Below are 72089 nucleotides of genomic sequence, written 5' to 3'. Positions count from 1 at the left end.
CCAGCGGAATTCCCTGGCTAGCTCACTCAGATAAGGCTTTGGGGGTCTCTGGCCTTGGCTCAGAGAGATGGAGGTCCTGTAGCGAGAGAACGGGGGCTTGTTCTGTGTCCTTTATTCTAACTGACTGCATTCTAGAATGTGACTGTAGTAGAATATAGTAGAACGTGACTGTAGTAGAATGTATTAGAATGGGACTGTAGCAGAATGTAGTAGAATGTGACTGTAGTATAATGTAGTATAATGTGACTGTAGTGTACAATAGTAGAATGTGACTGTAGTATAATGGTACTGTAGTAGAATGTGACTTTAGTATAGTAGAATGTGACTGTAGTATAATGAGGTAGAATGTGACTGTATTAGACTGTGACTGTAGTTGAATGTGACTGTAGTAGAATGTATTAGAATGGGACTGTAGTAGAATGGGACAGTAGTAGAATGTGTAGAAATGTGACTGTTGTAGAATGTGACTGTAGTAGAATGTGACTGTAGTAGAATGTATTAGAATGTGACTGTAGTAGAATGTGACTGTAGTAGAATGTAGTAGAATGGGACTTTAGTAGAACGTGACTGTAGTAGAATGTATTAGAATGTGACTCTATTAGAATGGGACTGTAGTAGAATGTAGTAGAAATGTGACTGTAGTAGAATGGGATTGTAGTAAAATGTGACTGTAGTAGAATGTATTAGAATGGGACTGCAGTAGAATGTAGTAGAATGTGACTGTAGTAGAATGTAGTAGAATGTGACTGTAGCAGAATGTAGTAGAATGTGACTGTAGCAGAATGTAGTAGAATATGACTGTAGTAGAATGTAGTAGAATGTGACTGTTGTAGAATGTGACTGTAGCAGAATGAATTAGAATGTGACTGTAGTAGAATGTGACTGTAGTAGAATGTATTAGAATGGGACTGTAGCAGAATGTAGTAGAATGTGACTGTAGCAGAATGTAGTAGAATGTGACTGTAGTAGAATGTAATAGAATGGGCCTGTAGCAGAATGTAGTAGAATGGGACTGTAGCAAAATGTAGTAGAATGTGACTGTAGCAGAATGTAGTAGAATGTGACTGTAGCAGAATGTAGTAGAGTGTGACTGTAGTAGAATGTATTAGAATGGGACTGTAGTAGAATGTAGTAGAATATGACTGTAGCAGAATGTAGTAGAATGTGACTGTAGTTGAATGTAACTGTAGTAGAATGTATTAGAATGGGACTGTAGCAGAATGTAGTATAATGTGACTGTAGTAGAATGTAGTATAATGTGACTGTAGTAGAATGTTGTAGAATGTGACTGTAGTAGAATGTAGTAGAATGGGACTGTAGTAGAATGTAGTAGAATGTGACTTTAGTAGAATGTAGTAGAATATGACTGTAGCAGAATGTATTAGAATGGGACTGTAGCAGAATGTAGTAGAATGTGACTGTAGCAGAATGTAGGAGAATGTGACTGTAGTAGAATGTAATAGAATGGGACTGTAGTAGAATGTAGTAGAATGTGACTATAGTAGAATGTAGTAGAATGTGACTGTAATAGAATGTAATAGAATGGGACTGTAGTAGAATGTAGTAGAATTGGACTGTAGTAGAATGTAGTAGATGTGACTGTAGTAGAATGTATTAGAATGGGACTGTAGTAGAATGTATTAGAATGTGACTGTAGCAGAATGTAGTAGAATGTGACTGTAGTAGAATGTAATAGAATGTGACTGTAGTAGAATGTAGTAGAATGTGACTGTAGTAGAATGTATTAGAATGGGACTGTAGCAGAATGTATTAGAATGTGACTGTAGTATAATGTAGTATAATGTGACTGTAGTGTACAATAGTAGAATGTGACTGTAGTATAGTGGTACTGTAGTAGAATGTGACTTTAGTATAGTAGAATGTGACTGTAGTATAATGAGGTAGAATGTGACTGTATTAGACTGTGACTGTAGTTGAATGTGACTGTAGTAGAATGTATTAGAATGTGACTGTAGTAGAATGGGACAGTAGTAGAATGTGTAGAAATGTGACTGTTGTAGAATGTGACTGTAGTAGAATGTGACTGTAGTAGAATGTATTAGAATGTGACTGTAGTAGAATGCGACTGTAGTAGAATGTAGTAGAATGGGACTTTAGTAGAACGTGACTGTAGTAGAATGTATTAGAATGTGACTCTATTAGAATGGGACTGTAGTAGAATGTAGTAGAAATGTGAATGTAGTAGAATGGGATTGTAGTAAAATGTGACTGTAGTAGAATGTATTAGAATGGGACTGCAGTAGAATGTAGTAGAATGTGACTGTAGTAGAATGTAGTAGAATGTGACTGTAGCAGAATGTAGTAGAATGTGACTGTAGCAGAATGTAGTAGAATATGACTGTAGTAGAATGTAGTAGAATGTGACTGTTGTAGAATGTGACTGTAGCAGAATGTAGTAGAATGTGACTGTAGTTTAATGTGACTTTAGTAGAATGTATTAGAATGGGACTGTAGCAGAATGTAGTAGAATGTGACTGTAGCAGAATGTAGTAGAATGTGACTGTAGTAGAATGTAATAGAATGGGCCTGTAGCAGAATGTAGTAGAATGGGACTGTAGCTAAATGTAGTAGAATGTGACTGTAGCAGAATGTAGTAGAATGTGACTGTAGCAGAATGTAGTAGAGTGTGACTGTAGTAGAATGTATTAGAATGGGACTGTAGTAGAATGTAGTAGAATTTGACTGTAGCAGAATGTAGTAGAATGTGACTGTAGTAGAATGTAACTGTAGTAGAATGTATTAGAATGGGACTGTAGCAGAATGTAGTATAATGTGACTGTAGTAGAATGTAGTATAATGTGACTGTAGTAGAATGTTGTAGAATGTGACTGCAGTAGAATGTAGTAGAATGGGACTGTAGTAGAATGTTGTAGAATGTGACTTTAGTAGAATGTAGTAGAATAGGACTGTAGCAGAATGTATTAGAATGGGACTGTAGCAGAATGTAGTAGAATGTGACTGTAGTAGAATGTAATAGAATGGGACTGTAGCAGAATGTAGTAGAATATGACTGTAGCAGAATGTAGTAGAATGTGACTGTAGCAGAATGTAGTAGAATGTGACTGTAGCAGAATGTAGTAGAGTGTGACTGTAGTAGAATGTATTAGAATGGGACTGTAGCAGAATGTAGTATAATGTGACTGTAGTAGAATGTAGTATAATGTGACTGTAGTAGAATGTTGTAGAATGTGACTGCAGTAGAATGTAGTAGAATGGGACTGTAGTAGAATGTAGTAGAATGTGACTTTAGTAGAATGTAGTAGAATATGACTGTAGCAGAATGTATTAGAATGGGACTGTAGCAGAATGTAGTAGAATGTGACTGTAGTAGAATGTAATAGAATGGGACTGTAGCAGAATGTAGTAGAATATGACTGTAGCAGAATGTATTAGAATGGGACTGTAGCAGAATGTAGTAGAATGTGACTGTAGTAGAATGTAATAGAATGGGACTGTAGCAGAATGTAGTAGAATATGACTGTAGCAGAATGTAGTAGAATGTGACTGTAGTAGAATGTAATAGAATGGGACTGTAGTAGAATGTAGTAGAATGTGTCTATAGCAGAATGTAGTAGAATGTGACTGTAATAGAATGTAATAGAATGGGACTGTAGTAGAATGTAGTAGAATTGGACTGTAGTAGAATGTAGTAGATGTGACTGTAGTAGAATGTATTAGAATGTGACTGTAGTAGAATGTAGTAGAATATGACTGTAGCAGAATGTAGTAGAATGTGACTGTAGTAGAATGTAACTGTAGTAGAATGTATTAGAATGGGACTGTAGCAGAATGTAGTATAATGTGACTGTAGTAGAATGTAGTATAATGTGACTGTAGTAGAATGTTGTAGAATGTGACTGCAGTAGAATGTAGTAGAATGGGACTGTAGTAGAATGTAGTAGAATGTGACTTTAGTAGAATGTAGTAGAATATGACTGTAGCAGAATGTATTAGAATGGGACTGTAGCAGAATGTAGTAGAATGTGACTGTAGTAGAATGTAATAGAATGGGACTGTAGCAGAATGTAGTAGAATATGACTGTAGCAGAATGTATTAGAATGGGACTGTAGCAGAATGTAGTAGAATGTGACTGTAGTAGAATGTAATAGAATGGGACTGTAGCAGAATGTAGTAGAATATGACTGTAGCAGAATGTAGTAGAATGTGACTGTAGTAGAATGTAATAGAATGGGACTGTAGTAGAATGTAGTAGAATGTGACTATAGCAGAATGTAGTAGAATGTGACTGTAGTAGAATGTAGTAGAATGTGACTGTAGTAGAATGTAGTAGAATTGGACTGTAGTAGAATGTATTAGAATGGGACTGTAGCAGAATGTAGTAGAATGTGACTGTAGTAGAATGTATTAGAATGGGACTGTAGTAGAATGTATTAGAATGGGACTGTAGCAGAATGTAATAGAATGTGACTGTAGCAGAATGTAGTAGAATGTGACTGTAGTAGAATGTATTAGAATGGGACTGTAGTAGAATGTATTAGAATGGGACTAGCAGAATGTAGTAGAATGGGACTGTAGTAGAATGTATTAGAATGGGACTGTAGTAGAATGTGGGGAAGAAGCCGGAGTGAATGACATCACTTTGGCACCCACAATGATATCAGAAGGGTTAAATCTCCTACAATCTCTTACAGTTTTTCATTGGCAGAACATTTCTGTAAGCAAGGACAATAAAACCATTTTTTGATGGTTCTTCAAATTGATGAGCTTCTTTGAGCATTAATGTGTAAGAGGGCATGAATCACTCTGTGTGACTGTGTTCGTCGACAGACTGTCTCCACCTCCTCAAAAGTCTCTCTAAATCCCTCTCTTTATTTCTCTCTCTCTTAATTTCTCTCTCTCTTTATTTCTCTCTCTCTCTCTCACCCTCCTCCTCCTTTCTCTGTGGTTAGTAGAGGGGGAAACCAGCAGCTGATTGCTGATTGGGTTAGAGATCTGAACACCCCAAACCATCTACCCCATCCTCCACTTCCTTCCTGTAACAAGGGACATTATCTGCCATCCCGTACCATGCATTAGCTTACTGGGAGGAGGAGAGGAAGAGAGGAGGAGAGGAAGGGAGGAGGAGAGGAGGAGAGGAGGAGAGGGTGGCGTCACTACTATAGCCTGTATCATACCTGCCCACCTTCACCCCCCCACCTTTATCGTACAGCCCCCTTGATCCCTCACCTCTCTTTCATACATCCATCCCTCTGCTCCACCCCCCCCCCCCCCTCTTTACTCCATCCTCTCCAGGGAGCAGCAGTCTGATGGCACCTATTACTGTCAGCCTCATCTGCTCTTCATTGGCCCTGATAGGAGCCCGTCGCGCCTGAGGTGGGGCCCACAGATACAATTAAGAGCCCTGACTGGGCGCTGTAAATATTTTATGCAGGGGACTCAGGACAGGGTGACACAGCAGGGAGGTCAACGCTTCCTGGAGAAGTTACAGTGAACAATGACAGATAGAACAAGAGGGTCAAATGAAGAACATTTCCCACATCAACTTACATATCTTCACACATTTATCAGTGACGCTAAATGGTTGACTTACTCCAATAAGTGTGTGCTTGCCTGCCTGCCTGCGTGCCTGCCTGCCTGCCTGTGTGTGTGTATGTGTATGTGTATGTGTATGTTGTCGTGTCTTTGGGGTACCATTAAACTGAAGACATGTTTATCAATTAAATCCCTGTAATTATTATCACGCGATTAAACTGATTAATCGTTTAATTGTAATTAACTAGGAGATCGGGGCACCAAGGAAAATATTCAGATTACAAAGTTATAATTTTCCTAATATAACTTTCCTATATTATAACATTATATATTATATTCTATTATAGTATAGGCCGATTATCTTCTGGTTTAAATGGTGTATTTTACCTCGCGTCCAGTCTCATTCCAAACGTCGTAAATTGTTGTATCTGCACGAACCCAGTCTTTACTAAGAGTCATCCATACATCAATTGTCTTAAAATAATTTATTTACTAAACTAAGTAATTCACAGAAAGTATACAAACAGTAATTATCATCACAAAGAATTGGTAGAGTAATGCGCCCTAGTGGCTAACAGGCATGGCTGGTGTCTTGTTGAACAATGGGTCATAAAGGGCCGCTGAGAAGACCCTACAGAGTTCATTAATATTAACAATTGATATGCTAATCCTTTGCACATGAACGCTCACTCATTCGAGAACAATTGCAATCAATATATATTTATGCTCAGTGTGTCGTCGGGATCCTTGTTGGAGCGTCGTTCTGTTGGAGAGTTCTCTCTCTCTCTCTCTCTCTCTCTCTCTCTCTCTCTCTCTCTCTCTCTCTCTCTCTCTCTCTCTCTCGGTTAGAATGGATCTTTCAAAGCGACATTCATTAATGTCGTCATAGAATGGATGTTTCGTTGGTCTTTGCGTTCAATGATATCATTTCTAGCTGCAGACTATTAATTAATATCAAAGACTTGTTCTTATTCTGTCGGTATCAATAGTCTAAAAGTTAACCACGTGGTATAGTTCACTTTCAGTAGAGTACTTGGATGGTCAAACCTATTGGCCAACTCGCAATGGAGTGGAGGCTGGGTCTGAAGAAAGTAGATCAGGGTATAGTTTTATAGTGAACATGTCACATGACGCCTGGTCCTGTCTGTGTCCCTGGGGGCGTGCCGATGACTGAGTTAAGCTTGGTACAGCAATACAATTCTATCACATTAACATCAGTACATAGCATCTCAATGTATTACAAATAGCTTTATCCTTATTAATACATTCTATACAACCATGTGGATGCAAGTCTCAAGGCTGAGGCTATTATATAAACCGTTTTATGGTAATATGGCTATATTGTCTCTTCTGAGTATCACAAAATTGTACCAAGCGGACCAGTTCATAGCTGGATTCTTCACCAATCTTCCATACCTTCTCCAGAACACAAATGTCGCTTGGCTCCCCAATTCTGTGAGTTGGAAGAATTTCCTGTGTCTCTCTATGGGCCATGTGGCAAGAGATTTTCCTGGAATGTTACCACTCCTTCCCACAGGGACTGGGTGGGGGAAGGTAGGTTGGGGGATGGTGCAAGGGGGGAGGGGGTCAACTGTCCTCGCTGTACTCAAAGAGGCCAACGTCATGACATACCCCCCCTGGTGGTTTGGATCTTGTTTATCCTGCAAGTTACAAATCAACATAAAATCATGACCACGTGATGTCCTGTTGGTAGATCATCGTTGCAGTCCCCTCTGGTGGTTGAACTGTTATAGGCTCTCTGGAAGCGGAGCAGTCCACCACAAGGATGGGCAGTTGATGTCCGGTTGGTGATCGCCGTTGCGGTCTCCTCTAGTGGTGTACCTTGGTAGGTTCCCTGGAAGCTGCAAAGTACCCCAGGAAGGGCCAGGGGACGTCCTGGTTGGTGATCGCCGTTGCGGTCCCCCCCTCTGGTGGTTAACCTTGGTAGGCTCTCTGACAGCGGGCATGCCGCCACAAGGATAGGCCGTGGGTGTCCGGATTTGGGGTCGCCGTTCCGGACCCGTCGTCCAGACTGGAAGATCTGGGCAGTAACTTAGGCAGATGTTAACAACGCACACACACTCATGAAATATATATAATTACATTCATTCCCCAATGAGCGGCGTTGTGGCACTAAGTGATGGTTGTATGGGGACTTTGTTTATGGCTCTATCACTTCCTAAGTGTCAAAGGAACTGAACCGAAAAGGAATGAAAGCATAAACAAAACAAAAAATATACAAAATATAGTTCTCACACAAAAAAGCATCTAATTAGACTGTATTCTATATACGTCCAATGTTCTGGCAAAATGATTATCATGGCATTGTCTCTAATGCCATATCTAGGGTTTTTCCTACTTGGTGTGTTGCTTAGGCGCTATCCTAAGTTGATAACTATATGATAAGTCTACAGCTGTAATGCACCAGTTTTGGGCAGTCTACAGGGATGACCTATGGACTTCTGGGAAGAAAACTGGTGAGTGCTGTAGAGTCAAAGGCCTAGAAGTAAATGTTCAACTTTACTAAGGCTGGTATATTGCTTGGGCCCTTTAAGTGGTCCTAGCATAAATCCTAATTGGATGTTCCGTTGTGCATGTGCGCTTATGCTTACACAAGCGCGCATGTCAAGGGAAGAAAACCAAGTATCCGGGCAGATTACCACTTGTTCAGAATGAGTCTGACGTAGTCAGGTAATTTTCAGGTCAATGCCTGGAGGTCAGTCAGAATTCGTGTCAAGGGAGTCTGTAGTAGTTTTTCTACAAGTCACTGTGTCTTCCACTATTGTAGTGGCGATAGGTATGAAGTCTATTTCATAGCTATGTTATCCACGGAGGAGCTAACCTCACGACGGAAGTACTCTTTAAGTATTGGACCAGTCATACGTGGTGTGATCATGGTTCATGACTTCTAATAATTTTCCTCCTGAATGGAGGGTCCTATTTATTAGTGACATGTGTGTTAACCATTGGAAGAGTGCACTGGAGATTCCCCTCCACGTGATGCACTCTGAGTGACTCCTATGTCGCTGTTGTCAATGGTAATTTGATTGGTTAGGTCTCTAACCTTCTTACTGATTGTAGCGGGACTGACTGTTGCTAGTATTGGTACTGGTACTCAAGGGGACCAGTTATCCTACCGATTTATTCTGAAATATTATCTACCGGAACACATGATTGGAGCATTTTACTAGTTGTATTGTAGTTGAACCTACACATGGCAAAGAATGATTATTGATGCCATTTGTTTTGGAGGTGGACAAGTCCACTGGACTTCCTTTACGAACAGTGTGGTACACCTCAGTACTATCTTAGATGTCTTCTAAGATAATCCCCGTCTAGGGGCCTGTCTGCTCCTCACTGTTCTCATAGGGGAGTTTACAACTAGATTTGATTTATGCTCTGGCGGCCTCGTACGGTGTTGTCCGTAGTCTTGACCCCCCCCCACCGGCCTCGATGAGGCTCATCATGGGTCTGGGCTACTATTCCCCCCCTTTGTGCCTCGGGACCCCCCCACCAGCGGGTGGTGTTGGTGTCCGATGCGCAAATGAAAAGGTCGGACCCTATGTACGAGTTGTCAGCGGCCGCGTTGTTATGAGAATGGCTGTAACCTTTCAACCAAATCTCCTGGTGTTTGTGCTTCAAAATGCTCAGTGGCTGTCGAGGCATGTCAGTCACCACCGCGTCCCCGTGTGGCAACCTCTTCATTACCTGCGAACTGAGACGGGGATATCGGTCTGTGATATCGCAAAGTGTTTCACCAGTGGGAGTCATCGGGTCAGTTGCTGGACTGACGCCATTAGTGTCATTGTAAGGGGTGACAGTCCCCAACAAAGCAGAAGGTGTATCATCGGAAACAGAGTATACTCTCCACATCAATGTTTTTCTTGCTGAGACAGCCGCAGTGCTTGCGGAAGTGTCCAAAGGGCAAGAGTTCATCTCCACTATCGTATTGCACGACTGCAAGGAGGAGGGAAGTTGCTTATTCACAGAGACAGCTGGTTCGAAATCATGAAAAGAATGGTCAATCAGATTGGCTGATGGAATGTGTCAAGATATCGTAATATCTCCGTGGATCGGATTCTGTACCAAGAGGTTTCTAAACGTCTTTTTCCCAAGGGGTGCTTTCGACAGATACCCCTCGTGAAGGACTGCGTTGCAGCTAGCGTTAGGGGGAGACAGTGTGGTCAGTGGAGAAGGCACTGTGGCCTGTGACCATACCTGGTTGGTTTTCCAATCCATCAATGCGAGTAACCGATCCATCAAGTCTGCTCCAAGTAGCAGGGGTACACTTTCGAGGCTGGTATCATACACAGGGTGAACGAGCAATACGTCCTGGAAGTGTAGTTTCAGCATGACTCTCAATGTGAGAGGCGAGGTAGTCTGAGTGACCCCTCGAAGTTAGTGTCACATCGTTCCACTTTTAACCAACGTTTAGTTGGCTTCAAAGCCCTTTTGAGATCATCAAACAATGTTTGAGAGATGAGTGATATTGTCGCACCCGAATCAATTAGCGCATGACAAGTTAAGCAGTCCTCCAGGACTGTTTCCAGGTATGGCCGTTTAGATTCGTGGTTAGTGGACATATTCCCCACAAAGTGGAGTGGTCGTTCGCAACGACATGATGTGCCATTTCTGTTCAAAGTGGAAGGAGATTGACTTTTCCGATTTTGAGTGGGCTTGGCTTTAACAAAGCGTTTTACCTTTTTCTTCGCAACTTTTGTATCAGAGTCTATAGACAAAGCCCGGGGGCTTGTTTCTTGATCAAGCGGGCCCTGGATAGGGTCTTGAATGAGAGCGGGAGAAATTTGAACTTTAACGTCCTTGCTATGGTTGTTAATTTCTGCGGACCTGGTGTCCGGTAATTCCCCGTCTAGTCCTTGTGACTTATCTTTTACCCTTTTCTCAAATTGTTCTCGCTTAAGTTCTTCCCGTAGTGGGACTTCTGGAGAACATTGGTCTACGTTTTGATCGTCCTTCAACCCTTTGTTACCCTTGTGCTCTGACACTTTTTGTGGGTTGGGTGCAGGAACGTAGCGAACTGGTCGATTGTAACGGTAGTCATGTTGATGGCTACGTACTTTACAGTTATTTCGACCGCGGAGGTTATTGGAACCATGGTTTCGTGGTAGAAACTGTTGTTGTGCGTCATCTCACGACGCTCCAATACCTGATAATGCACCCTCTAACTGGAGTGAGTGCTCCTGGTCAAACTTCAAAACCGAGTGGTCAGGGCTCTTAGCGTTGTGAACTTTTGATGCCTCAAAAGCTGTGCTTGCAAGCTCTCTGAGTTGTAAGATAGGCAAGCCAACGTGGGCGGCAGGGCCCAAGTAGGTAATGAAGGTGGGATACATGTTCGACAGAAACATTTGTTTGAATGGTAACAGCTCTTCCATTCCTGTTTCAGTGAGTAGGCCAAAGTAAGCTGAACGAAGCCTATGATAGTAAGCTTGTGGGTGTTTGTTTTCCGAGCTTGTTTGACAGTGTTAGCCAGTGAGCTATCGTGTTTGCAAGTCGCAGAACCACTGAATTGTAATATCAAAGCTGTGGCAAGTTTAGTGTAGTCATTTAGCACGTGTTGCTGTTGTAGGCGAATGAACCTCGTCACGTGTCTATTCGACGTTCGCTTCAACAGGTAAACCCTGTCAGAACCCGTAGCGTTCGGGTAGCCATCCAACGCATCCTCTATGTCAGCTAGGAACGTCTCAGTATCGTTTGGCTGACCTGGAACGGGGTCAAAGGTGGGGAAATTCTTGACGAGTTTGTCAAGGTATTCCGCGCCAAGCGGGCGGAGAGGGTTGGCTTCATCCTGTGGAGAGATTGGGGCCGAAAGGCCAAGAGAGGAAGCCAAGCCTTGTTGTTGTTGGCCAAGAGGCACCATATTACTCAGTGCCGAAGGGCCAAGAGGAGAAGACTGAGGGACACATGAGGGAGGCAAGGTCTGAAACCTATTGTCTTCACTCCTGTGAGTACAGGGCTCCGGTTGCTTGGATGGGTAGTCGCGCTGTAGAGCGTGACCATTCTGGATTTCCTCCAGATGGTACCTAAGGGTGGAATTCTGCTGCATTGCAGAGTCCACTTGAGCGCTTAGAGTACCGATTTTGGACACGCGAGTGTCACACCTGCTCCTTTCGGTCTCAAACTTATCTGTCATGGTTTGCAGATAGAGGTCTTGAGTACGGAGCGAGAGATTCAGTGATGAGATTTCCTCTGCTTGCTTAGAAATCAATATTTCCATCCTCATCACCTGAGTTCTCTCATCATTCATTTGGTCAGCGACTTCAATAAGTTCTGCTGATTTATCATCCAACTTTGTCATTGTGTTCATTAACTGATCGTCTTTGGTCTGCAGCGCTTTGAGGAGAACCGTGTTATTTTGAGTAACATTCAACAAAACAGCATGCAAGTTGTCAAGTTGAGCGCTCCTGTTTGTAGATAACTCTTCAGATTTATCTAGTTTGGCGTGGACATCATCGTATTTAGTTTTGGCTAAATCAAGTTGTTCCTGTAGCATATGATTTTGTTCCTGTAGAAAACGATTTTGTTGAAGAGCTTGTGCTTGTTCATCGTCGTACGTTTTTGCAATTACATTTAATTGTTCGGTTTTCAAGCGCAGTTCCATAGCTAGCAGAATTTTTCCCTTTTCTGCATTTGTCATTGGTTTCCCGGTTCTCTCCACCTGTCCCTTTATGTCTACCGTTACCTGCTCGTGCTTCAGCTGTGCACTGCGGTATTGGACAGATGCCAATCTCGGATGGCAAGACATCAGAGCTAGACTGGAGAGAACCTTTACGAGGCCTGCGCCCGATGGTTGGTTTTGGAAAGCATTGTTGTCTGCTTTTCCACTAATGGCATAATTAGGGTTGTTATCACTGCTGAGGTCAGAGATCAATCAATTTACGGGTGGAGGTTCACTAATTAGAGGGCGAGTGGGGACCACCCCCTCTGATAGCTTGCACATTATTAGAACATTTGAAAGGAAAAAATGTTTTTCCTAATTTTCCAAAATTTGGTTTTGGAATGTGGGGAGCTGCAAAGACGATTTTAATCTATTTATAGACGTTAATGAACCATCAGTACTGTACAGTACTGTGGAAGTTGGACGTGAATGAATTTGCAAAAGCAAATTGAATTAATCAATGCCAATGATTAGTCCTACCTGGGTAGGCTATCTGGGTATTAAACTTGAATTACCTGAGAGCATTGCTTCATCTAAGTTAAGTTTGGAAAAAGTTAATCATGTCTCATTGTAGACGCCCAATCAATTTTGGATATTATTTAAAAGATCCACTTGAAAAGGTAAATCTGGCAATTTCACTTGTTAGTTAAATTGAATGAGACGTCATATCCAGTCAATTGCGATTGTCTGGATATTTTACCGTGATCCACGTTTGGATTTCCCCTAGAGATTTACTGGCAATTCTTCACCACCAGGGTATAGAATGCTGGAATTAAACGTAAGTACAAAGGTCGGGACTTCCGTCGCACTAGCGGAGGAATTTTAAACGTGGTACGGAGAGGGTAAAATGTTCCCTCTGTTAGCTTGCAGTAATGCTAAGCTCTTCCTAACTTTGTTCAGGAGTATCACTTCCAAGCACCAAAATAGGGTCCTTTCACTATGGAAAGGGTGGGTTTTCTAGTGACGTCTCACCTTAACCCCCTTCAGCATATTCTGCTAGCGTTTATGCTGACCGGAGCGACACGGTACTTAAATACAGATACGCATACGGTCTGCCCACACTGTCTTAGTGCGGTAGGCAAATTATTCGGCTTGGTTACCGGACAGTTAACTTCTAATTTCTAACCTTACTCTAGAAGTTAATATTGACCGACAGAAATAGTACCGTTTGGCCTAACGGACTAAATCTGGAATTTATCCATCACTGCTCGGTTTGGAGCGAGCAGTCGCACTACGCTTCGCTCCACAGGTAATATTACACTTCATTACATTACAACGGTTTGATTTGTTTGATCTGTGCAATTTTTCTTACCCAGCTACATAGCCGTCATTGTATCAAAGATAATTGTGTAGTTTAGAGTAATTAGAGTAATTATCGAGGTTAGATATCTTCGTCCTCCTAACGTAGTCATCACTGCTAGCTAGCTAGTCAACACTGCTAGCTAGCCTACCAGCCAACTTCTACCGACTAGCAGCACTGTAGAAACTATTACATTACAACGGAACGACTTGATTAGTGTAGTGTTAGTGTTAGTTAGCCAGCTACATAGTTGTCTTTGCTGTCTTTGCATCTAAGATAATTGTGTAGTTTAGAGTAATTATCGAGGCTAGCTAGCCAGGCGCGACGCGACGCCAGACTTAGTCAACACACCTAGTCATCATTAACCCACTGCTAGCTAGCCAACCGTTACCGACTAGCAGCGCTGTAGATACTAATACTTTACAACGGAACGATTTGACTAGTGCAGTGTTAGCTAGCTAGCTACATAGTTGTCTTTGTCATAGCTTGATAATTGTGTAGTTTAGTAATTATCGAGGGTAGCTAGCCAGCTATTTCCGTCCCCCGCGACGCCATTTTTCCAAACCCAGCCAACTATTACCGACGAGCAGCATTGTAGAAACTAAATACATTACAAAGGAACGTCTTGATTAGTGTTATGTTCGCTAGCTACAAAGTTGCTTTTGTATCATGACAAGGTGTAGTACCGAAACTATCGAGGTTACCTAGCCAGCTACACGTTCAAAGTCAACAACGCAGCCACTGCTAGCTACCCTACTCCACCAGCCAGCAGTACTGTATCATTTTCGTCATTTTAGTCAATAAGATTTTTTGCAACGTAAGCTTAACTTTCTGAACATTCGAGACGTGTAGTCCACTTGTCATTCCAATCTCCTTTGCATTAGCGTAGCCTCTTCTGTAGCCTGGCAACTATGTGTCTGTCTATCCCTGTTCTCTCCCCTCTGCACAGGCCATACAAACGCTTCACACCGCGTGGCCGCGGCCACTCTAACCTGGTGGTCCCAGCGCGCACGACCCACGTGGAGTTCCAGATCTCCGGCAGCTTCTGGAACTGCCGGTCTGCGGCCAACAAGGCTGAGTTCATCTCAGCCTATGCTACCCTCCAGTCCCTAGACTTCCTGGCGCTGACGGAAACATGGATTACCACAGATAACACTGCTACTCCTACTGCTCTCTCCTCGTCTGCCCACGTGTTCTCGCATACCCCTAGAGCATCGAGCCAGCGGGGTGGTGGCACTGGAATCCTCATCTCTCCCAAGTGGACATTCTCTCTTTCTCTCCTGACCCATCTGTCTATCTCCTCATTTGAATTCCATGCTGTCACAGTTACCAGCCCTTTCAAGCTTAACATCCTTATCATTTATCGCCCTCCAGGTTCCCTTGGAGAGTTCATCAATGAGCTTGACGCCTTGATAAGTTCCTTTCCTGAGGATGGCTCACCTCTCACAGTTCTGGGTGACTTTAACCTCCCCACGTCTACCTTTGACTCATTCCTCTCTGCCTCCTTCTTTCCACTCCTCTCCTCTTTTGACCTCACCCTCTCACCTTCCCCCCCTACTCACAAGGCAGGCAATACGCTTGACCTCATCTTTACTAGATGCTGTTCTTCCACTAATCTCATTGCAACTCCCCTCCAAGTCTCTGACCACTACCTTGTATCCTTTTCCCTCTCGCTCTCATCCAACACTTCTCACTCTGCCCCTACTCGGATGGTATTGCGCCGTCCCAACCTTCGCTCTCTCTCTCCCGCTACTCTCTCCTCTTCCATCCTATCATCTCTTCCCTCTGCTCAAACCTTCTCCAACCTATCTCCTGATTCTGCCTCCTCAACCCTCCTCTCCTCCCTCTCTGCATCCTTTGATTTTCTTTGTCCCCTATCCTCCAGGCCGGATCGGTCCTCCCCTCCTGCTCCGTGGCTCGACGACTCACTGCGAGCTCACAGAACAGGGCTCCGGGCAGCCGAGCGGAAATGGAGGAAAACTCGCCTCCCTGCGGACCTGGCATCCTTTCCCCCTCCTCTCTACATTTTCCTCTTCTGTCTCTGCTGCTAAAGCCACTTTCTACCACTCTAAATTCCAAGCATCTGCCTCTAACCCTAGGAAGCTCTTTGCTACCTTCTCCTCCCTCCTGAATCCTCCTCCCCCTCCCCCCCCTCCTCCCTCTCTGCGGATGACTTCGTCAACCATTTTGAAAAGAAGGTTGACGACATCCGATCCTCGTTTGCTAAGTCAAACGACACCGCTGGTCCTGCTCACACTGCCCTACCCTGTGCTTTGACCTCTTTCTCCCCTCTCTCTCCAGATGAAATCTCGCGTCTTGTGACGGCCGGCCGCCCAACAACCTGCCCACTTGACCCTATCCCCTCCTCTCTTCTCCAGACCATTTCCGGAGACCTTCTCCCCTACCTCACCTCGGTCATCAACTCATCCTTGACCGCTGGCTACGTCCCTTCCGTCTTCAAGAGAGCGAGAGTTGCACCCCTTCTGAAAAAACCTACACTCGATCCCTCCGATGTCAACAACTACAGACCAGTATCCCTTCTTTCTTTTCTCTCCAAAACTCTTGAACGTGCCGTCCTTGGCCAGCTCTCCTGCTATCTCTCTCAGAATGACCTTCTTGATCCTAATCAGTCAGGTTTCAAGACTGGGCATTCAACTGAGACTGCTCTTCTCTGTGTCACGGAGGCTCTCCGCACTGCTAAAGCTAACTCTCTCTCCTCTGCTCTCATCCTTCTAGACCTATCTGCTGCCTTTGATACTCTGAACCATCAGATCCTCCTCTCCACCCTCTCCGAGCTGGGCATCTCCGGCGCGGCCCACGCTTGGATTGCGTCCTACCTGACAGGTCGCTCCTACCAGGTGGCGTGGCGAGAATCTGTCTCCGCACCACGTGCTCTCACCACTGGTGTCCCCCAGGGCTCTGTTCTAGGCCCTCTCCTATTCTCCCTATAAATCAAGTCTCTTGGCTCTGTCATATCCTTACATGGTCTCCCCTATCATTGCTATGCAGACGACACACAATTAATCTTCTCCTTTCCCCCTTCTGACAACCAGGTGGCGAATCGCATCTCTGCATGTCTGGCAGACATATCAGTGTGGATGACGGATCACCACCTCAAGTTGAACCTCGGCAAGACGGAGCTGCTCTTCCTCCCGGGGAAGGACTGCCCGTTCCATGATCTCGCCATCACGGTTGACAACTCCCTTGTGTCCTCCTCCCAGAGTGCTAAGAGCCTCGGCGTGACCCTGGACAACACCCTGTCGTTCTCCACTAACATCAAGACGGTGACCCGATCCTGTAGGTTCATGCTCTACAACATTCGCAGAGTACGACCCTGCCTCACACAGGAAGCGCCGCAGGTCCTAATCCAGGCACTTGTCATCTCCCGCCTGGATTACTGCAACTCGCTGTTGGCTGGGCTCCCTGCCCGTGCCACTAAACCCCTACAACTCATGCAGAACGCCGCAGCCCGTCTGGTGTTCAACCTTCCCAAGTTCTCTCACGTCACCCCGCTCCTCCGCTCTCTCCACTGGCTTCCAATTGAAGCTCGCATCCGCTACAAGACCATGGTGCTTGCCTATGGAGCTGTGAGGGGAACGGCACCTCCGTACCTTCAGGCTCTGATCAGGCCCTACACCCAAACAAGGGCACTGCATTCATCCACCTCTGGCCTGCTCGCCTCCCTACCTCTGAGGAAGCACAGTTCCCGCTCAGCCCAGTCAAAACTGTTCGCTGCTCTGGCACCCCAATGGTGGAACAAGCTCCCTCACGACGCCAGGACAGCGGAGTCAATCACCACCTTCCGGAGACACCTGAAACCCCACCTCTTTAAGGAATACCTGGGATAGGATAAAGTAATCCTTCTACCCCCCCCCCCTTAAAAGATTTAGATGCACTATTGTAAAGTGGTTGTTCCACTGGATATTATAAGGTGAATGCACCAATTTGTAAGTCGCTCTGGATAAGAGCGTCTGCTAAATGTCTTAAATATAAATGTAACTGCTATCGACATAAGACCGGAGCCACTCTAAATAGCTTCTCCCAATGGAAAAAACACACAATCACTTTGTTTAGATAGCCTGTTTGTACAATTCTGTTTGCACAATTGATATATAGAATTTCACAGCAAAGTCTAATTCTATCTTAGATTCCTCGCACGGGGGCTCCATAAATGTATTATCAAAATGGCCCAACGTGCGTTTTAGTTTTAGAGTCCTCACACGGGGGCACCATATATGTCGTGTTTTTGGGGTACCATTAAACTGAAGACATGTTTATCAATTAACTCCCTGTAATTATTATCACGCGATTAAACTGATTAATCGTTTAATTGTAATTAACTAGGAGATCGGGGCACCAAGGAAAATATTCAGATTACAAAGTTATAATTTTCCTAATATAACTTTCCTATATTATAACATTATATATTATATTCTATTATAGTATAGGCCGATTATCTTCTGGTTTAAATGGTGTATTTTACCTCGCGTCCAGTCTCATTCCAAACGTCGTAAATTGTTGTATCTGCACGAACCCAGTCTTTACTAAGAGTCATCCATACATCAATTGTCTTAAAATAATTTATTTACTAAACTAAGTAATTCACAGAAAGTATACAAACAGTAATTATCATCACAAAGAATTGGTAGAGTAATGTGCCCTAGTGGCTAACAGGCATGGCTGGTGTCTTGTTGAACAATGGGTCATAAAGGGCCGCTGAGAAGACCCTACAGAGTTCATTAATATTAACAATTGATATGCTAATCCTTTGCACATGAACGCTCACTCATTCGAGAACAATTGCAATCAATATATATTTATGCTCAGTGTGTCGTCGGGATCCTTGTTGGAGCGTCGTTCTGTTGGAGAGTTCTCTCTCTCTCTCTCTCTCTCTCTCTCTCTCTCGGTTAGAATGGATCTTTCAAAGCGACATTCATTAATGTCGTCATAGTATGGATGTTTTCGTTGGTCTTCGTGTTCAATGATATCATTTCTAGCTGCAGACTATTAATTAATATCAAAGACTTGTTCTTATTCTGTCGGTATCAATAGTCTAAAAGTTAACCACGTGGTATAGTTCACTTTCAGTAGAGTACTTGGATGGTCAAACCTATTGGCCAACTCGCAATGGAGTGGAGGCCGGGTCTGAAGAAAGTAGATCAGGGTATAGTTTTATAGTGAACATGTCACATGACGCCTGGTCCTGTCTGTGTCCCTGGGGGCGTGCCGATGACTGAGTTAAGCTTGGTACAGAAATACAATTCTATCACATTAACATCCGTACATAGCATCTCAATGTATTACAAATAGCTTTATCCTTATTAATACATTCTATACAACCATGTGGATGCAAGTCTCAAGGCTGAGGCTATTATATAAACCGTTTTATGGTAATATGGCTATATTGTCTCTTCTGAGTATCACAAAATTGTACCAAGCGGACCAGTTCGTAGCTGGATTCTTCACCAATCTTCCATACCTTCTCCAGAACACAAATGTCGCTTGGCTCCCCAATTCTGTGAGTTGGAAGAATTTCCTGTGTCTCTCTATGGGCCATGTGGCAAGAGATTTTCCTGGAATGTTACCACTCCTTCCCACAGGGACTGGGTGGGGGAAGGTAGGTTGGGGGATGGTGCAAGGGGGGAGGGGGTCAACTGTCCTCCCTGTACTCAAAGAGGCCAACGTCATGACAATGTGTATGTGTGTGTGTGTGTGTGTGTGTGTATGTGTATGTGTATGTGTGTGCGTGCGTGCGTGCGTGCGCGTGCGCGCTGCATGCGTATGCGTGTGTGTATGCGTATGTGTGTGTGTGTGTGTGTGTGTGTGTGTGTGTGTGTGTGTGTGTGTGTGTGTGTGTGTGTGTGTGTGTGTGTGTGTGTGTGTGTGTGTGTGTGTGTGCGTGTGTGCGTGTCCCAGTTAATCCCAGCAGCTCAGGGAAAGTGACTGGAGCCATCAGAGGCTTTCCTCTTCATCCGTGCGTCTCTCTGTCTCCACTCAGATTAACTAACACTGGGCCTGCAGTCTGTTCAGTGAGCAAACATTCATTTGAATAACCAACATCTGTAGTCTTTGTGATATCCCTCTGTCTACAAAATAGTCATTGCCTGAATCATGTGTGTGTCTACGTGTGTGTGTGTTCTTTCAATAGTGTCTGTTTATGGAATCAGTATGCGTCAGTGTGTGTGTGTGTGTGTGTGTGTGTGTGTGTGTGTGTGTGTGTGTGCACAGTACGTGTTGCGTAGTGTGTGTGTGTGTTCTTTCAAGTGTCTGTTTATGGTTTCAGTATACATTGGTGTGTGTGAGAGAGTTTCTGTATACAGTATGTGTTGCGTAGTGCATGTGTGTGTTTGTGTGTGTATATGTGTTACGTAGTGTGTGTGTGTGTGTGTGTTTATATGCGGTGGGGACATGTCCTAATGCGCTGATACTCAGTCTATTAGCTTGTTGACACTTTGGGGTCAGTGTGATGTTGCTGGAATGGCGCGTGTGACAGAGTGGAACCCTTCTGTAATGGTCTCATCGCTGAAGGATTTCCTTTCCTCCATCTCTCCTTCCCTTCCCCCTACTCTGTCTACTATTCTCCTCTCTATCATTCTTATCCGTTTTCCATCTCTCCCCGCTTTCTATCTATCTCTCTCCCCCCTTTTTCATTTTCCACTGCCATGTCCTCCTCACCCCATCTCTCTTTCATCCAACCCCTGATAATCATTACCTTCACCAATCCTTTATCTTCATCTTCCCACTCTTTCTCTTCCCTCTTCCCAATCATTCTCTCCATTTCTACCTTTTCCATTTTCCCCCATGCCTCATTCCCCACCTATCAACCCTCTCTCTCTTCTTCTCTCTCCCCTCTCCCCTCTCCCATCTCTCCTCTCTCCTCTCTCCTCTCCCCCCTCTCCTATCTCCCTTCTCCTCTTTCCTCTCTCCTCTCCTCTCCCTCTCCTCTCTCTCCTCTCTCTCCTCTCTCTTCTCTCCTCTCTCCTCTCTCCTCTCTCCTCTCCCCTCTCTCCTCTCCCCTCTCTCCTCTCCCCTTTCCTCTCTCTCTGCTTTTCCCCTCATCTCTCAAACCAATATACTGTATGCCTCCCTCTCTGTCTCCACATCTCTCCTTTCTCTTCATCTCTTTTCCACAATACAGTACTCCTTTTCTATTTCATCACCATCCCCCCTTTCTGAGTGTTTGATTCTCCTCCATTTCCTCTCTCCTCCGTTACCTTTTTCCTATCCTCCATTTTGGATCATGCACTCTTAAAAACAAAGGTGCTATCTAGTACCTAAAAGGGTTCTTCGGCTTTCTCCATAGGATAACTTCTTGAAGAACCCTTATTGGTTCCAGGTAAAACCCTTTTGGGTTCTACTTTCGAACCCTTTCCACAGAGGGTTCTACATGACAGCCGTAGAACCCTTTTGGAACCCTTTTCTTTCTAAGAGTGCGTACCCATCTCAATCTCTTTTTTTCCTCTCCTCCTCCGTATTGCTTTCTCTTTGAACTGCCACTCCTCTTCTCTCCACTCAATACTTTCAATTTGCTCTCCTCCTCTCTAATCTTCCAATCCATTCATCCCCCTCCTCCTCCCCCCATCTCTCTGCTAGTTTGAGAGACAGGATTCAAGGCTCCAATGGGACTGTATGTGTTTGTGTCTGCGTGCATGTATGCGTGCGTGCGGGCATGGGTACCTGCACCGTAAGTGTTTATGTGTTGAATCATTTCATGTCTTGCTATTTTGAATGATTGGATTTTGTGTAATGGTTGTAAAACAACATTGGTGCATATTTTATGTCAGCAACAGAGTGATAGCAATTGGAGAGCTCTGCCATCCTTCCATCCTACTGTAATCACACATGCACGCACGTACGCATGCGCACACACACACACACACGCACACACACACACACACACACACACACACACACACACACACACACACACACACACACACACACACACACACACACACACACACACACACACACAGACGCACACGCACATGCACACAAACACACACACACACACACACATACACACACACACACACACACACACACACACTAACTGGGCCTGCTCTCTATCATGCTGTCATAGCATCTCCTCCATGAACTCTATTTGCTGATGCTGTCGGACATAAATTACGTCTGCTCATTCCCCAGCACTATGGCAAAGTGCATTAAAGAACTTATTCACTGCAAACTTAATGTGATCTGGAGAATACATACACAAGGTAAACAGAGAAGGGCTGTGAGTGTGTGTGTGTGTGAGAGAGAGAGAGAGAGAGAGAGAGAGAGAGAGAGAGAGAGTGTGAGAGTGAGAGAGTGTGCATGATAGTAACTGTAGTAGTTGTCTCCCTCGCTCTCTCCTTCTCCCGGTTTCTCTCTCTCACCTGTTCATTTGTTGGAGTTTGACAGTTCTCATTATTGCCTTGGCAGTAGCTCAGCTTGTCCTGCCAGTGGGACACTGAAATAGAATTTTAAAAGAAAGAGTGAGACAGAGATGGAGAATGCAGAGTGAGAGATAGAGAGAGAGATGCAGATAAGAGAGAGTGAGAGACTAAAGAGAGAGAGATGGAAAGTGAGAGAGAATGTGTGTGTGAGAGAGAGAGAGATACAGACAGAGGAGGGAGAGGGAGAGAAAGTGAGAGAGATGCAGACAGAGGGAGAGGGAGAGAGTTAGAGAGATGCAGACAGAGGAGGGAGAGTGTTAGAGAGAAGCAGATTGAGGTGGGAGAGAGAGAGAGATACAGACGGAGGAGGGAGAGAGAGAGATACAGACGGAGGAGGGAGAGAGTGAGAGAGAAGCAGATGGAGAAGGGAGAGAGAGAGAGATACAGACGGAGGAGGGAGAGAGAAGCAGATGGAGGAGGGAGAGAGAGAGAGATACAGACGGAGGAGGGAGAGAGTGAGAGAGAAGCAGATGGAGAAGGGAGAGAGAGAGAGATACAGACGGAGGAGGGAGAGAGTTAGAGAGAAGCAGATGGAGGAGGGAGAGAGAGAGAGATACAGACGGAGGAGGGAGAGAGAGAGAGAGATACAGACGGAGGAGGGAGAGAGTGAGAGATGCAGACGGAGAAGGGAGAGAGAGAGAGATACAGACGGAGGAGGGAGAGAGAGAGATACAGACGGAGGAGGGAGAGAGAGAGAGATAGCTGCATTAGTGAGTGTGTTAGTGTTGTGAACAAAGATGTGGTTGTCTGAAAGTGTGGTTAATGGTTATAGTGTGGTTATCTGTGTCAGTGTAATGTTTGGCTATGTATGTTAGTGTAAGTGATTGTGTAGTAGGGTATTGTTTGATTGAGTTGAGTGTAAGGGAAGCTGAGACCAACTGTGAGGGGAATGAGATTTCTGCGACTCTTGCCTACTGACACACACACACCACACACACACACACACACACACACACACACACACACACACACACACACACACACACACACACACACACACACACACACACACACACACACACACACACACACACACACACACAGCTTTATTGATTATGATGAGTCCTTCATCCTTTAAGCTTATTAAATTATTGATCAGAGACAAAGAATTTTAATGGAATCCAAATGCCATTGTGTGTGCGTTTGTGTTTCCCTCCACAGTTAAGCTCCCTCTTACATCCCCATGCTTACTGCCCTTTTCCCTTCATCATCCCTCTATCCTTTATTTGTCTCTCACGCACACAAACACACACACACAACTGCACGCACGCACACACATACGCACGTTCACACACACACACGTTCAAACACACTCATGCACACGCTCACAGAGAGTGACGCATAATAGGGTTGTGTGGTGGAAGCTGGGAAGTTGGTCATTAAAACCACATCCTCAGTGTCCTCAGTATCCTCAGTGTTCTCAGTGTCATCAGTATCCTCAGTGTCCTCAGTATCCTCAGTGTCCTCAGTGTCCTCAGTATCCTCAGTGTCCTCAGTGTCCTCAGTATCCTCAGTGTCCTCAGTGTCCTCAGTATCCTCAGTGTCCTCAGTATCCTCAGTATCCTCAGTATCCTGTGTCCTCAGTATCCTCAGTATCCTCAGTATCCTCAGTGTCCTCAGTATCCTCAGTGTCCTCAGTATCCTCAGTATCCTCAGTATCCTCAGTGTCCTCAGTATCCTCAGTGTCCTCAGTATCCTCAGTATCCTCAGTATCCTCATGCACCAACGACATCTACACTGTTAAAAATGCTGCTGTCGTACTCTCTCTCTCTCTCTCTCCCTCTTTTCTCTTCCTCTCTTTATCTACCCCCCCCCCCTCCCCCCCCCCCCCCCTTTCTGACCACATCAAAACAATCGAGTCGCTCCACTGGCTGACAGTCCTTGCTAAAAGTAGAACTATATCAGCTGCATTGTGGGAATTCAAAAGGGTAGAAGCGGAAAACTTTATCTCCCAGGAGACAGAAGACCAACCCACAGGAGGTAACACACAGACACACACACACACACACACACACACACACACACACACACACACACACACACACACACACACACACACACACACACACACACACACACACACACACACACACACACACACACACCACACACACACACACACACACACACACACACACACACACACGCAGCAGCGGGGTGACAAAGACAGGCAAGGAATGAAATACTAATAGTACAGAGGAATAATAACCACATCATCATTTCAAGATGGTTGTCCTTGTTGGCTGTACAGCGTTAATATTCACAACGCATTCTGCATGTATTTATTCACTGTGATGTCCTCCTCACAACTGGTTCAGGTGTGGAGGAACTGAAGGGGCCTCTGGTTACGTTTAGTTCAGGCATGTGGAAAGACGACTACACTGTAATTTGATATCAGATATCATACCTGGGTGGTTTGACCCAACTGTAGATCACTCCATGGGTTTGCTATTATGCGTTTGCTGAATGCTAAATCAACCCCTAGCCCCCTAGGCACCCTTGTAGACCCGAAGCAATTGCATACGTTTACAAGCAATGTGGTAATTGCTTAACCTTGCCTTCGGACAGGCTGGGAGGGAGTCTCGCCATGTTGCTTACACCTATCAAGTTTTTTCAGATCTACGGTAGTGATTGCCTGTCTAGGGGGTAGGGACTAGGGGGCGATTTAGAATTCAACATTAGCGTATTTAATTGTGTTGCTCGCTAAGTATCTAATGCATGAGCTCTGATCTGAGAGTCGTTTGCAAAACATATTGGTATGTTTTTTTGGTGTGAAGTGGACCATGCTAATGGACTGCTGTTGGCGTCAACACAAACAACATCTACAACATCACCATCTGTAGCATTCTGTGAGGCTACAGGGATCATTTGGTCCCCTCTGCTGACACTGTCGTCTGGCTATTTCCACTCCTCCCCTTATCTACCGTCTTCTCTTTTTTCTCACTCCCTATATCTTTCTGTCGCTTTTCTTCTCTTTTATTTTACATGTTTGCACCTCTCTTAGAGACACACACACAGACACACACACACACGACACACTAAGTGTGTCATCAGCCTTCTGCCCCTGCTTCCCCTAGAGCACTATAAAACGAGGGATAGAGAGAGAAAGGGATAAAGAGAGAGATCGAAAGAGAGGGAGAGCGAGGGATGCTCTTAGGAGAATTGTTGTTTCAGATTAATGCTCAGAATAAATAAAGTGAACTCATAGGTGTCTGAGCAGCGATGAGCTGCTATCACTCGATGTGTGCTGCTAATGAAATAACCTGTCTTATCATATTTCACTGGACCCTGCAATCTGATTAAGACGTGCCCAAATACAGCATCTCTCACTATCCAGTATGTAGATATGGCTTGGAGAGAGGGGGGAATGGAGGGGAGGGATGGGGGCTGGTGGAGTGATGGGGGAGGGATGAGGGAGAGAGTGGCTGCTGGAGGGATGGGGGCTGGTGGAGGGAGGGAGAGAGTGGCTGGTGGAGTGAGTTTCTGGTGGAGGGATGGGGGCTGGTGGAGGGAGGGAGAGAGTGGCTGGTGGAGTGAGTTTCTGGTGGAGGGATGGGGGCTGGTGGAGGGAGGGAGAGAGTGGCTGGTGGAGTGAGTTTCTGGTGGAGGGATGGGGGCTGGTGGAGGGAGGGAGGGAGAGAGTGGCTGGTGGAGTGAGTTTCTGGTGGAGGGATGGGGGCTGGTGGAGGGAGGGGAGAGTGGCTGGTGGAGGGATGGGGGCTGGTGGAGGGAGGGAGAGAGTGGCTGGTGGAGGGATGGGAGCTGGTGGAGGGAGGGAGAGAGTGGCTGGTGGAGTGATGGGAGCTGGTGGAGGGAGGGAGAGAGTGGCTGGTGGAGGGATGGGGGATGGGGGAAGGGATGAGGGAGAGAGTGGCTGGTGGAGGGATGGGAGCTGGTGGAGGGAGGGAGAGAGTGGCTGGTGGAGGGAGTTTCTGGTGGAGGGATGGGGGACGTGGGGAGGGATGAGGGAGAGAGTGGCTGGTAGAGTGAGTTTCTGGTGGAGGGATGGGGGCTGGTGGAGGGAGGGAGAGAGTGGCTGGTGGAGTGAGTTTCTGGTGGAGGGATGGGGGCTGGTGGAGGGAGGGAGAGAGTGGCTGGTGGAGTGAGTTTCTGGTGGAGGGATGGGGCTGGTGGAGGGAGGGAGGGAGAGAGTGGCTGGTGGAGTGAGTTTCTGGTGGAGGGATGGGAGCTGGTGGAGGGAGGGAGAGAGTGGCTGGTGGAGGGAGTTTCTGGTGGAGGGATGGGGGATGTGGGGAGGGATGAGGGAGAGAGTGGCTGGTGGAGTGAGTTTCTGGTGGAGGGATGGGGGCTGGTGGAGGGAGGGAGAGAGTGGCTGGTGGAGTGAGTTTCTGGTAGAGGGATGGGGGCTGGTGGAGGGAGGGAGAGAGAGAGTGGCTGGTGGAGTGAGTTTCTGGTGGAGGGATGGGGGCTGGTGGAGGGAGGGAGGGAGAGAGTGGCTGGTGGAGTGAGTTTCTGGTGGAGGGATGGGGGCTGGTGGAGGGAGGGAGGGAGAGAGTGGCTGGTGGAGTGAGTTTCTGGTGGAGGGATGGGGGCTGGTGGAGGGAGGGGAGAGTGGCTGGTGGAGGGATGGGGGCTGGTGGAGGGAGGGAGAGAGTGGCTGGTGGAGGGATGGGAGCTGGTGGAGGGAGGGAGAGAGTGGCTGGTGGAGGGATGGGAGCTGGTGGAGGGAGGGAGAGAGTGGCTGGTGGAGGGATGGGGGATGGGGGAAGGGATGAGGGAGAGAGTGGCTGGTGGAGGGATGGGAGCTGGTGGAGGGAGGGAGAGAGTGGCTGGTGGAGGGAGTTTCTGGTGGAGGGATGGGGACGTGGGGAGGGATGAGGGAGAGAGTGGCTGGTAGAGGGATGGGGGCTGGTGGAGGGAGGGAGAGAGTGGCTGGTGGAGGGATGGGAGCTGGTGGAGGGAGGGAGAGAGTGGCTGGTGGAGGGATGGGAGCTGGTGGAGGGAGGGAGAGAGTGGCTGCTGGAGGGAGGGATGGGGCTGCTGGAGGGAGGGAGAGAGAGGCGGTAGAGGAAGGGAAGGTGGGGGGTATGATGTTCAGTAGATGATAACTCCCAGAGGAGTTAGAAACACACATATTATTCATAAACAGACATAACATACACACACTCTCTCAGAAGAATAAACACAGAACACACACCACTGCTGCAGAGCACAAGGTGGGTAAAGATGTTTTGTTAAAACTTGAGTCCCACCCTGCAGTATTTGTGGTGGTCATATTAACAATGGAGCTTGCATCAGAAGATCTGTATCATCTTGGACCTGTAGGCTTGACATTATCTACAGTGATTGGCACTCTGATGTCTACGGTACAGCTGCCCAACAGGCTCCATTGTCTTACTAAATCAATAGTAACGTTGGACTACTTCATTCAGTCACAGTCACAGACCCAGCCAAACAGCATCACAGTGATCACTTACAGTGCTGTGTAAATGTGCTTTCTCTGTCTCTCTCACTCTTGCTCTCAGACACACACACACACACACACACACACAAACACACACACACACACACACACACACACACACACACACACACACACACACACACACACACACACACACACACACACACACACACACACACACACACACACACACACACACACACACACACACACATCTCTTACAGTGTATTTTTTAAATCATTATTGTGCCTGGGAGTTGATTTGTCGAGCCGCTAGGAGTCTTTTGTGGTGTTTTGTTGGTGCGAAACACCATTTCATATTTATTTGATTGTCTCGCGGGGGAAGAATGAAAACAGAGACATAACCAGCTGGTGGTAGCGATATAATGAGGCTGAATGAAATGAGGATGTGTGTGTTTGATCTCGCTCACTGTTGTTTACATTTAAGTCGTTTAGCAGACACGCTTATCCAGAGCGACTTACTGTAGTGAGTGCATACGTTTTCGTATTGGTCCCCCGTGGAAATGGAACCCACAACCCTGGAGTGGCAAGCGCCATCAACTGAGCCACACAGGATGATTAGACTCAGATTCAATTACAGTAGTCTGTTCTTATCCACATCCCTTGGCAATACACACACACACACACACACACACACACACACACACACACACACACACACACACACACACACACACACACACACACACACACACACACACACACACACACACACACATACACACACACACACACACACACACACACACACACAAGTGATACGAGGGTCAGCTGTTTGTTCACCCGCCCGCAATTGCTAATAACCACATAACCACATAACCACATAACCATCCCAACCTTGAAGCAAGGGGGTGGCAGCATCATGTTGTGAGGGTGCTTTGCTGCAGGAGGGACTGGTGCACTTCACAAAATGGATGGCATCATGAGGAAAGAAAATTATGTGGATATATTGAAGCAATATCTCAAGACATCAGTCAGGAAGTTAAAGCTTGGTCGCAAATGGGTCTTCCAAATGGACAATGACCCCAAGCATACTTCCAAAGTTGTGGCAAAATGGCTTAAGGACAACAAAGTTAAGGCATTGGAGTGTCCTTCACAAAGCCCTTACCTCAATCCTATAGAAAATTTGTGGGCAGAACTGAAAAAGTGTGTGCAAGCAAGGAGACCTACAAACCTGACTCAGTTACACCAGCTCTGTCAGGAGGAATGGGCCAAAATTCACCCAACTTATTGTGGGAAGCTTGTGGAAGGCTTCCCGAAACGTTTGACCCAAGTTAAACAATTTAAAGGCAATGCTACCAAATACTAATTGAGTGTATGTACACTTCTGACCCACTGGGAATGTGATGAAAGAAATAAAAGCTGAAATAAATCATTTTCTCTACTATTATTCTGACATTTCACATTCTTCAAATAAAGTGGTGATCCTAACTGACCTAAGACAGGGAATTTTTACTAGGATTAAATGTCAGGAATTGTGAAAAACTGAGTTTAAATGTATTTGGCTGAGGTGTATGTAAACTTCCGACTTCAACTGTATTCATTTGTGGATGTCCATCATCCATTTCATATGATATGTTACGAACTACAATCGTATGATGTTTATGAATTAGCAAAACAAACAACCAGGCTTCCACCCGGTTACTCAACCCTGCACTTTAGAGGCTGCTGCCCTAAATACATAGACATGGAATCACTGGTCACTTTAATACTGAAAGGGGGATACCTAGTCAGTTGAACAGCTGAATGCATTCAACTGAAATGTGTCTTACGCAGCCCCCTACCTCTCTGAATCAGAGGGCTGCCATATTCGACATCCACGTCTTCCACGCCCGGGGAACAGTGGGTTAACTGCCTTGCTCAGGGGCAGAACGACAGATTTTTACCTTGTCAGTTCGGGGATTCGATCCAGCAACCTTTCGGTTACTGGCCCAACTCTCTAACCACTAGAACACTAGTCACTTTAATAGTGTTTACATACTGCTTTACTCATTTCATATGTATATACTGTATTCTATTCTACTGTATTTTAGTCAATGCCACTCCGACATTGCTCGTCCTAATATTTATATATTTCTTAACTGCATTCTTTTACTTTAGATTTGTGTATATTGTTGTGAATTGTTAGATATTACTAGGAACACAAGCATTTCGCTACACCCACAATAACATCTTCTAAATATGTGTATGTGACCAATAAAATTGGATTAGATTTGAATATGTTATGAATTTGCTAAACATAAAACATGTTACAAATTCGCAAAACGTATGATATGCAACAAATTCGAATTTGTTGTGGCTAATGTTAGCTAGGTGGCTTACACTAACGTTTGGCTTAGGGGTTAGGGTTAAGGTCAGGGTTAAGGTTAGGAGTTGGGTTAAATGGTTAAGGTTAGGGTTAGGGTTAGGGTCAGCTAAAAGGGTAGTGGCGTGGATCAGAAAACCAGTCAGTAGCTTGTGTGACCACCATTTGCCTCATGCAGCGCGACATATCTCCTTCGCATAAAGTTGATCAGGCTGTTGATTGTGGCCTGTGGAATGTTGTCCCGCTCCTCTTCACTGGCTGTGTGAAGTTGCTAGATATTGGTGTGAACTGGAACATTCTGTCGTACACGTTGATCCAGAGCATCCCAAACATGTTCAATGGGTGACATGTCTGGTGAGTATACAAGCTAAGGAAGAACTGGGACATTTCCAGGAATTGTGTAAAGATCCTTGCGACATGGGGCCGTGCACAGGGCTTGTCTAGGGATGAAAGAAGTGCAGGAGATGTCTTTTTCCAAGTTGTTCCATTAGACTATGTGCTATAGACACCTCTGATTATTCACATTTAAGGGTTCATACACATTTTCATGACTATTATAGCCAGTGATGGAAAAAGTAACCAATTGCCATACTTGAGTAAAAGTAAAGATACCTTAGTAGAAAATGACTCAAGTAAATGTCACCCAGTAAAATACTATTTGAGAATAAGTAAAAAAGTATTTGCTTTTAAATATACTTAAGTATAAAGAGTAAAAGTAAATGTATAAATAATTTCAAATTCCTTATATTAAGCAAACCAGACAGCACGATTTTATTTTTTTATTTTATTTAATGACAGCCAGGGGCACACTCCAACACTCAGAAATAATTTACAAACAAGTCATTTGTGTTTAGTGAGTCTGCCAGATGAGATGCAGTAGGGATGACCAGGGATTTTCCCTTTAAGTGTGTGAATTAGAACATATTCCTGTACTGCTAAGCATTCAAAATGTAGCGAGTACTTTTGGGTGTCAGGGAAAATGTATGGAGTAGAAAGTTCATTATTTATAAGATCACAAGGCGAGACCCAGATGCAGACACAGGAGGCAGATGGTTAGAGTCCAAGATGTTTATTAACAATCCAAAAGGGGTAGGCAAGAGAATGGTCGTGGACAGGCAAAAGGTCAAAACCAGTTCAGAGATACAGAGGTACAGAATGGAAGGCAGGCTCGAGGTCAGGGCAGGCAGAATGGAAGGCAGGCTCAAGGTCAGGGCAGGCAGGAATGGAGTCCAAAAAACAGGCAAAGGTCAAAACCAGGAGGACTAGTAGAAGAGAATAGAAAATTAGGAGCACGGGAAAAACACGCTGGTTGACTTGAACATACAAGACAAACTGGCACAGAGAGACAGGAAACACAGGGATAAATACACTGGGGAAAATAAGCGACACCTGGAGGGGGTGGAGACAATCACAAGGACAGGTGAAACAGATCAGGGTGTGACATTATTTTCTTTAGGAATGTAGTGGAGTAAAAGTAAAAGTTGTCAAAAATATAAATAGTAAAGTACAGATACCCCAAAAAACTACTTAATAGTACTTTAAAGTATTTTTACTTAAGTACTTTACACCACTGATTATAGACTATGTGAAAAACGTAAAAGTAAACATTATTGATACTGGAAGGCTGCTGTGACTGATCCCATGTAGGCCTACCATCTCCTGCCATTGTGCACTTGATCAAGCCACTTAAATGTGGTCAACCCAGCATCTGGAGAGCTCCTGTGTGTGCAGGGTAGTCTACATCAAAGCAAGCTATCTAACTAAACATGTTTATATGTAAGGCTCAAGTATTAATGTTTCAGGGGAGATCTATGCACAGCAAGTTATTTGTTAATTAAGCTTTTATTAGAATATGTTTAAAGGAAAACTCCACCCAACAACTATATTTTGGTATTTCTTTCATTAGTCCATTGTTGACATAGTCTCAAAATGTTTTGCTTGTCAGCAATCAAGTTTTCAATTTATGTAACGTTCAAAATACAGAAATCATCCCTCTATGATGCATTTTATGATGCAAAACACAGCAACAATGGACTAATCAACAATGGACCAATGTAGCAAATACCAAAATATCGTTTTGGATGGAGTTTTCCATGGCAACTGTTTAATAGGGGGGAATCCCAGCTTTCCAACAGTCCAGATTTATTTAGGCTATCTACAGTGCCGGTGAAAAGGCGACAACTACATGAATGCCTAGTTAGCTAGTTAACTAGCAAGATAACTCTTACAAGTTATGTTTTGAATTGGCTATCTTGTTAGTCTGTTGTACTTACATTATTTTATACCTGCTGCTGAAATGTCACGCCCTCTCTTCTCGGGGCAACGGTACACTCGCACTGGCACACACGCAGCACACATAGACATGCACTGAAGCGTCATACCGATAATGGCAGATATGTCGATTTTAAAGGGATTGATAATATTTCATATTTAAGTGTGCCTTCATGAATTACATTAAATGATTAAACAAATGTCCATGACTTTTCATGACCTTACAAATCTTCATTTGACAACTTGGAACAGAGCATCATGCGAATTCAGGTTGGCACATTTTCAATCTGCACAATCTCGAACAGCCTACGATTATACACAGATTCACAGACTAAAGGCAAATAAACTTGAACAAAGCGGACTCAGGAAATGAATGATTACTCTCCATTGCTATTTAATGCAGATCCCACCTTCATTCCACTTTGATCAACCTTTTTTGCCTTGGTGTGTGAATCTGGGATGGCGATAGGATACTTTGTTTTATAGAGGAGCTGGTACACAATTCCCCCAAAATTTGAAGTGCCGGTATGGCGCTCCGGACAGCTCCGGCCCAAGTCAAGCACTGGCTGTGCATTATCAGGCTGAAACATGAGGTGATGGCGGCGGATGAATGGCACGACAATGGGCCTCAGGATCTCGTCCACGTGTCTCTGTGCATTCAAATTGCCATTGATAAAATGCAATTGTATTCGTTGTCCGTAGCTTATGCCTGCCCATACCATAACCCCACCACCACATGGGGCATTCTGTTCACAACGTTGACATCAGCAAACCGCTCTACCACATGACACCATACACGTGGTCTGCGGTTCTGAGGCCAATTGGAAGTACTGCCAAATTCTCTAAAATGTCATTGGAGGCGGCTTATGGTAGAGAAATTAACCTTAAATTCTCTGGCTACTGCTCTTGTGGACATTCCTACAGTCAGCAGGCCATTTACACGTTCCCTCAAAACTTGAGACATCTGTGGCATTGTGTGGTGTGACAAAACTGCACATTTTAAAGTGTCGTTTTATTGTCCCGAGCACAAGGTGCACCTGTGTAATGATCATGCTGTTTAATCAGCTTCTTGATATACCACACCTGTCAGGTGGCTGGATTATCTTGGCAAAGGAGAAATGCTCACTAACAGGGATGTAAACAAATTTGTGCAGAAAACTTTTTTTGTGCGTATGGAACATTTCTGGGATCTTTGATTTCAGCTCATGAAACATGGGAACAACACTTTACATGTTGTGTTCATATTTTTATTCAGTGTAGTTGACATTTGTAAAGTTCTCTCTTTCATCTCTGCTTCTCTCGAGCAGCAAGGACGTTTAGGGACCGGGGAGAAAATGCAAAGCTTTGTGTTCCCCTGGAGGTCAGGGCTCCACAGACAGCAAATAATCACGTCATAAGCCAAACATTTCTCTCAGCCTTATGGCAAAATGTGTAGAATAGCAGGAAATTAGCTCAGGGATTCTTGAAAGTTGGGACAATCCTTGTCAGAAAGGAAAACTTTATTTTCTAAATAGAAAAATATGGATTTTGTTGCATTATTTGATCTTAAAATGTACATGTAGGTGGAATTTATAAGGGAAAATATTTGTTTCAGGAAATTTCAAAATACTTTAATTATTATTAATTTCCATGTTGGCTGTATGCCTGGAAATGCCCTTGTCTGGAGCAAAGGATCACAATTTCAAACTTTCAAAATAGTGTTTAAATTGAAAAAAGAATGGCAATAATGGATAACCCTTTTACAGGGGCTGAGTCACTGGCCTACTGGTGTTCTTCCATGCCGTCCATGGGAGGGGTGCGTCACTTGAGTGGGTTGAGTCACTGACGTGGTCTTCCTGTCTGGGTTGGCGCCCCCCCCTTGGGTTGTGCCATGGCGGAGATCGTTGTGGGCTATACTCGGCCTTGTCTTAGGACGGTAAGTTGGTGGTTGGAGACATCCCTCTAGTGGTGTGGGGGCTGTGCTTTGGCAAAGTGGGTGGGGTTATATCCTGCCTGTTTGGCCCTGTCCGGGGGTATCATCGGATGGGGCCACAGTGTCTTCTGATCCCTCCTGTCTCAGCCTCCAGTATTTATGCTGCAGTAGTTTATGTGTCGGGGGGCTAGGGTCAGTCTGTTACATCTGGAGTATTTCTCTTGTCTTATCCGGTGTCCTGTGTGTATTTAAATATGCTCTCTCTAATTCTCTCTTTCTCTCTTTCTGTCTTTCTCTCGGAGGACCTGAGCCCTAGGACCATGCCTCAGGACTACCTGGTATGATGACTCCTTGCTGTCCCCAGTCCACCTGGCCGTGCTGCTGCTCCAGTTTCAACTGTTCTGCCTGCGGCTATGGAACCCTGACCTGTTCACCGGACGTGCTTGTTGCACCCTCGACAACTACTATGATTATTATTATTTGACCATGCTGGTCATTTATGAACATTTTAACATTTTAACATTTTGACCATGTTCTGTTATAATATCCACCCTGCACAGCCAGAAGAGGACTGGCCACCCCTCATAGCCTGGTTCCTCTCTAGGTTTCTTCCTAGGTTTTTGGCCTTTCTAGGGAGTTTTTCCTAGGGAGTTTTTCCTAGCCACCGTGCTTCTTTCACATGCTTTGCTTGCTGTTTGGGGTTTTAGGCTGGGTTTCTGTACAGCACTTTGAGAATATCAGCTGATGTACGAAGGGCTATATAAAAATACATTTGATTGATTTGATTTGATTTGATATGAACTGTAAAATTATCATATGTACTGTAGTTTCTTGCAATAGCCCTCTCTGACTTTAAAGAATATTTATCTCAAAACTTTCATAAAAGATGTGTCCGACGATTTGATCAACTCCTTCAGATCCTTAATTAATCAGGAATGAGCATAAGGACCCTTTATTCATGTCCTCATTCCATGTACTGTAATGCAACAAGACCCCTCATGGCCTGTAAAGTTCTCTACTTTTGATAGATTTAAACAAACAATATTGGAATCACCATGGTCACAACCATAACCTGTCAACTCCATCTCCCTTATAGATTAAAATACAATATGAATTTTGGTTCAAATATATTACATTTATTTAGGTTTAAGAGTCATAAAGCAAATGAGGAAAAACTGAATTGCTACTGTGTATACAAATTGAATGAAGAATAAAAAATGAATTTTTGTCAAATTCGTAAAACATGAACTCCGTAAGATTTTTGTCTAAAAAGATCTGATATAATGGTTGTTTTTATTGGGGATTTTCAAATTAATTATTTTTCCATATTTTACAAATGTTTGTATTGAACTTTTATTTTTAGAGGCAAAAACATATTTGTTTTGAGTATCGGTTGTAAACTCTGTCAGTGGCTTGTCAACTCCGTCACCCCTCTTAAGATACATTTTTATTATCAACAATCCGAAAAAATATTGGAATCACTGTTCTGCAACATATGCTTAAACAATTCAAGTATTTACTGTGTTAGACCTAAGGCATAATGTTTGGTTTATAAATGTTGTTCTATATTCTAAATCTAGAAAAATATGCCAAAATGCTAATGAAATTAGCCCTGGAGAATTTAATAGTGTTATAAAACAAAACAAAAACACATTTGGAGATTTGTATTACATATTTGAATCATCTAAATGTTAGAATTTAACAAGGCCTTTAAACACTTGTTGAGAGTTCATGACAGAGTTGACATGAATTCATTTAGTTGCGTTTTATGAAGATTAAAATATTTAAGAGGTTTCTTTACATGGTGTGATAGCTAATACTTTGGTCTATAAAAATATATATTTTAAGTCTTGCTAATATTAAGACACATATTTGTGGAGTTTCACATCTTTCAAGACTCCCTGAGCTGTAAAACACCAACATTTATCTCAGTTTCATGGCAAAATGTCTAACATAGAGGCGAAAGAAATGCACACTTATTTAGGCGAGGTGCTGGCTAGCGGAATAGAACACTTGAAAAATTAAAAGGAGAGACGCACACTCTAGGAGCTCAGATTTTTTAAATGTGTAACATAGCATGAGATTAACTATAAAACTGCACATTTTTCTCTCTGACCCATGGCAAAAATTATATACAATCAATTTGGCCCCACCGGAACTGCACTACGCCTCTGGTCCAGATTTCAGTTAATATTCCAGTCAACCCATCTGAACAGTACAATTCCCTTGATGCGACATATTTGTCCCCCCCATATTTGACAGTCTTGTGACTGTCGAATTTGTAGGCCTATAGTGCCTCAGTCTTCCCACATCTTTCCCAAACATTAGGCTGTTGTTCTGGCCCACAGTTCTCTTTATTTTCAACTCTCCATTTCACAGCTTTTCTCTTATTGAATTAAACTCCTACATTGTCCTTTTTGCCTCAGTGGATCAACGTTAACTTTTTCTGCCCAAGTTTCCAAAAGCATTTGGCAATTGGTGTCTATTTCGTGCGCGGGCAGTTAGGCCCTAAAGCTTAGGCTTACTCACTAACGCCAGATAAAAAAGAATGAAAGAAAAGCCTCAATGTAGCCTATAGATATGAATTGCATTATTTTCTCTTTATTCAACCCGGCCGCCCCGCGGTTATTATGAGTCAACCTGTGCCCCCCCCCCCCCCCCCCTCCCACCCACATGAACACATGCATTTACACACAGTTGAATTACCACCTCACATGTCATTCAGTTCAGTAGCTTGACAGAAACTTAAATATATTGTTCAGTGTGTGTGTGTGTGTGTGTGTGTGTGTGTGTGTGTGTGTGTGTGTGTGTGTGTGTGTGTGTGTGTGTGTGTGTGTGTGTGTGTGTGTGTGTGTGTGTGTGTGTTTCATTTGAATACCCCCAAGGAGCAATAAGTGAATCTGCCAAAGAGAAAATAATGATAATTCTATCAAAATCACAAAATCTTGAGGCGTTTTGTGATTCTGATTATTTATTTGAGCCCATAGTAGTCGGCTCCAGAATAAACGCCACTACCGATCGCTTATAAGATATGAAAACACCTACTGGCCTCACATCACTCCTACCTGTCTCTCACCTGCTTTCTCTCTCCATCTTTCTCGTTCCCTCTTCCCCTGTTCCTCTCTCTAATGCTGCATTCATAACCAAGTGGGAAGGTGGTAATTACCAGTTACGAAGTCATAAATACCAGTTGGATGCATTCAGGTGCTTTGAACTCATTGAGAAACGTTGATTGGCTATTGGCCAACAAGCTGCATAAACCATAAACTAAAAGTAAACCATATTAATAGATTGAGTTTTATAAATGATGTTTGGTTGTTACATTTAACTGCCGAACGTGTTGTTATCGAGGTCATGTCTTCACTAGGTGACGTCAGAGGTCTGCATGTCAGACTAGTTTTCCACTGGTAATTATGAGTTTGAGGGGCGTTGTAATTGATTTTTACCAGTTGTACGCAACATCAGTCTCCCTATGTGACCCAGCCCAACCCAACCCAACCCAGCCCAGACCAACCCAGCCCAACCCAACCCAACCCAGCCCAGACCAACCCAGCCCAACCCAACCCAGCCCAACCCAGCCCAACCCAGCCCAGCCCAACCCAACCCAACCCGGCCCAGACCAACCCAGCCCAACCCAACCCAACCCAACCCAGCCCAGCCCAACCCAGCCCAACCCAGCCCAACCCAACCCAGCCCAGCCCAACCCAGTCCAACCCAGCCCAACCCAACCCAGTCCAACCCAGCCCAACCCAGCCCAGCCCAACCCAGTCCAACCCAGCCCAACCCAACCCAGTCCAACCCAGCCCAACCCAACCCAGCCCAACCCAGTCCTGCATAGCTACATGCATCACCATTTATTTATCAATCACCACAACGTAAGTGTCAACAAGCCTGTCCTCCTTTCTTCCCTATCACGAAGCAACCCTGATCTATCATTAGGAGAGCGAGGGAGGGAGAGAGCGTGAGAGAGGGAGAGAAATAATGAGCAAGAGAGTAGAGTGTAAAATTAGAGAGCAGGCTTTAGATTAATCAGAAAGAGGAGTGCAATGAAGAGAGGAAAGAGAAAGGCAAAGGAAGAGTTGGAGTGTTGGCTATTGAATGTTGGAGAGGAGAACAGAGGTACAGTAGGGAACAGAGCGATAGTGATAAAAAAGAGTGATGACCAGCGAGGAAAGAGATGTAATTATGAATTATTTACATGCATGAGGGATTTACAGTATGTCAGCTGCTCAGTTATCGACCCTGCACCTCACCCCCTCTCCCTTGGTCCTCATCCCTCTCCCTCATCCCTCTCTCTGTTCTCTGTACCCTTTCCTCTCACCCCTCCTCCTCCGCCCTCTTCCCTTCCTTCTTCTCAACTCTCTCCCCTTCCTCTCAACTCACCTCATCTGATCTCTCTCCTTCTTCCCGCTCCACCTCCAATCTACTCTCACCTCCTATCTACCCTCCTCTAACCCTCACCTCCTATCTAGCCTCCTCTAACACTCACCTATCTACCCTCCTCTAACCCTCACCTCCTATCTACCCTCCCCTAACACTCACCTATCTACCCTCCTCTAACCCTCACCTCCTATCTACCCTCCCCTAACACTCACCTATCTACCCTCCTCTAACCCTCACCTCCTATCTACCCTCCCCTAACACTCACCTATCTACCCTCCTCTAACCCTCACCTCCTATCTACCCTCCTCTAACCCTCACCTCCTATCTACCCTCCTCCAACCCTCACCTCCTATCTACCCTCCTCTAACCCTCACCTCCTATCTACCCTCCTCTAACCCTCACCTCCTATCTACCCTCCTCTAACCCTCACCTCCTATCTACCCTCCTCTAACCCTCACCTCCTATCTACCCTCCTCTAACCCTCACCTCCTATCTACCCTCCTCTAACCCTCACCTCCTATCTACCCTCCTCTAACCCTCACCTCCTATCTACCCTCCTCTAACCCTCACCTCCTATCTACCCTCCTCTAACCCTCACCTCCTCTAACCCTCACCTCCTATCTACCCTCCTCTAACCCTCACCTCCTATCTACCCTCCTCCAACCCTCACCTCCTATCTACCCTCCTCTAACCCTCACCTCCTATCTACCCTCCTCTAACCCTCACCTCCTATCTACCCTCCTCTAACCCTCACCTCCTATCTACCCTCCTCCAACCATCACCTCCTATCTACCCTCTAACCCTCACCTCCTATCTACCCTCCTCTAACACTCACCTCCTATCTACCCTCCTCCAACCCTCACCTCCTATCTACCCTCCTCTAACACTCACCTCCTATCTACCCTCCTCTAACCCTCACCTCCTATCTACCCTCCTCCAACCATCACCTCCTATCTACCCTCTAACCCTCACCTCCTATCTACCCTCCTCTAACCCTCACCTATCTACCCTCCTCCAACCCTCACCTCCTATCTACCCTCCGCCAACCCTCACCTCCTATCTACCCTCCTCTAACCCTCACCTCCTATCTACCCTCCTCTAACCCTCACCTCCTATCTACCCTCCTCTAACACTCACCTCCTATCTACCCTCCTCTAACACTCACCTCCTATCTACCCTCCTCCAACCCTCACCTCCTATCTACCCTCCTCCAACCCTCACCTATCTACCCTCCTCCAACCCTCACCTCCTATCTACCCTCCTCTAACCCTCACCTCCTATCTACCCTCCTCTAACACTCACCTCCTATCTACCCTCCTCCAACCCTCACCTCCTATCTACCCTCCTCTAACCCTCACCTCCTATCTACCCTCCTCTAACCCTCACCTCCTATCTACCCTCCTCTAACCCTCACCTCCTATCTACCCTCCTCCAACCCTCACCTCCTATCTACCCTCCTCTAACCCTCACCTCCTATCTACCCTCCTCTAACCCTCACCTATCTACCCTCCTCCAACCCTCACCTCCTATCTTGCTAGCTCTCACTTCTCTCTGCACTTACCTAATCTCTGATGAGAACTAGACAAAGAGAAGAGAGAGTGAACTATGAAGAGAGAGATGGAAAGAGATACAAGGAAGGGGGAGAAAAAAGTGTAGTGCCTAACCTTTTCATTTACTCGTTTGTGAGTGAGTAACTATATTTCATTCACAGTCATGTTGCTGGGGGAATTTAGAATTCTATTGGGAATGCTTTGACTGGGAGATGTAGAGTATGGTCATAGAGAAAGGAAGAGAGATAGAAAAAGAAAGAGAGAGACAGAGAGAGAGGGGGAGGGAGAGAGAGAGAGAGTTGGACTGATAGAGAGAGACATGATAAACAGGTCCTCTCTCAGGAGAGATTTCAGGTCTATCTGAAGTTAACGGATAGGACAAAGAAGGAGAGAGAGAGAGAGAGAGGTAGAGAGAGAGAGAGACAGAGAGGGAGGACGAATCGATGGAGGTAGAGCGAGAGAGAGATACAGTTAAAAGGACAGATAGGCAGTAAGGCTTGGCAGATTGAGAGAGGGAAAGAGAAGACACTTATGTACAGAAGGGTACTAGTCTAAATGGTGTGCTGGCACACCTGGGAACGCGAAAGCCACTGACGCCGCTAAAACAAACGACAGACCATAAATAAGATGTTGGGTTATTAACAGAGTGAGCAGAGTAGCAGCTGGCGAGGCGTAGCCAGGCCAGACGGGCTGGACAAAAGACACTGCTGCTCTGTTCCGTACCAGCACATGCTCCCAACACACACACACACTGCAGCTGGAGGGAGAGAGGAATGGAGAGAGGAAGAGAAGGAGCACACAGTACATTCGGAAAGTATTCAGACCTCTTGCCTCTTCTAAAATGGATGACATTTATTTTTTCCTCATCAATCTACACACAATACCCCACAATGACCAAGGGAAAACAGGTTTTTAGACATTTTTGCACATTCACTAAAAATAAAAACAGAAATACCTTATTTACATAAGTATTCAGACCCTTTGCTATGAGACTCGAAATTGAGCTCAGGTGCATCCTGTTTCCATTGATCATCCTTGAGATGTTTCTACAACTTGATTGGACCTGTGGTCAATTCAATTGATTGGACATGATTTGGAAAGGTACACACCTGTCTATATGAGGTCAAGGTCACACAGTTAACAGTGCATGTCAGAGCAAAAACCAAGCCATGTGCTCGAAGGAATTGTCAATAGCGCTCCGAGAAAGAATTGTGTCGAGGCACAGATCTGGTGAAGGGTACCAAAATATTTTGGCAGCATTGAAGGTCCCCAAGAACGCAGCGGCCTCCAACATTCTTAAATGGAACAAGTTTGGAACCACCAAGTCTCTTCCTAGAGCTGGACGCCTGGCCAAACTGAGCAATCGGGGGAGAAGGTCCTTGGTCAGGGAGATGACCTTCCAACAGGACAATGACCCTAAGCACACAGCCAAGACATCGCAGGAGTGGCTTCGGGACAAGTCTCTGAATGTCCTTGAGTGGCCAAGTCAGAGCCTGGACTTGAACCCGATCAAACATCTCTGGTGAGACCAGAAAATACCAGAAAATAACCTGACAGAGCTGGGGAAGATCTGCAGAGAAGAATGGGAGAAACTCCCCAAATACAGATGTGCCAAGCTTGAAGTGCCATACCCTTGAAAACTCGAGGCTGTAATCGCTGCCAAAGGTGCTTCAACAAAGTACTGAGTAAAGTGTCTGAATACTTATGTAAAAAGTTAACATTTTGTATAAATCTAAAGACCTGTTTTGCTTTGTCATTATGTGGTATTGTGTGTAGATTAATGAGAATAATTATTATTTTTATCCATTTTAGAATAAGGCTGTAACGTAACAAAATGTGGAAAAAGACAAAGGGGTCTGAATAATTTCAGAATGCACTGTATGTGAGCGAGGAGCCACTGAGAGAGAGGGAAAGAGACAGACAGAGAGAGAGAGATACCAAAAAGGAAGCTATTCCCAAACCTTCCATGACAAAGCCATCCCCTACAGAGAGATGAACCTGGAAAAGAGTCCCCTAAGCAAGCTGGTCCTCTGTTCACAAACACAAACAGAACCCACAGAGCCCCAGGACAGCAACACAATTAGACCCAACCAAATCATGTGAAAACTAAAAGATAATTACGTCACATTGGAAATAATTTACAAAAAAACGGAGGAAACTAGAATGATATTTGGTCCTAAACAGAGAGTACACAGTGGCAGAATACCTGACCACTGTGACTGACCCGGGAATTAAGGAAAGCTTTGACTATGTACAGACTCAGTGAGCATAGCCTTGCTATTGAGAAAGGTTGTTGTAGGCAGACCTGGCTCTCAAGAGAAGACAGGCTATGTGCACACTGCCCACAAAATGAGGTGGAAACTGAGCTGCACTTCCTAACCTCCTGCCAAATGTATGACCATATTAGAGACACATATTTCCCTCAGATTACACAGACCCACAAATAATTTATCAATTATCAATTTTGATAAACTCCCATATCTATTGGGTGAAATTCCAGTGTGCAATCACAGCAGCAATATTTGTGACCTGTTGCCACAAGAAGAGGGCAACCAGTGAAGAACAAACACCATTGAAAATACAACCCATATTTATGTTTATTTATTTTCCGTTTTGTACTTAAACTATTTTGCACATTGTTACAACACTGTATATAGACATAATATGACATTTGAAATGTCTCTATTATTTTGGAACTTGTGAGAGTGTAATATTTACTGTTGACTTTTTGTTTATTTCACTTCTGTTAATCCATTTCACTTGCTTTGGCAATGTAAACATATGTTTCCCCTTGAATTGAATTCAGAGAGAGAGAGAGAGAGAGAGAGAGAGAGAGAGAGAGAGAGAGAGAGAGAGAGAGAGAGAGAGAGAGAGAGAGAATGTGTGAGAGATGGAGGTAGAGGAAGAGAATGAGGGTTAAGGGGGGATGAGGCAGAGGAGAGGATGGCAGGATGGGAGTTGTAATTAAATTGAAGCAGAGAGGATGTGGTGATGGTAGAAGAAGGCAGTAGAGGAATAGAAGAGAGGAAGAGAGGGGTGAGAGATAGAGAGGTAATGAGGGGGGCAAGAGATAGAGGAACAAGAGCAACACTCATTAAGAATAAAGGCTCCATTAGTCAGCAAACTGGGGCGGGGGGGGGGGGTATAATGAAGGGACATAAAGTTATGCCACAGCAATAGGCATTGGACACACACGCATGTACGCACACACACACACACACACAGTCACTAATTACATACTGATACAGCGAACAGTAAAGACCGAATGTCTGAACGCTGATGAAAAGCCAATGTCGTGATGATTTTGTTGTGTGTGTGTGTGTGTGTGTGTGTGTGTGTGTGTGTGTGTGTGTGTGTGTGTGTGTGTGTGTGTGTGTGTGTGTGTGTGTGTGTGAGCCCAGAGAAGCAATGGGTGTGTTCACTTCACAGCCACTGCAGCCAGCCAGAACACAAGAGCGCAACGAGGATGCGCAACATGACCGATCTGTAACGATAAAAATACTTTTACACCTGCAGACAGACCCCGCGTGCTTCCTGAGAGAAATCGATAAGGAAGACCATATTATTGTAGTTGTATAATTTACTGCGTACAAAATGCACCGCCACAGCCAATCAAATTAGCTTTATTTCGCACCACCAACAAACTCCTGCAAATACCCTGCAGCTCAGCACTCCATTCAATAGTGCACCTTGGTCGGTTCAGCCAGTCGGTTTGTGCAGGTGGATGGAAATAAACAGCTCAGGTGTGAATAAACAGATCCTGATAGCTGGAGAGTCCCACGGTGTGTGTGTCTGTGTTGTAATGCAGTGTGTAATGCAGTGTGTATTTTCCTTATTAGGCCGTTTAACCCTTGTGACCCTGTAATGCTGCAGGACGCAGTCTATGGGGAGTGGAGACTGAATCTCATCACTCCCAATAGAAGCCATTTAGACGGAGTAGAATGAGTCGTTCTGTACCACCCAGAGACAGACGCGGTTTCTCCATCCATTCCTGAATGAAATCCATCTTTATCTGGCCGGCTATTCACAGCCACCCCAATCTCTGACTGCAGTCTCAGCTATTCAGAGAGTACATATCTCTCCATTTCAAACCGATGGAGAGAAACAGAGAGAGCTAGAGAGAGAGCTAGAGAGAGAGAGAGAGAGAGAGAGAGAGAGAGAGAGAGAGAGAGAGAGAGAGAGAGAGAGAGAGAGAGAGAGAGGAGAGAGAGAGTGGACTACACTGCAAAGTAAGTGAGCAAGGAAGCAAGTGTGTGTTGGATTCCTACAGACAGTCAGTACCACAATGCAGTTTATTTACTGCCTATATAAGGAGGACAGATGCTTGCTTTAAAAGATGATATGGAGCAAGATATGAGTTGTGTTTTCTTCTCCCCGCCAATGGCTGATGCCTGTGCAGTTCAGAGTAGGGTTTTTAACCAGCATTGATCTGATTAGGCTGCAGTCTTCCTTTGTTATCATCAGGGTCATAAATGTTTAAGGACCATTAGGAAGCACGAACGAGGCGGACGGAGGAGGGCTTAATGCTTAAATGACCATTACTGGATACCTCTCTCTCCATTTACAGATTAAAAGCTTTACTGGGTCTCCTGCTCTTCCATCTCTCTCCGTCTGAACACTCATATGTCTGAGCAGACTCAGGAGGAAAAGTTTGTTGGGTTCCACAGGGAGGATGGAGGATAAGGTAGAGAGAGAGAGAGAGAGAGAGGAAGCGAGTGAGAGAAAGACCCTAGAAAAATAGGGAACAAGATTTTTCAGGTAGGAAGTTATTTTCCAGTTGAGGTCTTTTTTTTGTCTGGGTCGTTGGGTGAGATGAACTGTGTAATGCCAATGTGCATGCACGCACGCACGCACGCACGCACGCACGCACACACACACACACACACACACCATGTAATGCCATGTGCACCACTCTAATTACAGGTCCTGTTTCTCACAGGTTAGAACCCTTTCTCTCGCTGACTGACTAATAGCAACATTCTGGAGGGGTAGATTCACAACACCCCCCCCCCCCCCCCCCCCCCCCACACACACAAGCAGCCCAGGGGAAGAGTGATCACGAAGGAGCAGAGAGCAGGAGACCCATTTGCTCTGATTGGACACAATGGGAGAGAAAGCTGTCTGATTATTTAATGGGTCTGTGATTGGTGCTCCTCTGATTCACAGACATCGTGCGTTTGTGTGCGTGTCGCGTGTTGGTGTGTGTGTGTGTGGGTGGGTCAGTGTGCGTGCGTGTGTGACCACAGTGTTCGGTAGTCGCTTGTCACTCTTTAATGATTTAATAAAGCACTGGAGCGTGTAGAATTAAGGAGAATTCAGATGAAGCAGAAATACATCCCGATGATTTCATTAACCACACACTGACAACGGCCATTAAACCAGACGTAGTGTTTCAGTTATCATCATCATAGTCACTGCTTTGACACAATATCACCATGTCACACCTGGGACAGAGAACTGGTGCATGTGAAGGTAATCTATAGGCCGTCTTAATGTGTTCATTAAATGTAGTCGACTATTGATAAAAGTATATTGGCTAAGTGCATCCTTTGTGCAATTCAAATATATATCCCAGTTCATCTAAGGTCAACTGTACACAAAAACAACAAGCAAAAGTAAGGAAATGTAAGATCATGTATTTATTACGTTCACCGATGTACACAGTGGTGGTGGCTGTCTCTCTGAACAGCAGATGGAGGAAAGCACAGAACACTACCGGATCAAGAGAACGCTGGGCGGGGTGTGTCCTGGAGGGGTCGGAACAGAACCAGTTCTGGGGGGTAGTGGGCCAAAGCTGGCCCTCTCCTCTGGTACACAGGCATGCTTAAAGGGAAGCGGGATGAACAGAATGTTCATGGCATCAGTGTTTTGTCATCGTGAACACCAGCAGAGCAGTTCTGTGATCCTGAACGGTCCTTCCTGTGACTGCCCGCTGTCCGGAGCAACACACGGAAGATAGTGGGGGGGGGGGGGGTTCAAGCCTGACGACAGAGAGGAGATCGGTCCACTCAGCGTTGCAGCGTTCGGGAGCGTGAGCAAGAAAGAGGAAAGGGTTTCATCATGATATTGTTGCGGTGCAGAGTAGTCAGGCAGTATAGTTCTGCGTCTCATTTGCAGTCCCAGCATGCGTCCTCTCCCCTCCTGAATACCCATCAGCCTATTCAGCCGACTACCTGCAGGAGGCACGGCCTACTGCTTCACCTCCGAAGGTGCTGGGATAGAAAAGGCTGAACATCTGAGCATTATTCAACACAATTTAGCATGATTTGGTGCTACAGCAAACAGCGGCAGATACGGCATCGCCATGGTTACGCAGAGTGACAAACAGACAGAGCTAAGTACAGGTGCAGCCGGAAAACGTTGTAACCCTTGAGCCTCCTCTGAGTCTTCCATATGCTCCACAGCCATGTCCAACACACGAACACACACACACACACACACTAAGTCATCCCGATGGCCGATATGCAGTCAATACAACATGACATTGTTTGCGGTAATTACTGCGCATATGCATAAATAACGACGCACACATCTGGCATAGACATATTAATGAGTACGTAGTGCAGCAGTTCTATAAATGAAAGATCGGTGGTTATGAATGTGATAGCAGGGCAGGCAGGTAGACAGCACAGCACAGCTGGTTGTTCACACACATAAACACAGCACACAGAAACATCCATTGAGCGTATGAATTAATACAACCAATGTTCCCGGTGTGGGGGCTATAGGAGCTGTTTAGGAAGGTTTGGGCTCAAATTGTGCCTTTTCCTGCTTTCGTTTCCTTGTGTATTTGTTTAAATGAATCCAATGGAACGCGTCCTCCACTGTGCGTCCGGCTGTAGCGGCAGAGCTGTGGCTGAGGCTGTGCTACAGTAGAGTGCTGATGCTTTAGGACCTACAGAGTGTGAAATAGATCAGTAAGGCCAAGCTACAGCACTTATTCTGCTATAAGCCTGCAGGTCATATCAGTTCTCGCTCTCTCTCTCTCTCCCTCTCTTTTTTTCTCCCGCTTTGCTTTCCTCCCGTCTTCTCTCCCTGGACATGTTTCCTACAGAGTCGTGTGTAGTGTGTGTCATTCTAGTTCCTTGTGTGCCTTTCTGTTTGTGCTGTTTTGTATCTCTCGCTGGCTGAGTCTCTCCACAGTGGGCGGTATAGCTAAGCCAACAGTGGCGCCAACATCCTTGTGTCAGGCCAACGAAGGATTAAAATGCTCAAGTCCAGGGGAATCAGACACCATTGAACTAATGTTTGACAGTGTGTGTGTGTGGTTTATGATAGAGCTGTAATATGAGCGAACAAGAACAGTAAAATAATCCCTCCCCATTCCACTACCCTTCTCTATGCCAGTTGATTTAACGCATGGCTTCTCGGCTTGTTTATTTCGGAGATATTGATGTAAATGATTGGTATCCTCTCCTCCTCCCCTTTCTCTCTCTCTCTCTCTCTCTCTCTCTGTCTGTCTGTTGGCAGTGGAGAGGTGTCAGCGGACGACAAACGGCCGCGACAACAATTAAAAAATAACAACAGGCCTTGTAAAGGCCCCACACAGGCCTGACAGGCGCATCAATCTCCCGCCTACTTTCCTCACTGCTATCAATTAACCCCAGCACGAGATCTGTGATCGACTAGCTGACCTTGGCATTAATGATGCTCGTGTTCTATAGAATGGAGGGATAAATCTTCAGGTGAGCGTGTTCCTCTTTTCTTTCGGAAAGAATGACTGATTGACAGACACTTTGTGTAACTGTCTGTTGCTCACGTGCCGTTGGACAGCTGGTGTGTGTAAGCTAATTCAATTTTAGTGCCCGGGAGAGAGTGATGCAAGACACATACTGCAGACCTACCACCAATCCAGCCCCTCCCATCCCCCCCCCCCCCCCCCCCCCCGCCCTTCTCTCCGTCCACCACCATCTCCAACCCCTCCGGATGGAAGTTAATTTTACGTCCCCCAGAAATAGGAAAGAACAAGAGACAAAAAACATTAGTGTCAGCAAAAGATTTATAAGACAGAGGAAATGGAGGGCCAAGCCATTCTCTATGGTATGTTTCCGCTCAAGGGTCTCTCTCTCTCTCTCTCTCTTTCTCTGGTTTACTCTTTCTTTCTCTCCCTCTACTGCTCGCTCAACAACATTTTTCCCCCAAGAGCCACTATAAGATAAAGAGTTCATGCCGTGCCATATTATCTCCCCTCAAACTAAAACAAGTAAAAAGTGGAAATAGACCACACATGATAAACTCTCTCTCTATCCCTCGTCTTCTTTGCTAGTGTCAACCCCAGATTGGCGTCTGCACCTGTTGAAAAGTTAGTCGATTTTTTTTGTACTTTATTACTCACATTTATGGAAAGTCTTTTTTATTTTCTTTTATGACTGTTTTATTTGTGTTAATGCCGCTGGTTATTCTCCCAGGACTGTGCTGAGTCATAGGGACACAGATCACAGATAGACTAATAAATCATAAGCATCTACTGGATCTAATGTTCTGCTGCCAGGGTGTGTGTGTGTGTGTGTGTGTGTGTGTGTGTGTGTGTGTGTGTGTGTGTGTGTGTGTGTGTGTGTGTGTGTGTGTGTGTGTGTGTGTGTGACTGCTGACGGGTGTTGAGTATGAGGCGGGAGACGAGATGATTCTGAAAAACCCTCTACTCTTTGCGTAACGCTCACACACTGGCACAGACAGAACACACACACACACTCTGTCAAGCTACATGTTTAGAGATGCCACATAAGCACATTCATTCCTTCATACCACTGACTACTTTTTCATGACTTACTGAAAGCACTTCTCTATCACTGGAGATAGAGGTATGAATGGACAGAGTTAAGCTTGGATATACTGAAGCGCCATCGGACTCATAGTAACCTGTCACATGTTTTCACCAAAAGAGGAAATTACATATAATATATCAAGTCACTCAGTTTAACCCCTCTCTGTCACTTTGGAGTTGGTTCATCCCGGTCTGTCATACACAACAAGTCTCCATTGGACAAAACTATCACCTGACAGTGGGAGGTGAAGCAAGACAAAGAAAACTGTACAAGACTGTCTCAAAAGGAAGAGAGAAGAAATAAGCATAAGGTCCTTTCTTTCTCTCTCTCTCTCTCTCTCGCTCTCTCTCTTTCTCTCTCTCTCTCTCTGTGCCTTTCTTTGAGTCTCTGTGTCTGTGTGGGGGCTCTTGTCTGTGTGAAGGGGGTCCCCCCCCTCTTACCCCCAGCTCAGAGAGGCAGACAGTAGCAGAAGGAGCAGCAGCAGGGAAGGAGGGGGGCCCATGGAAAGACGGGGGGACACCCCCCCACCCCCAGAACCCAGGTTGGACACCGTGGCCTTCTCAGCATAGAGAGGGATCACGTCAAACTGACCCTCCTCCTCCACATCCTCCTCTTCCTCACTCTGCTCCACCTGAGACAGAGAGAGATATATTGTTAGAAGAGAGGAAGAGAGAAAGAAACGAGGAATGAGAAGAGAGGATGACATGAGGGATGAGTGAGGAGAAGAGAGGATGACATGAGGGATGAGTGAGGAGAAGAGAGGATGACATGAGGGATGAGTGAGGAGAAGAGAGGATGACATGAGGGATGAGTGAGGAGAAGAGAGGATGGAAGGAGAGAGTGGGACAAAGGGAAGCGGAACAATGTATTGGTGGTTGAAAAAGAGAGAGAGCGACAGAGAGCGAGAGAGACAGAGAGAGAGAGGGAGACAGAGAGACAGAGAGAGAGAGAGACAGAGAGAGAGAGAGAGACAGAGAGAGAGAGACAGAGAGAGACAGATAGAGAGAGAGAGAGAGAGAGAGCAGAGAGAGAAAGAGAGAATGGAGCGAGGGATTACAATGTGGAACACGGAGGAGGGAAAGAGAGAGAAGAGGAGAGAGAGAGAGTGAAGGAGGGAGGGAGGGAGTAGGAGGAAGGATTGGGGGAGAGGAAAGGAGGGAGGGATGGACAGACAGATGGGCATGCATAAATTAATACTGATGAAGTTTGATTGATGCACTTTCTCTTGCAAAAACCTTCATCTAATCCTCTCAGAGAGAGAGAGAGAGTGAGAAATATGAAGAGAGAGTGAGGAAGAGAAAAGGGGAGAAAGAGGAAAAGAGAGATGTAGAGAGGGAGGGAGAGAGAGCGAGCAAGTGGAACAGAGTTGTAGTGGGAGAGACAGAATTAAAGACGGAGATAGTGAGAAAGGGAGATAGCCAATGAGAGAGAGAGCGAGAGAGAGAGAGGGTACTGGAATCCCCCTGGTCTAGCTGGCGGCAGAGATAATCTCTGGCTGTGTTGAGCATGCGGGAAGCAGTGGAGACACAAAGCGCTTCACTGTCATTCTGATCAATTGACCGAACAGGATTTAGTGGTCAGCCAACAGCAGTCACTCCTGTTGTCAATGGTCATTCCAGAAGCCTCTGGTCAGGGCTCTAAATAAATACAAATCATTTGTAGCACTGGTGCTCCTAATTTTTAAAAGTTAGGAGCACCACATGAAATTCAGGAGCAACAGAAAAATAGATACCTCCATTGGGCCTATATGAATACTACTTACTTTTGAAACACATCTCCTGAAGAATCTTTGCATATACTAGTAAAGTTACCAGGTTGTTAGTATGGCTGCATGATAAGGGCAAAAAACTCAAATTATGATTTTTCAATTGGACTTGGCATATACACTGAGTATTCAAAACATTAAGAACACCTGCTCTTTCCATGACATAGACTGACCAAGTGAATCCAGGTGAAAAAGCTATTATCCCTTATTGATGTGACCTGTTAAATCCACTTCAATCAGGGTAGATGAAGGGGAGGAGACAGGTTAAAGAAGGATTTTTAAGCCTTGAGACAACTGAGACATGGATTGTGTATATGTGCCATTCAGAGAGTGAATGGGCAAGACAAAATATTAAAGTGCCTTTGAAAGGGGTATGGTAGAAGGTGCCAGGGGCACCGGTTTCAGTGTGTCAAGAACTGCAACGCTGCTGGGTTTTTCACATTCAACAGTTTCCCATGTGTGTCACGAATGGTCCACCACCCAAAGGACATCCAGCCAACTTGACACAACTGGCACTGTTTAGTTGCACTGTTGCTCCCAAAATAAAAACCCAGGTCAAACAGGAAAATATTGAATCAGAGAGGTGCGGGGGCCTGCCTTAATCAACATCCACGTCTTCGGCGCCCAGGGAACATCAGGGGCAAAACAACAGATTTTTACCTTGTCAGCTCGGGGATTCGATCCAGCAACCTTCCAGTTACTGGCCCAACGCTCTAACCACTAGGCTACCTGCCACCCAAGTCAGGTGGTCAGTGTCCAATTCAACGGTCAGTCAGGGGTCAGTCCAACTGTTTGTGGTCAAGCTGGCAGTGGTCAGTGCTGGGTGGAGTGATCAATTGCTTTGCTTCATTTCATTGACCAGTTGTGTGATCATTGTTTAGTGAATCAGTGCATGTTTCTGAGGGATGGTAATTGATCTAAAACTAACAACGTTGCATAGTGCTGAGTAATGTTGAATAGTGTTCAGTAATGTTAGGTAGTACTTGGTCATGTTGAGTAATATTAGGCAGTATTGAGTAATGTTGAATAGTGTTCAGTAATGTTAGGTAGTACTTGGTCATGTTGAGTAATGTTAGGTAGTACTTAGTCATGTTGAGTAATGTTAGGTAGTACTTGGTCATGTTGAGTAATGTTAGGTAGTACTTGGTCATGTTGAGTAATGTTAGGTAGTACTTGGTCATGTTCAGTAATGTTAGGTAGTACTTGGTCATGTTGAGTAATGTTAGGTAGTACTTGGTCATGTTGAGTAATGTTAGGTAATACTTGGTCATGTTGAGTAATATTAGGCAGTATTGAGTAATGTTAGATAGTACTGGGTAATGTTAGGTAGTATTGAGTAATGTCAGGTAGTATTGGATAATGTTGAGTAATGATAAGTAGTATTGAGAAATGTTAGGTAGTATTGGATAATATTGGGTAATGTTAAGTAATATTTGGGAATGCTGAGTAATGTTAGGTAGTATTGGGTAATGTTGAGTAACGTTAGGTAGTATTGGGTAATGTTGAGTAATGTCAGTTAGTATTGGGTAATGTTGAGTAATGTCAGTTAGTATTGGGTAATGTTGAGTAATGTTAGGTACTATTGGGTAATGTTGAGTAATGTCAGTTAGTATTGGGTAATGTTGAGTAATGTTAGGTACTATTGGGTAATGTTGAGTAGTGTCAGTTAGTATTGGGTAATGTTGAGTAACGTTAGGTAGTATTGGGTAATGTTGAGTAATGTCAGTTAGTATTGGGTAATGTTGAGTAATGTCAGTTAGTATTGGGTAATGTTGAGTAATGTTAGGTACTATTGGGTAATGTTGAGTAATGTCAGTTAGTACTGGGTAATGTTGAGTAATGATAGGTAGTATTGGGTAATGTTGAGTAATGTCAGCTAGACTGGGTAATGTTGAGTAATGTCAGTTAGTACTGGGTAATGTTGAGTAATGATAGGTAGTATTGGGTAATGTTGAGTAATGATAGGTAGTATTGGGTAATGTTGAGTAATGTCAGTTAGTATTGGGTAATGTTGAGTAATGTCAGCTAGACTGGGTAATGTTGAGTAATGTTAGGTACTATTGGGTAATGTTGAGTAATGTCAGCTAGACTGGGTAATGTTGAGTAATGTTAGGTACTATTGGGTAATGTTGAGTAATGTCAGTTAGTATTGGGTAATGTTGAGTAATGATAGGTAGTATTGGGGAATGTTGAGTAATGACAGGTAGTATTGGGTAATGTTGAGTAGTACTCACAGCGTTGTTGCTGAGCTCATCCTCGGCGTGGTTGCTGAGCTCATTCTGCTGGTCCAAGGGGGAGGGGCGAGAGGGCGGGGGGAAAGTGCTCTCTACTGGCCGAGGGGGGGAGCTACCCATGGTACTGATGGAGTTCTCTGTGAGACGAACAGATAGACACATTACATTACATAATGTGTGTGTGTGTGTGTGTGTGTGTGTGTGTGTGTGTGTGTGTGTGTGTGTGTGCGTGCGTGCGTGCGTGCGTGCGTGCGTGCGTGCGTGCGTGCGTGCGTGCGTGCGTGCGTGCGTGCGTGCGTGCGTGCGTGTGTGTGTGTGTATTCACATCCGTGCATGAGAGCGAGTGTGTGTCTGAGTGTTTAACTATTTGACAGATTGATGGATTGCAGTGTCAAGCAGTAAATTGATTGTTTGCCTCATGTAAAGTGCATTGATTGATTGGTCTGACAGTTGCTTGATTGAGATACAGTTGAAGTCGGAAGTTTACATACACCTTAACCAAATACATTTAAACTCAGTTTTTCACAATTCCTGACATTTAAACCGAGAAAGAATTCCCTGTCTTAGGTCAGTTAGGATCACCACTTTATTTTAAGAATGTGAAATGTCAGAATAATAGTAGAGAGAATGATTTATTCCAGCTTTTATTTCATTCATCACATTCCCAGTGGGTCAGAAGTTTACATACACTCAATTAGTATTTGGTAGCATTGCCCTTAAATTGTTTAACTTGGGTCAAACGTTTCAGGTAGCCTTCCACAAGCTTCCCACAATAAGTTGGGTGAATTTTGGCCCATTCCTCCTGACAGAGCTGGTGTAACTAAGTCAGGTTTGTAGGCCTCCTTGCTTGCACACGCTTTTTCAGTTCTGCCCACAACTTTTCGATGGGATTGAGGTCAGGGCTTTGTGATGGCCACTCCAATACCTTGACTTTGTTGTCCTTAAGCCATTTTGCCACAACTTTAGAAGTATGCTTGGGGTCATTGTCCATTTGGAAGACCCATTTGCGACCAAGCTTTAACTTCCTGACTGATGTCTTGAGATGTAGCTTCAATATATCCACATAATTTTCTTTCCATATGATGCCATCTATTTTGTGAAGTGCACCAGTCCCTCCTGCAGCAAAGCACCCCCACAACATGATGCTGCCACCCCCGTGCTTCACGGTTGGGATGGTGTTCTTCAACTTGCATGTCTCCCCCTTTTTCCTCCAATCATAATGATGGTCATTATGGCCAAACAGTTCTATTTTTGTTTCATCAGACCAGAGGACATTTCTCCAAAAAGTACGATCTTTGTCCCCACATGCAGTTGCAAACCGTAGTCTGGCTTTTTAATGGTGGTTTTGGAGCAGTGGCTTCTTCCTTGCTGAGTGGCCTTTCAGGTTATGTCGATATAGGACTCGTTTTACTGTGGATATAGATCGTTTTGTACCTGTTTCCTCCAGCATATTCACAAGGTCCTTTGCTGTTGTTATGGGATTGATTTTCACTTTTCGCACCAAAGTACGTTCATCTCCAGGAGACAGAATGCATCTCCTTCCTGAGCGGTATGACGGCTGTGTGGTCCCATGGTGTTTATACTTGCGTACTATTGTTTGTACAGATGAACGTGGTACCTTCAGGCGTTTGGAAATTGCTCCCAAGGATGAACCAGACTTGTGGAGGTCTTGGCTGATTTCTTTTGATTTTCCCATGATGTCAAGCAAAGAGGCACTGAGTTTGAAGCTAGGCCTTGAAATACATCCACAGGTACACCTCCAATTGACTCAAATAATGTCAATTTGCCTATCAGAAGCTTCTAAAGCCATGAAATCATTTTCTGGAATTTTCCAAGCTGTTTAAAGGCACAGTCAACTTAGTGTATGTAAACTTCTGACCCACTGGAATTGTGATACAGTGAATTATAAGTGAAATAATCTGTCTGTAAACAATTGTTGGAAAAATTACTTGTGTCACGCACAAAGAATATGTCCTAACCGACTAGCCAAAACTATAGTGGTTGAGTGGTTGAAAAAAGTGTTTTAATGACTCCAACCTAAGTGTATGTAAACTTCCGACTTCAACAGTACATACTCATATGGGTGATGAACAGACTAACCCAGACAGGCGTTGTTGGTGAACATGTGCTGAATCCTCAGGCAGTCCTGCCATTGGTTGCCACTGCCCTCGCAGTTGCACCACAAGTTCACATCCACAGTGCTGTTGCTGACGTAGTTGGGGGTCATGATGGTGCCTGGAGGAGGGGGTCAAAGGTTACCAAAGTCAACTCCTACTGCAAAAGTTCCTAAGGCTGGCCCGCTGACACATTCCTGACACGATCCGCTAACACACTCTCTGCCATCTTTATCACTCTCTCTTTTCTTTGAGTCTCTCTGTTTCTCTCCTCCCTCATCTTACCCCTCTCCATCCTTCATACTTCGCTGCATCCCCCTTTCTCCTCAAGCCTCGTGGAACCAGACTGACTTCTGCACTTAAGGCTATTTCACCCCTCCTCTCCCCTCCCTCTCTCACGCTCTCTCTTACCGATCAGCCCGGCGTAGGATTTGAGGCACACAGCTCCACTCTCTCTGAGACAGCCAGAAGGGGAATGGCCAGAGGGCTGGCAGTTATGCTGGAAATCAGCCAGTCTGGACCTGAATCACACACACACACACACGAATGAGAGTGCTTCTAGGAGCAAAAAGGTTTGTGTTTTGTGTGTGTACATATAGTGTTTGTCTGACCTGCAGAGTTGGTCCCTCCTGCAGAAGCTCTGCAGAAGCAGACAGTTGGGCTGTATCCAGTCTCTCTCCTGGTAGGAACAGGAAGGGACAATGGTCTTCCTGCGTCTCTCCCCACACAGTTTGTCAGTACAGGGGCAGAACAGCAACCCCAGGCTGTACTCCTCCGGAACGCGCTCCAGGAAGCGCCGCAGCGCCCGGTGGCACTTCTGCCTGTTGCAGTGGTCCGAGCCTGGGGCATGCTTGGTGCAGGCCAGGACGTACTCAGACCTCAGGGAGCCACATTTCTCATACAGACCACAGTCCTGGGCTGCCTTCAGACATACGTTCTGTCCATCTAGAAGAAGAGAGGAGGCTGAGAGAGAGGGGGATGGGGATGGGGAAAGATAGAGGTGGACAGATATAGAGACAGGTATGGGGAAGGAGAGAGAGAGAGAAGGGGAGAGAGAGAGATAGAGGGGAGCAACAGAGAGAGAAAGAAAGGGGAGAGAAAGTGAAAATCTGATCACTTGAGCGCTGTAGAGATGAGTGGATTGATTGGTGATAGGGTTTAATAGTGTATTGATCAGGAGTGCCTGAGGGTAATAAATGATTGTGCTGCAGGCTACCTGCTGCCACTAAGGAGGACATTCGAGAAGACTCCAGCGACGAGTCCTCATAGGGAGACCCCTCAAAGTCATCATAACCTTCAGGATCACAGAGGAGAACATCACATTACAACCTAATAATAATAACATGGGAGGCAGAGTCATAATACAACCTAACATCATGATGTCACATCGCAACCTAAACATGACAAATGCAGGAGAGATCACCACATAACCTGAAAAGAACACGACAGTAGACCGAATCGCATCATAATCTCCCAACACCACAGGAGACAGAATCACAACATAATCAAACACACACGGAAGCGTCACATCATAACAGGGACTCAGAGCACTCAGCCAACATCTCGTTAAAACACCACACACCTGCTACCAACATCATAATAACACCTAGTCTAAATTCCATCATGGGTACATTTACCATTCATGAGGGTCAGATGACCCTATAAAGATGGCTGTGTTCCCCATACTGTACTGTCTTTAGTCATCCTATTTGGGCTGTATCCAGTCTAGCCTGCCTAAGTATGCTGCAGAGCTGTCTAACGATCATTTTACTAGTTCTTCAAAGTAGGTAAGGTATACTTTCACAAACGGTCTCTGTCCCTCTCATTGTTGTGTATATCCCTCTCTCATGTGGTCTGTGTATTTAACCTAACGTGGCAGGCGCAAAAGTGTATCCTTCCAGAGATCTGTATATAATGACGAGATGCTCATGCCTCCGCCCTAACAATGGGAGTCATTGTCCCAAAGGCAGGAAAGCAGGCGTTAAGTTTAGGTCCATAAATCAGCCCATAGAAACGCATTGGGCTTATTTTTTGGACTGATTTTGGCAAGTGAAACCTCCCACTTCAACTTTTCCTCTCTGAACCGGAAAAAACTGCCACAGGAAGACCGAAGGATTTTGGTAATTGTTGTTAACCATTACAGTCTAAGTCCTGTCTAAGCGATATGGAATTGTTTTAAGAAGGCAATACCAAGGATCATTTAGTTCTTTGATTTTGAATTTTAAGACCCTTTGAAGTATTGTATTTATTTATTTTTTTACAATTATATAGGACCTAGGCAGCACAGACAGGACACAACTAGTCACTAGTGCAGGCAGGCGAACCTCTGTGCCCAGTCCAGAAACCCCCGCTCAGTCTGACAGCACTTATAATGCTACCCAGGGAGAAAGGGAAGAACTGCCAAAGGCTTTCCAAGAGAAAGTACCTTACAAACTCAGAAGCCAAGGTGACCCCTTCGATTCAGACAACCAGTCTCAAGCCTCAGTGCAATGTCTGAAACCACCAAGAGACTCTGAGCTCAGCACGGAAGCTGAGCCCCTCAACCCAAGGGACGAAGACGAGCTTCAATCTCAACAATTGAGAACCTCTGCCCCAGGTTCCCTTAAGGCAGCAGCAGACCAACTAAAGTCTAGGGCAGCTCTCTCTGCAAGTCAAGTACAAGCCTATTCAAGCAGCTCCAACCAGTCACCCCCAGAAGGAGATATAACTGCGGACCAGCTTTGAATGCTACCACAACCCTTGAGTTCAGTATACAGGCCAGCAGCTCAGCTAGTTTGCCCTCAGCTCTTTCCAGGTCTAGATCAACTGGCCTAATCCCAGTTCCTAGGAGCTCCCAGTACCTTTCAGACCTTAACTGCTCTGGACTCGGCTCAGGCAATCTACCCTCTGCTAATACCTGACCTGTATCCAGCTCTACCTACCCAACCATGGCCCCCAGAAAAGGAGCCAACAGGCATTTACTCCAGCCATCAAAGATCTTCTCATGGGGCGGCCGGAGCCGTTCATGCCCCAAGGAGCACGAGTTCGGGAGTCGACGGGGCAGCCAAGATGGTCACTTTCTCTGCCAACCAGTAACCGTGGTCAACTCCTCCCTACCCGAGCTGCAACAGTCAGCCACAACAGCTCAGCCAGAACATGGCCTTGCAGCAAGTAATCTGTCCATACAGCCCCAGGAAGTGCTACAGATGACTTGAGTCCGATGGGAATAATGAATTAGCTGCACTACTGCGGGGGCGGCTGTTCATGAATTCATCAACGTGAATACACTAGATGGCCAAGATTGCCTCCTGGTCAGTTGACCCATCAGGTGACCTGTTACTCGACCCTATAAAGATGGCTGCCAAGCACACCATACAGTCTTTGGTTTGGCAGCCATCAGAGGACTCTCATCCAGGATACGTTCATGACCAAGTGAGTGTATTACCTGTGCCTTTTGACATGTTACGCTATTGTTTACTCTGGAAGTTCACAGCATGTCATCTTTTATGCTTTCGCCTTTATGCTAATTATGTTCCATTGATGTTTGTGAACACTAATACTTGTCTCGGTCTATTGCAGAAACCATCATTTTACCAGTCCTTATTCATGCATTTGCCATCTGTGCTGGAACGGTTTTTGGTGCTACAATAAATGGTCAAATGTTCATTGGAGTCTTGTCTGAATTGGCGGTTAGCATCCACCCACAACTAGTCTTTAGTCTCAGTACACTTCAACTCTACTCTAGTGTGGTCTTAAAAGCTACTTCAGCAGTGTATTTCTTTAATATGTTCCAGATCTGAACTAATTACATGGTGTGAGTACAACCTAACTACACTGAACAGAAATATAAACGCAACATGTAAAGTGTTGGTCCCATGTTTCATGAGCTGAAATAAAAGATCCCAGAAATGTTCCATACGCACAAAAGGTTTATTTCTCTCAAATTCTGTGCACAAATTTGTTTACATCCATGTTAGTGAGCATTTCTCCTTTGCCAAGATAATCCATCCACCTGACAGGTGTGACATATCAAGAAACGGATTAAACAGCATGATCATTACACAGGTGCACCTTGTGCTGGGGACAATAAAGGCCACTCTAAAATGTGCAGTTTTGTCACACAACCCAATGCCACAGATATCTCAAGCTTTGAGTGAGTGTGCAATTGGCAAGCTGACTGCAGGAATGTCCACCAGAGCTGTTGCCAGAGAATTTAGTGTAGATTTTTCTACCATAAGCCGCCTACAACATCGTTTTAGAGTATTTGGCAGAACTTCTAACCGGCCTCATAACCTCAGACCACGTGTAACCACGCCAGCCCAGGACCTCCACATCTGGCTTCTTCAACTGCGGGATCGTCTGAGATCAGCCGCCTGGACAGCTGATAAAACTGAGGAGTAATTCTGTCTGTAATAAAGCCCTTAAGTGGGGAAAAACAAATTCTGATTGGCTGGGCCTGGCTCCCCGGTGGGTTGGCCTATGCCCTCCCAGGCCCACCCATGGCTGCGCCCCTGCCCAGTCATGTGAAAACTGTAGATTAGGGCCTAATTTATTTATTTCAATGACTGATTTCTTTACATGAACTGTAACTCAGTAAAATCATTGAAATTGTTGCATGTTGCGTTTATATTTTTTGTTCAGTATATAAATCTACTAATCTGTTCATGTAAATCCCTGTGTACTGTTTTCCTTAATGACACGGTAGGGGAGAGAACTCTGTTCTGTGTTAGAGAAGAGTGCTGTGTAATTACCGTATGCATGGTGACTAACGGAGCATGGGGGATAGCTCCATTAGCTGTCATTAACTCTCACTGACAGCGAGTCCCAAATGGTACCCAATTCCATATATATATATTTATATATATTAGTGCACTACTTTTGACCAGGACCTATGGGGAATAGTGTGCCCATTATGTAGGGAATAGGGTGCCATTTGGGACAGAGGCCTGATAGTGAGATGCGTGGCCATGCTGTGACTGTAGCATCAGTGGCAAAACACGGTGGCTATAGGGATGTGTCACAGAGGATGGCCAGGGGTCTAACGTAGTATTGGCCAAATGGTGGGTCAAGAACCAATGTAAACTGCCCCCTTCCCTCTACAAGCTAGTAACATACACACTTGGTGACACACACGCACGTCTACACCTACCACGTTTTTTATAAACTCATACACACACACGCGCGGACACACACTCACCCTGCAGGATCCTGATGCTCCAGTAGACTTTGAGGCAGTGCTCCTCTCTGCGTGCGCCGCGCTGACACTTGCAGGCCAACAGAGGGAGGTAGTGCAGGCTGCTCAGGGCCTCCAGGCACTCTATGCTGGCCTTGTTCCCCAGCGGCGCCACCGCCTCCTCGGATGCACAGTACTCCAGGGTCATGTACAGCTCCTTACACCGGGGGTCTTCCTTACACCCCCGCTCTGCCTCCACACAGTCTACAAAGCCAAGGGGGAGGGGCGACAAGGAGGGGACCACACCTACAGAAAAGGGGGCGGAGGAGACAGGGGTGGGGGAGAATGGTCAGCCATCGTATTGGGATGAGTAGTTGTTCCAATCATTTCCAAAGGGTTCACTCAATATGGTGGACAGGGGGAACCCACCACGGAATGTTGCTTTAAAAGGGCATGTCCATTCTAGTATCTCTTATGACTTCCATACAAGTACATTCACTCTGTGAACCCATTGATTTGTATTTGGGCTGAATGCACTGATGTTAAATATGAAAAGCCAATACTGGATGTGTGAGTCTTTCTCTACAGTATCTCATTTCCATGGACGTGAAGGCATTGTCATTGAGTGAATCAAAATCCAGAGTTTACAGTGTGAGGTTTCATATTTGGGAAATACCTCCTATTTTACCCCAGAAATGTTCTACGTGATATTTTCGGCTGCTTTCGACTGTTATTTGTAAACCAATACAAAATTCTCCCTTGGTAAAATTCAATGGTTTACCCACAAACCTACAGACACACTAACGTTTTCCGATTACAGTCTTTTAAAAACTCACCGGAGAGAGAGAGAAAGCGAGACAGAGACAAACACCATTTGGCGACACACACCAATCAGAACCTTGCTGGCTAGGACACACTCACAGTATGAGCCGCAATCAGCATGTGCTGAAAAACACGCGCACACAACCTGAGAGGAACCCTTTTATGTCTGACTCCTGCTGTGAGGGGGACTGTGGGCACGGAGTCTATCATTATTACAAAAACACAATACCACACATCCACAGGAGGGGGTACAGCAATCTGTCTGTGACACACACACACACACACACACACACACACACACACACACACACACACACACACACACACACACCCCCCCCCCCCCCCCCCCCCCACCCCGCCACACACTATATCAGGGTTTCCCAAACTCGGTCCTGGGGCCCCACCTGGGTACACATTCTGTTTTTTAGCCCTAGCACTACACAGCGGATTGAAATAATCAAAGCTTGATAATGAGTTGGTTGTTCGAATCAGCTGGGTTTGGGAAACCCTGCACCAGATGGCTGAAGTGGTAGAGCAAAAAGAGCTTCATATTCAACAGAGCAGCATATTTAAATCGAATATGTTGAGTTTCAGGAAATAGACTACCCGAAACTCTAGGTACAACGTAGATCAATGGGAGAACGCAAATTGAATAAATGAAGTACAGTGGGGCATAAGTACGCTTAAAGGGGCAATCAGCAGTTGCTACATCTATTTCTCGACTTTATAAATGAAAGATATGTACCCATTGATTCTTGAAGAATATAACTTATAAAGGCTTCATAAGCTTAGCTCAGCTGTCGTACCCCGATCAGAACCCAAAATAGAAGCTTGTTTTACTCCAATGTCTGTAAACAAAGAAAATGTAAACAAATACGATATAGCCTCAAAACATGGTTAAAACTATAATTTTCATATCATGGATGGTCAATCCTTGCATCCATAGCTCTGTCTATGAATTTGAGAGTGATTACATTTATCCAGCCCCATCCCTCAGCATTTCACCAAACCAGGGGTTGGGAAGCCGCTTTGTTATTGTTTCTACTGCAGATTGTCGCTTTAAACACTAGAGCACCAACTACAGGTAGAGGAAGAAGACAAATTACCCATGTCACATAAAAACCAGGAAACTCAGACTTTCCTCCTGAACTAGTCACACGTTGCCATACACATACCAGGTGAATCACTCACAATCACATGACGTCACATTGACCTTATCACCTTTTGAAAGAAGTTGAGGGGACCAGTATGAATGTGGTTTGTAAGACATTATAAATGGTAAAACCCCATTTTAACAGCAAGCTATAAAGCATTACACCTATAGGGTTTAAGTGTTACCGTTTTATATGTAACTGATCCTGGGCCAGTTCTGATGTGTTGTTCATTAATGGTTAGGGATAGGTCATGGATTGGGAGAGGTGGCTCGAGATCAGTGGTTATGGATGCAGTGCAGTGGAGCGCGATCCCACAGTTCATATGAGGGAGCAGTGAGGTATGATGTCATGCAGTCCCCGTGTGTACAGCAGAATGAGCAAATTAAAGAGTTTCAGTGAAGACACACACACACACACACACACACACACACACACACACACATAAACAGGGTGAATCTCCCAGCCAAGGAGGCAAAAGCCCAACACACCATCTGTTACTCCTGTGTTAGAGTTCCAAATCATAGTTATCAACAAAAACACACATACGACCCCAAGCTACCCCATGGACGCACACAACCCCTAGACGGTCACACACACACACACACACACACACACACACACACACACACACACCACACACACACACACACACACACACACACACACACACACACACACACACACACACCCTTCTTGGCTTTCCCTGTCCCCATATGCACACACAATCCGTATTCCAAACAAATCCTATGTGCTATCAATCCTATCAACAAATCAAAGTTAATTGGTCACGTACACAGTTTAGCAGATGTTAAAGCGGGTGCAGCGAAATGCTTGTGTTGCCAGCTCCTAAAACAAGTACACCAAAAAAAAAATTGAAACAAGAAATCAGGAATGTCAGAATGAATCCAGTTAACAACACAAATAACACTATCAGTAATCCAAATGCAATCTACAGTACCAGTCAAAAGTTTGGACACAACTACTCTTACAAGGGTTTTTCTTGATTTATTTTTTTACTATTTTCTACATTGTAGAATAATAGTGAAGACATCAACACTATGAAATTACACATGTGGAATCATGTATTAACCAAAAATGTGTTAAACAAGGTGACCCCTTCGATTCAGACAACCAGCCTCAAGCCTCAGTGCAATGTCTGAAACCACCAAGAGACTCTGAGCTCAGCACGGAAGCTGACCCCCTCAACCCAAGGGAAGAAGACGAGCTTCAATCTCAACAATTGAGAACCTCTGCCCCAGGTTCCCTTAAGGCAGCAGCAGACTAACTAAAGTCTAGGGCAGCTCTCTCTGCAAGTCAAGTACAAGCCTATTCAAGCAGCTCCAACTAGTCATCCCCAGGAGATATAACTGCAGACCAGCTTTGAATGCTACCACAACCCTTGAGTTCAGTATACAGGTCAGCAGCTCAGCTAGTTTGCCCTCAGCTCTTTCCAGGTCTAGATCAACTGGCCAGTACCTTTCAGACCTTAACTGCTCTGGACTCGGCTCAGGCAATCTACCCTCTGCTAATACCTGACCTGTATCCAGCTCTACCTACCCAACCATGGCCCCCAGAAAAGGAGCCAACAGGCATTTACTCCAGCCATCAAAGATCTTCTCATGGGGCGGCCGGAGCCGTTCATGCCCCAAGGAGCACGAGTTCGGGAGTCGACGGGGCAACCAAGATGGTCACTTTCTCTGCCAACCAGTAACCGTGGTCAACTCCTGCCTACCCGAGCTGCAACAGTCAGCCACAACAGCTCAGCCAGAACATGGCCTTGCAGCAAGTAATCTGTCCATACAGCCCCAGGAAGTGCTACAGATGACTTGAGTCCGATGGGAATAATGAATTAGCTGCACTACTGCGGGGGCGGCTGTTCATGAATTCATCAACGTGAATACACTAGATGGCCATGATTGCCTCCTGGTCAGTTGACCCATCAGGTGACCTGTCACCCGACCCTATAAAGATGGCTGCCAAGCACACCATACAGTCTTTGGTTTGGCAGCCATCAGAGGACTCTCATCCAGGATACATTTTCTACATTGTAGAATAATAGTGAAGACATCAACACTATGAAATTGCACATGTGGAATCATGTAGTAACCAAAAATGTGTTAAACAAATATTTGAGATTCTTCAAAGTAGCCACCCTTTACCTTGATGACAGCTTTGCACACTCTTGGCATTCTCTCAACCAGCTTCAACTGGAATGCTTTTCCAACAGTCTTGAAGGAGTTCCCACATATGCTGAGCACTTGTTGGCTGCTTTTCCTTCACTCTGCAGTCCAGATCAGGTAATTGTGGAGGCCACGCCATCTGATGCAGCACTACATCACTCTCCTTCTTGGTCAAATAGCCCTTACACTCGTGTGTCTTGGCCCAAACAAGTCTCTTCTTACTATTGGTGTTCTTCAGTAGTGGTTTCTTTGCAGCAATTCGACAATGAAAGCCTGATTCACACAGTCTCCTCTGAACAGTTGATGTTGCGATGTGACTGTTACTTGAACTCTGTGAAGCATTTATTTGGGCTGAAATTTCTGAGGCTGGTAACTCTAAATTATCCTCTGCAGCAGAGGTAACTCTGGGTTTCCTTTCCTGTGGCGGTCATCATGAGAGCCAGTTTCATCATAGCGCTTGATGGTTTTTAGACTGCACACAAAGTTCTTGACATTTTCTGGATTTACTGACCTTCATGTCTTAAAGTAATAATGGACTGTCATTTCTCCTTGCTGTTCTTGACATAATATGGCCTTGGTCTTTTACAAAATAGGACTATCTTCTGTATACCACCCCTACCTTGTCACAACACAACGTATTGGCTCAAACGCATTAAGAAGGAAAGAAATTCCACAAATTAACTTTTAACAAGGCACACCTGTTAATTGAAATGCATTCCAGGTGACTACCTCATGAAGCTGGTTAAGAGAATGCCAAGAGTGTGCAAAGCTGTCATCAAGGTAAAGGGTGGCTACTTTGAAGAATCTGAAATATTTGTTTAACACTTTTTTGTTTACTACATGATTCCACATGTGTATTTTCATAGTTTTGATGTCTTCACTATTATTCTACAATATATAAAATTGTAAAAAATCTAGAAAAACCACAGAGTAATTGTGTCCAAACTTTTGACTGGTACTGTATGTGTATATACACCAAAAATATATAGTAAGAATGATACACTACATGGCCAAAAGTATGTGGACACCTGCTTGTCGAACATCTCATTCCAAAATCATGGGCATTAATGTTGGGCGTTTAGGCCTGGCTCGCAATCGACGTTCCAATTCATCCCAAAGGTGTTGAATGGGGTTGAGGTCAAACCACTGTGCAGGCCAGTCAAGTTCTTCCACACCAATCTCGACAAATAATTTATGTATGCACCTCGCTTTGTGCATGGCGGCATTGTCATGCTGAAACAGAAAACGGCCTTCCCCAAACTGTTACCACAAAGTTGGATGCACAAAATCGTCTAGAATGTCATTGTATACTGTAGCGTTATGATTTCCCTTCACTGGAACTAAGGGGCCTAGCCCAAATCATGAAAAACATCCCCGGACCATTATTTCTCCTCCACCAAACTTTACAGTTGGCACTATGCACTGGGGCAGGTAGCGTTCTCCTGGCATCCACAAAACCCAGATTCGTCCGTCGGACTGCCAGATGGTGAAGCGGGATTCATCACTCCACAGAATGCGTTTCCAGTGTGCTCCAGAGTCCAATCGCGGCACGCTTGGCATTGTGCATAGTGATCTTAGGCTTGTGTGCGGCTGCTCGGCCATGGAAACCCATTTCATGAAGCTCCCAACTAACAGTTCTTGTGCTGATGTTGCTTCCTGAGGCAGTTTCGAATTTGGCAATAAGTGTTGCAACCGAGGACAGACAAATTTTACTTACAGTTGACCAGGGAAGCTCTAGTACGGTTGAATTTGACTTGTTAGAAAGTTGGCATCCTATGACGGTGCCACGTTGAAAGTCACTGAGCTTTTCGGTAAGGCCATTCTACTGCCAATGTTTGTCTATGGAGATTGCATGGCTGTGTGCTCGATTTTATACACATGTCAGCAACGGTGTGGCTGAAATACCCAAATCCATTCATTTGAAGGGGTGTCCAAATACTTTTGTGTATATAGTGTATGTTCATGTTGGTGTCACTGAACAATAATTTGAAAATAGCCTACTGTAGTTGCTAGTAGAATAACATTACAATTCAAATGTTATGTGAAAAATAGTTTGTCATTTTGGAACTAAACCGCCCTTGCACTGCCCTGCCTTTCATAGTTGTTTCGGTGCACTCTAAAAATGAGGGGTTCAATAAGGGTTCTTCTAAGATCCTCAAAGTTCTTTGAAGAACCTTAGGGTCTTGGCACTGAAAAATGCCCTCAAAAGATTCTTCCAAGATCCCCATATGAGGTGGGGTTCATCAAGGAACCTCCTTAGTTGGTTGGGGTTCTTGTAGAAACCTAACTGCTCAACTGAAACATTTGGATTTGAATTTGAAAGGACAGCAGGTGCAGGCACTTAACCCAAAAATGTAAAGACATCCTACATTTAAGGTAAGGGTTTGTCCCTTGTATGATATACATTGATATTGTTTTATGATGATACCATCTATCTTTTCATATTTGTTCAAGTCTTTCTAAAATGGAAAATGGACACAATTCAATGGATATCAATCAAAAAGAGGTAAGAATATATAGCTGTATTGGGTGCAGATGACTGAACTGCTCACTTTTGTGTCTGCAGGTACACAGAGGAGGAGGCATACAAAGGTATGTCAACTGGTATTGGTATGTTATGCAGATCCTCCTCCCTTATCTCATTAATGAATATCCCATAGGCCTCTACATTATGGACAAGGTATGTGTATGAAAACCATTAACGGTCTTTTTTTATTCACATTTACCACAAATATTGTGTTATTGTTATGGTGTTATTATTAATAATAATAATAGGGGGGGGGGGGGGGGGGGTAGTTCAAAAATAAACGGCAAAAGTTTCTTCGAAAGGTTCTTTGAGGATTCATTAAAATGGGTTATTTGAATAACCCTTTTAAAAGGGTTCTACGAAGAACTTACAGGGGTTCCCCCAGTTTCAATTTGCAGAACCCCTAAAGGACACTCCAGGAAACGTATTTTTAGAGTGTATGCTTTGTAAGGAATCTATTCCCATCATCTGCTCTGTAGGCAAAGTATTCCCATAGTTCGCTTCTGGAGCCAGTTTTGTCAATAAACTGCGGGCGTGGAAGTATGTTTTCGTTAGAAGAAGCCATGCTGTCGGCATTTTCTCTCTCTTGCTTGCTTCTCAAAAGTGTTTTGCGCTGTGTCAGCCTGGCTAATTTACTACTGCCCCCTTGAGAAGAGTCTGACAAATTACTAGACAGACTCGTCATCTCAATCCGTAGGCTATGACATGAGACACATTTGACAGAAGTAGGTTAACCTAAAGTAACAGAAATTCTAGTACCGAACCGTTTTTCATGTTATAGTATCGAAAGAGTTGCCTAGCCAACGGCTGTTTCTGTATAGGCCTACCGTGCAACTTGAAGCGGGCAGAGAATATGTTACATTTTTCAAAGTATCCGCAATGTAGGCTGGTTTTTCCTCCATAATCCGTGATTGTCTGAAGTCCCTGCCGCATGCGTCTCGTGTCTGAGCATTTGAATTGCGACTCCTCTTTGTCCCTGTCTTTTAGCCTATTTGATTTACTTACTTGTCGTACCTGGTCAAATCTTTACATTGATGTATACCTTTTCATTTCTCATGCATGTTATTTTCTTTCCCTTAACGTCATCTTTTTCTATGAGGAAATTATAAAGGAGTTACAGCTAGCTGTTTATCGGTTTATCTGCCGTTGACCTTTTCCAAAGCCCTCTTGTTCAACCCCAGCCTCCCGCTGTGCAGTAAAATCACCTCTGATGGAGACATCTGTCACCTGTGTGTGTGTGACCCGCTGGGCTGTCAAAACATAATGCGCACCCCGCCGTGCGGCGCCCGGTCCCAGTGTCTGCCTCTGCGGCTACTCAAACACACCTGGACTCACATCTGGCGGCCATACGCACCTGTGCGCCGATAAGACGTCAACCACGATTCCGCTGTTTGCACACAGGCGTCGGTTGAGTGAGCTTCCTCATTGAACAACAACTTTACAATTTATTCTGATGTGCGGTTGGAGGTGAGCTGAATTTTATATTAAGATTTTTTTTTTTTTTTAAGAAAGAGACCTGCAAGCCAGAAATGTATTTGCGTAAATCAAACCACGCTCACTCGGGTGAGGGAGAAACAGACAACTCACAGATGATATACAATGCGACCCCTGGGCCTGTCGCTTACACCAGCACACCAAACACACAATCATTAACACCGCTAATAAATAAAACTGTCAATCGCGGGGGAATTATTTGTGTAGCCTATGCATCGGGCGTCACCAACTCACAGAATATCAATTTCAGAATATCAAAAATGAGTGGTTTTAGCGATCATCAGCCTTTGTCCCAACACTGGAAATAATTTCTTAAATACTTTCATTAATCCAAAGTTTAAATTCAAGTGGTTTCGAAGTGGTTCCTACAGTCTCTCCTTTCACTAAATATTGATGTTGCCATAAAATGTTTATTAAGAGCAGTGTATGTAGCCTAGAAGATCAAGGAATAGGTTTAATACATTTATTCATTGCAGAGCATATTAGAAGCCATGCCTGCATCCAAAGCTCACTGAAAACGCGCATTTTAACCATAATGTAAAATGTTGTTATGGTGTTATGAGGGAAATTAGCCTTATTACGAATTTAAATCATCAAATACTTAAATTAGATGAGTAAATGTGTCATGATTGCCTATAAAACCCAGGTGCTAAAAAACTAATTTTAAGGTCAGAGTAGACTAGCATGAAGCCTGAATGACTGACGACAAAAATGTATGTAACAGCATGGATACCTTCTTTCATTTTACCTCGTATGAAGATGTTGAGCAGTATTCCGAGGAGCAACATCTCCGTTATGAGTCGGGCCGAGCACAGGGACACGGGAAGGGAGATTGAATTGGACGTTGTGCGTTTGGTCCGCCACCGCTCTATTTGTCCGCACACAGACCCGCGTCACTCCGCTCAACGTTACATCCAACGGGAGTCAGGCTCCACCGTTCTGGGAACAAGTTGCAGGTATATAGTCCTGTATAACGATTAATTCCTTAGATTGCACTGGCCGAGAACCCAGCTCAGATAGATTAACTGTCACCACCGCCAAAGTGTAGCGCGTGCCCTGTAGACTGAATACAATGAACCAAGACTCCAAAACTATTTACAGCTGTGAAACATCAGGTTACTCTGCATCCAAAGATAGATGTTCTCGAATTTTGACACTGGCTCTCGCCATTTCTCTCTCTACAGTGGCACGATAGGAGCCGGTCAACATGCTGCCTGAGACCGTGAAGATGACAGATCCCTCCTCCTCGCGCTCGTCAGTTCACTGTGCGACAGTGTGTTAAATTACTTTCACAGACACAGATGCGTCCTGAAGAAGAAGTGCTCAGACAGGTCGACGGGGGCATATAGTTAGTGGTGTAGTGCATCTGTAGTAACCTGGACATATTCGAGTTTGCCCATAATTTCAAACTAAATAGGATTTCATGGTCGTTTGTATTTCATGTGTCAAGCCAATCAATCTCAGCCAATCTATTTACATCCACGTAAATATTGTCCTTTCGACTAATGGATTTATTGTCAAGCCAAACCATCCCCTTTTATTGCCTGACAAACTATTTTATTCTACGTATTCTATTGATGTCATGCAGTGTCATTCTATTATACAGTCTATTCTATTTTTCATGTTCTATTTGTATTTTGTTCTATTCAGGGGGTGAGCTGTGTAATGTGTAAGTAGAGAAGAGGCTCAGGGAGGTTTATGGCTGGGCAGCCATAAATAATCATGACAGAAGCGATGAGTGGAGGATCATGAGTCTTTAAATTATTCACACAATTTCATAATTGGCAAACTCACTGCCTGGACACCTGTGTGAGTTTACGATCTAAAATCAGCATATTCTAATGAGGCCAACCTGTCAGGGTCTCACTGATTAGTAAAGACAATGGAACAAGAGAACCATGGGGATGCTTAGGAAAAACATTATCACTGGTTTCTTGTACAACAACGATCAGAATATTCAACTTCAATCTTTAAAACCAAGAGAGAGAGAGAGAGAAACAAAACTTGGATGACTTCTACAGTTGCTGGTATTTGCAACCAGTATTCCCAGTATGTTATTTTAACCTCAATCGCAAATTACAAAAAGCAATCATCAGTGGGCCATTTTAATGATGACACACACAGACTCCCACACATAATGGCCTTGTCCCAACACACAAATGATATGCCTCTGTGTTGCCACTCCAGAGGTCATATAGCCCAACAGCCTGCTGGGGGACCAATCCATTCAGCTAATTGGGGAGGAGCTCCTGGACAACATGTGACAACACAGTCACCCTTAACAGCGTTGGCAGAAAGCAGATGTTTCTGGTTTTCAGGGATACAATATTTTCAAGCTAACTTCCGTTTCCCCGGAAAACAGGAGTGGGGACTTACGCTCAGGCATCTTTCTACTCTATGTTATGTTTACATTTACATTTAAGTCATTTAGCAGACGCTCTTATCCAGAGCGACTAACAAATTGGTGCATTCACCTTATGATATCCAGTGGAACAACCACTTTACAATAGTGCATCTAAATCTTTTAAGGGGGGGGGGGGGGGTTAGAAGGATTACTTTATCCTATCCTAGGTATTCCTTAAAGAGGTGGGGTTTCAGGTGTCTCCGGAAGGTGGTGATTGACTCCGCAGTCCTGGCGTCGTGAGGGAGCTTGTTCCACCATTGGGGTGCCAGAGCAGCGAACAGTTTTGACTGGGCTGAGCGGGAACTGTGCTTCCTCAGAGGTAGGGGGGCCAGCAGGCCAGAGGTGGATGAATGCAGTGCCCTTGTTTGGGTGTAGGGCCTGATCAGAGCCTGAAGGTATGGAGGTGCCGTTCCCTTCACAGCTCCGTAGGCAATCACCATGGTCTTGTAGCGGATGCGAGCTTCAACTGGAAGCCAGTGGAGAGAGCGGAGGAGCGGGGTGACGTGAGAGAACTTGGGAAGGTTAAACACCAGACGGGCTGCGGCGTTCTGGATGAGTTGTAGGGGTTTAATGGCACAGGCAGGGAGCCCAGCCAACAGCGAGTTGCAGTAATCCAGACGGGAGATGACAAGTGCCTGGATTAGGACCTGCGCCGCTTCCTGTGTGAGGCAGGGTCGTACTCTGTGAATGTTGTAGAGCATGAACCTACAGGATCGGGTCAGAAGGTTATCAGAAGGGGGAAAGGAGAAGATTAATTGTGTGTCGTCTGCATAGCAATGATAGGAGAGACCATGTGAGGATATGACAGAGCCAAGTGACTTGGTGTATAGCGAGAATAGGAGAGGGCCTAGAACAGAGCCCTGGGGGACACCAGTGGTGAGAGCGCATGGTGCGGAGACAGATTCTCACCACGCCACCTGGTAGGAGCGACCTGTCAGGTAGGACGCAATCCAAGCGTGGGCCGCGCCGGAGATGCCCAACTCGGAGAGGGTGGAGAGGAGGATCTGATGGTTCACAGTATCAAAGGCAGCAGATAGGTATAGAAGGATGAGAGCAGAGGAGAGAGAGTTAGCTTTAGCAGTGCGGAGAGCCTCCGTGACACAGAGAAGAGCAGTCTCAGTTGAATGCCCAGTCTTGAAACCTGACTGATTAGGATCAAGAAGGTAATTCTGAGAGAGATAGCAGGAGAGCTGGCCAAGGACGGCACGTTCAAGAGTTTTGGAGAGAAAAGAATGAAGGGATACTGGTCTGTAGTTGTTGACATCGGAGGGTTCGAGTGTAGGTTTTTTCAGAAGGGGTGCAACTCTCGCTCTCTTGAAGACGGAAGGGACGTAGCCAGCGGTCAAGGATGAGTTGATGAGCGAGGTGAGAAGGTCTCCGGAAATGGTCTGGAGAAGAGAGGAGGGGATAGGGTCAAGTGGGCAGGTTGTTGGGCGGCCGGCCGTCACAAGACGCGAGATTTCATCTGGAGAGAGAGGGGAGAAAGAGGTCAAAGCACAGGGTAGGGCAGTGTGAGCAGGACCAGCGGTGTCGTTTGACTTAGCAAACGAGGATCGGATATCGTCAACCTTCTTTTCAAAATGGTTGACGAAGTCATCCACAGAGAGGGAGGGGGGGGGGGGGGAGGAGGATTCAGGAGGGAGGAGAAGGTAGCAAAGCGCTTCTTAGGGTTAGAGGCAGATG

General features: G+C 45.0%; 1 protein-coding gene across 3 annotated transcripts; it reads right to left on the bottom strand.

Moving 5' to 3' along the window:
• Nucleotides 1–30732: 30732 nt before the first annotated feature.
• Nucleotides 30733–69478, bottom strand: LOC106604699 (GDNF family receptor alpha-4). Of its 3 annotated transcripts, none has more exons than XM_045718107.2 (9): nt 68736–69478; nt 59850–60131; nt 55890–55967; nt 55285–55636; nt 55085–55194; nt 54660–54794; nt 52560–52696; nt 49001–49191; nt 30733–30941 (listed from the first exon to the last, which is right to left on the bottom strand). In XM_045718107.2, exons 1-9 carry the CDS (start codon nt 68788–68790, stop codon nt 30887–30889), a joined length of 1395 nt encoding a protein of 464 aa, XP_045574063.2. In that variant the 5' UTR covers nt 68791–69478; the 3' UTR covers nt 30733–30886. The 3 variants fall into 3 exon arrangements, with proteins under 3 accessions (XP_045574063.2, XP_045574065.2, XP_082831292.1); XM_045718109.2 differs by having other exon boundaries at nt 68751–69465; XM_082975166.1 differs by lacking the exon at nt 49001–49191 and having other exon boundaries at nt 68736–69476.
• Nucleotides 69479–72089: the final 2611 nt, after the last annotated feature.

Source organism: Salmo salar, chromosome 05 (genome assembly GCF_965601325.2).
Source record: "Salmo salar chromosome 05, fSalSal1, whole genome shotgun sequence".
Lineage (NCBI taxonomy): Eukaryota > Metazoa > Chordata > Actinopteri > Salmoniformes > Salmonidae > Salmo > Salmo salar.
This window is presented reverse-complemented; position numbering and strand designations above follow the sequence as displayed.

Excerpts from the sequence above, each read along its gene's own strand:
- LOC106604699 (XM_045718107.2), bottom strand. The coding sequence starts at position 68,790 with ATGTTGCTCCTCGGAATACTGCTCAACATCTTCATACGAGGTAAAATG. Across the intron at positions 55,968-59,849 it reads GAGCATCAGGATCCTGCAGG|GTTATGATGACTTTGAGGGG; the intron begins GTGAGTGTGTGT and ends GTGATCCTGAAG. Across the intron at positions 55,637-55,889 it reads GTCCTCCTTAGTGGCAGCAG|CCTCCTCTCTTCTTCTAGAT; the intron begins GTAGCCTGCAGC and ends CCTCTCTCTCAG.